The 72,089-nt window shown below is 41.0% G+C and overlaps 1 protein-coding gene across 1 annotated transcript; it reads right to left on the bottom strand.

Moving 5' to 3' along the window:
• Nucleotides 1-27,559: 27,559 nt before the first annotated feature.
• Nucleotides 27,560-70,559, bottom strand: SPAG6 (sperm associated antigen 6). The gene is made up of 11 exons (XM_073334224.1): nucleotides 70,313-70,559; nucleotides 70,072-70,167; nucleotides 57,915-58,081; nucleotides 53,918-54,101; nucleotides 45,572-45,777; nucleotides 44,442-44,615; nucleotides 42,359-42,511; nucleotides 40,423-40,614; nucleotides 39,234-39,350; nucleotides 34,119-34,264; nucleotides 27,560-30,379 (listed from the first exon to the last, which is right to left on the bottom strand). The coding sequence occupies exons 1-11, from the start codon at nucleotides 70,335-70,337 to the stop codon at nucleotides 30,313-30,315; spliced, it is 1,527 nt and encodes a 508-aa protein (XP_073190325.1). The 5' UTR covers nucleotides 70,338-70,559; the 3' UTR covers nucleotides 27,560-30,312.
• Between the last annotated feature and the right edge of the window lie 1,530 nt (nucleotides 70,560-72,089).

Genomic DNA, 72,089 nt, shown 5'->3' with positions numbered 1-72,089 from the left:
TTGGTGAAAACCCACTGTTTGACTAGGAGACCTTTGTCTGTGCAGAAGTACAGGACAAAGTTAGAAAATGCTTTTACCATTTTGAAAAGAATTGTACATAATATACAGAATCATGCTATATTTAACTTCTGTTTAGCCTGGAAATATATTGTGAAAAAGAATAAACCACTGCATCTTGGTCTGTGAATAGACCAAGACGCAGTGGTTAATTTTCCCCCCATCCAGAACTATGTCAGTTAAGGGTGGGATGTTTTTTAATCGATATAGTTATACTGGTACAATCTCTATATCAGTATTGGGTTCCTGCCTCTTCTCACCCCCGTCCCGTTCCACCCTCTCCCCCAAGTGTGCTATGCCCTCGCTCCTCCCCCCTCCTCTCCAGCACCTCCAGACGCTGCAAAACAGCTGATCCGTGGCAGGCGGTAGGTGCTGGGAAGGAGGGGGAGGCGCTGATTGGCGTGATTGGCTTATTTCTGTAAAGAAATAAACTAAACCAGTATAAGCGCAATATAATTGCGTCCACACTGTGGAGTTGTATTGTTTTAACTATCACAGTACCGTTAAAGCAATACTATTGTGTATGCAGACACAGCTTTTGGAGATTATGCAGTGATATTGTTCTGAAGATATTAACTCAATGTTGCAAATATTTTTAGGAGCTAATTGCAGTAAAAAAAATAGTTTAAAAGGCTGGGAGTTAGAAGGATGTGGGAACAGTAGTGGATGAGAGTTGGATAAGGGAAAATCTGAGGTTAAAAAATAAGCTGAAAGTTCTTCCTGAGCAACTTAATATGCCAAAGGGTAAAAGAGAAGCACCGAAAAGTACACCAAACACGTGCCTGTGTTACAGCAGCATTGACAGAATGAATCCTTTGCTCAACAAAATTTGAACTCCTTTATAACCACTTTGGGCTCTCAAATAGTACTTTGTGTTACCAACAAAACTAGTGAACTGCTGTTCATAATTTAAGTTCTTTATTTTTTATGGAGCCAGCCAACCTCAGTAGAACACTAAGTATTTTAAAAATATTTTAAAATGAATTTTTCAAGGAAGATAGGCAAACAACCCCACCAATGTAATTAGCAAGCCATTTTTAAAGTTTGAGGTATCCGCATTAACACCTGCTGTCTGGCATTGGAATGAAGGAAAGATCTTGACAGGAAAATGGCAGACAAAAGAGCGGTGGAAAATATTATGGAGTTATGCTAACGTTCATAAAGAAATCTGTTGAACACATCTCCAAGCCATAGTTTTCTGATCACACATTACCTGAGCAATCAGAGGTCTTCAGGGGGCCAGACACTGAGGTGATGGAAAATACAAGAATAATGGTGTGGCCAATTCTCCATGGCAAACAGAACAGGTGTCCGTCACTGCCCAAAGGGAAACTTCTATGTGATCCTTGAACTCTAATAATGAAAAAGAAGAACATTTAGTGCTTAAATCAAGCTTTTTATCTTCATAGTCTTTTACAAACATTAGGCTTGATTCAGTCCTGAGTTATACTAGCTTCCACTAACAAAACAAAACTGCGGGGCTTGCCCCGTCACAAGATACCCGTGACCCTCACTCTGCTGGGCATCTTACAAAGTTGTCATTGCTGGCTAGGGCTAGACATAGGGCATGCACTGATTCAACACATCTCTCGGACAGCTTGTGCTGGCAGGACTCCCTGTGGTGCCTTGATATAAATTTATAGCTGCCCTCCCCCAGAAGAACCCTTAAGGGAGGGTGGAGGTGGAGGTGCACACACTGTGTGCTTTCCCTTGTAGGTAAATCCCTCCTGAGTCCAGCAACCCTGAGTACACACATGGGCATGCACACAATTGGCACCTTTCCGCTAAAGAAGTAGAATGCTGATATAACAACGATCCTATTTTTTTCATGATGGTCACTATTTTAAAATGATACCGTCTGTGATTAAATTCAATCAACAATTCACCAAAAGCCTGGTGGTCTCTTCACTGATTCTAGCAAGGTACTTAGCGTTATCTTAATGAACTCATGATTTCATTTCAGATGGCAATATGGGTGTAATCCCCATCACTCTAATGAACGCTAACATGAACATGACTTCATTCACTTTAGCCTATCTGAATTGCTCTCAAGATCTCTCCTTCATCCCAGTGCCAAATAGCAGGTTGCTGCCTGATCAAGTGGACTATATGAAATATTCACCCAGTTACTGGAACATGTTTCACAATTCATATTCTGAAGCCTTTTTCAGATTGGTAGAAGATGACTTTTTGCTTTTAGAGGCTCAGGGTCCAACCCTGCAAACTGTTATCATCATATAGAAGCAGTTCATGGGCAATTATACCTAAGTAAAGGTCCTATCCTGCAATCCTTATTCATTGCAGTTGTCCTTACTCACTCATGTGAGTAAGGGTTATAGAATCAGGCCCTTACTTAGCTATACTCAGAAATGAGCTGCTACTTCTAAACAAAGACAGTAAGTAAGATTTTAACTTTCATTTACTCTAGGATTTGGCCATGCGACAGGAGAAGAAAAGAAACATTTAAAGATGAAAAATGACAATGGAATATAAAATCCCTAAATTGCAAAACTCCATTATTTGTACTGGGTCCCCCAGTCATTAGTGCATATTGGTAAGGTTCAAACTGTGTTGGTTCAGAATAGGTCAATTTAGAACAGAAATAATAATTGGAGACTGTGAACTATGTATCTGTAATTCTGTTTTCTTGTACTGCAATTTTAAATGCTAGAAGTCTGCCTGCCTGTCTGCTGTGAGAAGACTGAAGATAGAGGATCCTATACCAGGAGAGAGACACTGTTTTCTGCCTTGAAGATTTTCTCTGTTTTTCTTTCCTTGTTGTTTCCCTGTACAGAGGGAAAGGGCACATTTTGCTCTTTGAGTATAGAAAATGTAAAGAAAACTGGCAACCAGGATGAGAGCGTAAAAAAAAAAATATAACAAAGATAATAGAGAAAACAGAGCATGTCTCTCTTCCATCTTGAATTCTCACAACCCTAGCAAACAGACATGATGCTTCTTACATTTAAAGGCTCAGTGCACAGAATCATAGCTATGCCACACAGAAAATAAGTCTCTGTGCAGTGCAAAGAAGGTGGTTCTGGAAGTGAAAATCCAAGAGCACCAACTTATTCCTTTCATAACACTATGTCTAAGGTTTTATCTGTATTTTTATTAATCATCACTAGTCCAGAACATGATGTCACAAACTGACAAACTGTAGCATGATACTGATTCTCAAACCGTGATTCAAAAACCTTTGCACTTAGTGCAGAAATTAGCAAAGAGAACTAATATATTGCGCTGATGGAGCTGAATTAAGAGGCTTTTGCTCATGTTCATGAAATCTTTTGCTTCAGCAACCTGAAACCAAGTTTGCTGTGTGTGCTCATAGGGACTGGGAAAGATTTAATATTGTCAATCTGTTGCAGAGTTGATGGCTGGTTTCAGCTACAGACTTTCAGCTCCCGAGGATGTAAGGAAAGTATACTAGCCAGCAAAGTGACTTAGAGTCAAAGAGGCAGCAGTATGTTGCTTTGCTAAAATTATTTTAATTCCTAGATTTTTCACCTTTTCTGAACTCTCCCCTTAGAATGTCAGTGCAAGTGCCAATTCTGCAAGGGCATGTTATGGTCTTCATTTTCCTCTTAGTCAGAGGTGGATGCCATGCCATTTTGTTGACTCTGGGGGAAAGGGAGTACTTTTCTCTCCTCTGGAACAGTTTAATCTCAGGTGTATTATAAAGTTCAAAAAAACATTTCAGTTGCATTTGATGACAGGTTACATGCTTGGCTTCTCATATAGGTCACATCATCTTACTCAAGATATGCTCAACATACTCCACCAGAAAATTCTGCCCTTTGGACTAAGCATGCTCAGCCATCTGTGGCTTTATCATCAGTAATGGTAGGTGTGGCTAAGCTCATCAGCTGGTCATGTACTTTAAAATATAGTTACTTTTTTCTTTACAAAATCCTTTACCTGATCTAATTTGTTAATATTACCTAATAGTCCCCCATCACATGATCTTCCCAAGAAGATTTGCCTTCGTAGGTGAAAGGTGACACGTGCAAGTGACATTTGAGTTCCATTACTATTGCATTATTTGTTGGTTATTGTTCGGACTGAGGTAAGCCATTTAAACAATTTTAGGGGCATGTTAGTACTTTACCCATGTGATTCCTGAAATTATTTTAAACATAACTTTTAGAATATGCTGTCACCATGTCACAGTGGGTCACAACTGAGGATGCCAAATTCAGGATGAACTGCAGAGAAATAGAGCAAACACAACCCAAAACCGGTGGTTATTCTTTCATAAGATAGACCAAACCAGCCACAAAAGTAAACTCCTGTTTCACCACACTGGCTAACAAGAAATCATAAAAGCAGTTTCCTTGGGCATTCCAGTTCCTATATCACCACCAAAAACATTGGATTCAGAGATGAGTAGCTCTTTACAACCAGCCTCATCAAATGAAAGGTTCTTCTGATCACAAAGGACCAGCCACACACCCAGGTCAATATATACCTTAGATCTTACCCAAAAATCACGCTGATGCCAATCCTTTAGTATCTAAAATCTAAAGGTTTATTCATAGAAAGAAAGAAAGAAAGAAAGAAAGAAAGAAAGAAAGAAAGAAAGAAAGAAAGAAAGAAAGAAAGGTGAGAGTTAAAATTGGTTAAAGGAATCAAATACATACAGTAATTGCAAAGTTCTTGGTTCAGGCTTGTAGCAGTGATGGAATAAATTGCTATCTTAATGAGTCTCTGGTCACTTCCAAATCATTTGAAGGACCTCAGGCCCTTGGTTAGGATGCTTCCATTAGTATTAGTCCACAGTCCAGAGATTTGAGTAGGACAGAGGCAAAATGGAGGGGTTTCCAGGGCCATTTATATCCTCTGGCATGTGGAGGGAAGCCTATTGTTTCAAACAAAAACCTCAGCACAGGTAGTGGAGAATCACAGGTGACCAGATAATGTTTGGAGTCACATAGGCAAGTCACATGTTCATGCCCAATTTCGCCCTGTCATTGCAGGAAGCCATTACCTATATTTATAGGACAGACTACTCAGTGTAGATAGGCGTCTCCCATGGTCCATTGTGAGTTAAATGTCCTTTTGATGGGCCACTCAATCTGAATAGTCCCTCCAAGATGTGCTGACTAACTACCTCGAGGGCACTGCCCCAGGAGCAAACATTTGAAATCCCGGTACAGAGCCAATATTCATAACTTCAAATACAAAAATGATACATGCATACAGCTAGTATAGTCATAATCAGCAAATCATAACTTTTTCAAAGATATTTTAGATGCCACATTTTGTACAAGATTTGTTGCAAATATATAATAGTGGTTGCAACAATGATCTATATAATCATATTTTAATCAGATAACGTCACATATGCGTAGTATGATATTCATAGAAACTTAAGCTTTAATCTGCCATCTTAATTTTTAAATTATTATAAATGCATGCATATAAAAGTCAATCTTATGATGAATGTTCCTCCGTAGCAGTCAGCTGGGAAGTGCTCAGGAAGGTACATCTTTGGATATTATTTTTATACAATCAACTTCTCATTAGAAAATAGATTTAAATAGCTTTGCTGAATCATGTACCAAAGAACTAAAAATGCAAAGCATTTGGAAGTCTTTATTAATGACTGCAGATATCTTCTCAAAATATTTTAAATAAAATCCTTACCTTGAGCTGCAGTTTCAGGAAATCTGCCTCTCCCTAAAATCTTGTAACAATTGTTGAACTTGCTACACCATTGTCTTTGTGTTTTTAGACACACTTCTGCAGTAGACTGGAAAATAAACATGGATACAATATCCACAAGGGTGTCATTTGAAGCAGTACAGAACATTTGGGATGGGGAATGTAGTTATGAAAATTGGCCATTAAAAAGAAGTGTACTTAGCTAGTATGTTCTCACTTTATTCCCTCATTCTCCATTCTCTCCATATTGTACACTGCAGAAAGCTGGGCTACAGCAAGAAAGATGATGCAAAAATCAGTGAGTAGCTCAATACAGCAGGGATAGTAATATGCTTTTAATTATATCAATTGAAAGACAAGTGGAGAAAATAATATTAAAAAATTATCATATCCCTGAGAAGAGTAAAGACATGAAACAGCAATGAATTTGGAAGAAAAGACACTGGACTGAACATCAAATGGATACCTCAAGGTGGGAAACATACAGAAAAAGAAGAAGCAATGGAAAAAATGTGGTAAATAAATTCTGTGATGGAAACAGCTGGATTATACTCTCTCGGGACTGAGAAAAACAGAAACAGAATGGAGAGATGATCTTCATCTGTCAGTGCTTATAATGATGACAGATATAACATCCAAGCATTCTCATCATTCTGTAGTACTTCATCTCGTTCCATAAAAAGGTATCTGTGTGGTCACTTTTAATCTGTTGAAAGACTAGCCTCTTTTTACAGTTACTCACTGCATTTTTATTTGTTGTCCATTGTTAGTTTATGTTTCTATCTTTTCATGTTCTTTGTCAGCTTGGTTACGAAGAGGAGTCCACCTTATCCAGAAAAAAAGCATTGCTGTAAACTAGCTGGCCTTTGTGGAAAAAGGTTTGGTGGTTTCTAGCCCCTTTACCGTCATGACATTTTCATGCAGTTTAAGAATCTATTCTGTGGGTCTCCTATTGAGCAGTATTCTTCACTCAGCAGAAATCCCACTTGAGAACAGTGATTTAGATCTATTTAACAGATGATCCAGAAACTTTTCATTCTCATTCTCCAGTCACAGAAGTCTGTAGTAGATGCCTATTTACGGTTGTGCTTGTTCTCTTAACTCCTAATATATAATATTTTCTTTTTGTTTCCTTTTCATATTGCACTTGGCTGCTTGATAAATGCTGTTCTTATAGAGTCTACCACTCCTCCAGTCCATTGAGGCTGAGGGAACTGGGTTTATTTAGTCTGCAGAAGAGGAGAGTGAGAAGAGATTTGATAGCTGCTTTCAACTACCTGAAGGGGGTTTCGAAGAGGATGGAGCTCGGCTGTTCTCAGTGGTGGCAGATGACAGAACAAGAAGCAATGATCCCAAGTTGCAGTGGGGGAGGTCTAGGTTGGATATTAGGAAAAAACTATTTCACTAGGAGGGTGGTGAAGCACTGGAATGGGTTACCTAAGAAGGTGGAGGAATCTCCATCCTTAGAGGTTTTTAGGGTCCATCTTGACAAAGCCCTGGCTGGGATGATTTAGTTGGGGTTGGTCCTGCTTTGAGCAGGGGGTTGGACTAGATGACCTTGTGAGGTCTCTTCCAACCCTAATCTTCTATGATTATTCTTGTTTGTCTCTCTCTTCTTTTACTGATTGCAGCTACCAACGTAAATATTCCAGTTGTACTGTAGGAATGAGCTCACAACTTTCAACTATATACACATCAGAAATAACAACAATTAGTAATATAAACGATTTGTGATAATATCTCTATGCATCTTCTCTGCAGTTCTCAAAAGATTTCAGGATGAACCACCTAAACACGTGAAATTCCCTGTCCCTATGAAGGGGAGGGAAGGAGAGGGGAGGAGAGGGAGGAATATGTGAGTACCAGAACACACATTTGAGAAGCCGAACGGAATTGTATTGCTATAAGAAACAGTCACAGTAACTTCTCCTGATGGTTCCTTCCTTTCCCTGGGCAGGGCTCTCCTTTATGTACAGAGGATTTACCAATCTCTATTTGCACTTTAACCCCCTTTGAACTGGGTTTCTCTGACCATCCAACAGTTTACTCAATAAAAGGGGAATATCTCCCAGTCATGTTGAAGGGCCCAGTCATCCCCTCACACTCTGACCAACCCCTGCATCTAACTTCCTCCATTTCCTTCTGAGGCCAGCTTTCCTGCCTCCACCTAATCTCTGCTTTCCTGGAGTGCCACTGTTGGGCTTCCAGACAGGAGCCACACTGAACAGCTCCCCCAGCAGTCTAGTTTGGAACTCAACCTCCCATTTGAACTTCCTCCCCTTTGGACAAACCAGGCAATTGAACAATGCATTAAATGTGCCTCTGGGGTATGAATCTCACTCCGTGCTACACCAGTAAACACCGGTACTGAAAATATTGCGGTTATGGGGCTGGCTGAGTCCCCGCTAGTGGACAGACACCAGCCTGCTGTATTGGGTTCAGCCTTTGTATCCCCTGCATTGCTAAGCCAGCTGGGGCTGAGCAGTGTCCAGGCACCCATGTTTTCAACTCTTATGATTTTTGGATGAGTGACAGGATTTCAGCTGGAGCTGGAGCCCCTCTTGCAATGACATGAGAAGCTCCAACCCAACCCTCTCACAAATTTGAGCACTTCATGGGGAGAAAACCACCTCTGATTGGCTGCCTTCTCCACTTTCCCACCTCCTGGCACTGAGCAACCAATCCGAGCTGCTACAGGAAGAATTCTCTCCCCCATTGCCTCAGAACACCCCCAGCCATTCTCGCAGGAGGGGATCAGGAGGTTAAAGAGTCCAGCAGCTCAGGGAGGCTTCGCTCTCTCCTCCCTTCCTGTGAGCAACTAGACAGCTCCTCTGCAACACCCTGGCTGAGAAGCGGGGGAGAACGTCTGGAGCTGCTCTCCCCACCCTGGAAGATGGAAGATGGAGGCTCTCCCCAGGCCTGGGAGAGGGGAGTGAAGAACCCTAGGAGGGGCAGAGGTGAGGTGGGGGGGATAAACTTGGGGGGAGGCAGAACTGATGCAGGGGCTGGGGGCAGGATGATTAGGATATTGGGGGGAGCAGAATTAATTGCTGGGCAGGGTATGGGCAGATGAGGGAGTGAGAGCTCCTGCAGCAGGAGCCAAAAATATCTCTCCCAATCAATGTTGGAGTGTGGGTAGCACTAATTGTCACACACATTGGGGGTGGGCAGGAGGAGTCCAGCAATCCTAAAACAGACCAAACACACAATATAGGTTTTTTTAAATCTCAAGATTTTTTTCAGGTCAATCCCACAGGTTTTGGGGTTGAGCTCATGATTTTTGATCTCTTGAGGTTGGCAATATGGAGACACAGTCTCTTGTTCTGACCCCTTCTTGGAATGTGGGACCCCATGGTCAGGCTGCCCTAGGTCCCAAGACCAGTACTGAACTCCCAAGTCTCCCAGTAGACTATGCAAGGTCCCTTAGAGTGCCACCCTCATGGGCACTTCAATTGGCAGTTTAACAATTTGGGGACCATGTGAAAGTTAAAGCAAGAAACACCAGTTTTGCTTTCAGTGTTGCTAAATGCAAGGTGTTATACACTGGAAAACATAATCCCAACTATACATACAAAATGACGGGGTCGAAATTAGCTGTTACTTCTCTAGAAGAGATCTTGGCGTTATCGTGGATAGTTTTCTGAACACATCTGCTCATTATGCAGCAGCAGTTAAAAAAGCTAACAGAATGTTAGGAACCATTAGAAAAGGGACAGATAATAAGACAGAAAATATCATAGTGCCACTATATAAATCCAAGGTATGACCACACCTTGAATACTACATGCCCCATCTCAAAAAAAAATATATTAGAATTGCAAAAAGTACAGAGGAAGGCAACAGAAATTATTAGGGGTATGGAACAGCTTCCATAAGAGGAGAAATTAAAAAGACTGGGACTTTTAAGCTTAGACAAGAGAATACCAAGAGGGGATATGACAGAGGTCTATAAAATCATGAATGGCATGGAGAAAGTGCATAGGGAAGAGATATTTTCCACTTCACACAACACAAGGACCAAAATTAATAAGCAGCAGGTCTAAAACAAACACAAGAAATTTCTTCTTCACACAACACACAGTCACCCTGTGGAACTGGTTGCTAGGGGATATTGTGAAGGCCAGAAGCATAACTGAGTTCAAAATAGATAAGTTCATGGAGGATAGATCCATCCATGGCTGTTAGCAACCACATCTTCTGGATGTCCCTAAATCTCTGACTGCCAGATGCTGGGCCTGGACAACAGGGGATGGATCATGGTAAATTGCCCTATTCTGTTCATTCCTGCTGAAACACCTGACACTGGCCACTGTTGGAAAACAGGATAGTGGGCTAGATCAACCATTGGCCTAACCTAGTATTGCCATACTTACATTCTTATGTTCAAGAAACACAGAAGCTCCTTTGCAATGGAACTTACTAAACACACACACTTTACTCATAGAAAGCAGAAAAGATTTACAGATCTATAGAAAACAACAAGCACCTGAATACAATTCCCTTCTTCAGATCCATCATCACTCTGTGGAATCCTTTGGGGTTAGGTCAATGTTTTTGAGGGGGGCCAGGTCCATCCTGGCCTCTGTCCTTCTGCTCAGTCTTCTGGTTCTAGCAATGGTCTACTACCCTGTGACAGAGTGCTGGGCGCTAACAGGTGACTCTGCACTCTGTTACCAAGTGGTTACCCCAGGCTGACTGGGGTAATTGAAGTTAATTATCTAATCAGCTGGGGGGACTGGCTGAGCTAACGAGTCGATTAGCCCATCAGCTCAAGACTGATAAGACAGGCACAGGAAGGAAGTCAAGGAGAGAGGAACACGGCTAGCTGAGCCCAGTCTGACAGAGATCTCAGAAAAGGGAGACCTCTGGTCCTCTGAGGCCATGGGGAAGGGGCTGAAAGCACAGAGGACACTTTAAACTGCATTGTTGCATAGGACTGTAAAGGTGTAGGTGGAAGGAACATAAGTAAATGGCATGGTGTGGATACTCAGCCAGTGGAGCTGCAGTGGTTTCTGAGGTGATAAAAGGCAGGAGCAAAGCATATCCTGCTACACCTCTTCTTGCTACAGAGCTAGTCCCTTTTAAAAGCAAGGTCTGATGACACTTCTTCCTGCTTCTCTTCTCACACTGGGATTTTCCGTTTTCTCTGCCTGTGAGTGGGGCTGCTGGCTGAGGGTCATTCAAAGTCAGTGGCTCAGCTGTCTGTCTTCTGTCATAAAATGGAAGTTTTAACCAGCACTGAAAGTCATAGTCACATATCAAGTTCATGAAATCAAATGGAATTCATAAGGTTATCGACAGATCCCCCAAACTGTCACCATTACTTTGTTCTTTCACAGCCCTACAAAGACAAGGCCCTAAACTCCAGGAGCTTGCACGATGACTATACAGAATAGACAGGAAGAAAGTGGGGAGAGGATGCAAGAAAAAAGCAGCTGGTCTTGTGTGTGGTGGCATCTTGTTAGTTCCATGTTGTTAAGTCTCTGTGTTACTAGGTAAGGGGGTAAATCCCTTGCTTCTTCCAACTGCTCTGCTTCCTTTTTGTTTGGTTTGTGTAATTACCTCCTCTCTGCCTGCACTCCCCTTTGCTAATGTCCAGGTGCACTTTCTCTCAGCTCCACTACTGGGTCATTTTGTCAGGGGAAACCTGATGAGCCCAGCCCAGAGAAAGACCCCTGTTACCACTCTAAAGAGAAGCATCCCATTTACTCCTACCCCCCCACACCTTCAGCAATCCTGCAGTACCATCCACGTAGCATCTGGAAGCAACATGTAATTGGGAAGGAAAGTCTCTGCCATCTGTAGGCCCATCTCTACAAGGAAGCTTTGGTGAGTGTGATGGTCACCAGCAGCTACAGCCTTTATTCTACTGATGCTTCCACTCAGCAATAAACCAAGAACTAATGGGAAGAAGATGGTGAGATAGAGATGGAGGGAGGCTGAGTCGAGAGTTTAAGTCCAGAAGGGAATACCAGATCATCTAGTCCAGTGGTTTTCAAACTTTTTTTTTTGGTGACCCAGCTGAAGAAAATTGTTGATGCCCGTGACCCAACAGAGCTGGGGATGAGGTGTTTGTGGAGTGGGAGGGGCTCAGGGCTGGGGCAAAGGGTTGGGGGTGAGGGCTGTGGGGTGGGGGCCAGGAATGATGGGTTCAGGCTGTGGGAGGGGTCTCTGGGCTGGGACAGGGGGTTGGGGTACAGAGGGGGTCAGGCCTCTGGGCTGCGGGTGCAGGCTATGGGGTGGGGCTGGGAATGACAGGTTTGGGGTGCAGGAGGGGGCTCTGGGATTGAGGGAGCTCAGGGTTGGGGTGGAGGATTGGGGCATGGGGTTGGGATATGATCTTACCTCAGGCAGCTCCCAATCAGTGGTGGAGCAGGGGTGCAGAGGCAGGCTTCCTGCCTGTCCTGGCACTGTGGAGCATGCTGCACCCCAGAAGCAGCCAGCAGCAGGTCCGGCTCCTAGGTGGAGGTGCACAAGTGGCTCCGTGCAGCTCTCACCAGCAAGCACCACCCCCAGCTCCCATTGGCCATTTACCGGCCAATGGGAGCGTGGACCGAGTGCTCGTGGCGGGGCAGCGTGCAGAGCCCCATGGCCCCCCCACCTAGGAGCCAGAGCTGCTGCTGGCCACTTCTGGGGCACAGTGTGGTGTCCGAACAGGTAGGGACTAGCCTGCCTTAGCCAGGCAGCACCACCGACAGGACTTTTAATGGCCCCAGTGGTGGTACTGACCAGTGCCTTACATTCCGTGACCTACATTCGTGCCCCACAGTTTGAAAACCACTGATCTAGTCTGACAGCCTGTATATCACAGGCCATCAATACTTCCCAGCACCTGCACTCTAAACACCCCAACCAACACTGAGGGAGGAGAAAGAGAGACAGAAGTTGCTTAATACTCTCAGCAACTTTAAAGCAAACAAGCCCTTATGGAATTAAGGAATGTGTATGATAGACAGGATCTGGGGTTTGATTTGATGTTGTTATGATGAGTCTTTTTATTTGAAGCAATGACTGGGCTCTGCACTTTACTAAGGCCAGCAAGGAAAGTGTAGCTGCATTTTGTCCCTGTCTACTGGGATATAAAATAATTCAAGCATTGGAGGTCCCTTCCATGCCTCACTCCACACTTGCACTGATTCATATGCACATAGCATCCTGTGCATCATACAGTCTTCAGCTCCTCTTGTTGCCCCTCATTGCAGGAGGTTGTCTCTTCGCTATTAACAGAAGAGCTCATTAAAAAAGATCATGGGGCTCATCAAGCTTTCTGCACAGCACCTTAGGGATGTTGTATGTGCAATAAATTGTTTCATTTCTTAGTGATGTTTCATCCATACCTTAATTTACAGAAAACATTGCGAGAAACTGGTTTTGCATATGTTCACCTTTGCCTTCACCAATCCTGTAGTACAAAGAAATGCTTCAATTTACACTGTTCAGCTGGTCACTAAAATTACTATATCATATGCAGTCATAATTAATTCCAGTATGCTTGTTCCTAAGGAAGACATCCGACCGTTTTCATGGCATACACCGGCTATTTTTGTGAAAATATGTCAATTCTGCCAAGAAAATGTAACTATTACCACAGAAAGTAAAGTCAATTGAAAGGAGAATAAACTATGACAGGCAATATATAAATGGAAATTAGAAGGGTTAAGAGGAGATATGAAGAGCAAATAGCCAAAGATACAGAAACAACAAAACAATAATTCCTTAAGTACATAAGAAGGAAGCCTTCAAGAGAATCAATGGACCTGTGGGCTCATGGCGTGGAAGGGGGCAATTAAGGAGAATAAGGACATTGCAAAGGAGCTAAACGAGATCTTTTGCATCAGTCTCCTGCACAGAGGATGTTGAGGAGATAGTTAACTTCAACCTAAAGATGAGGGACTGTCAGAGACTAAAGTGTCAAAGAAGAAGTGCTGGAAAAAAATGAAAAAGCAACATGTCACTCAGACTGGATGATATAACCATTCAAGAATTTTGAAGGAATGGAACGCTTTGGGTTTGGTGAAGCAACGTTGAGGCTGATGCGTGTGGCCATTCCCCTTCATTTTACATAGCTGTGCAAGATGGTTAAGCAGCCCTGCACCTAAAACAAAGGCATATATGAGTAGGCCCAGGAATCTGAACCATGTGAGCACATTGTTTTGGGTAAAGGTGCATATGTGCAAAAAAGAGCCACAGGAGACAGCTCTGTGTGTGTGCAAAAAAGAGAAGCAGGAGAAGCACAGACACAGAGATACACAGCTTGGACACACATGGTTTGTAACCCTGGGTGAAGCCTCATGAGAGGGCTTTTGGGTCTGGTGCTTGCCCCACTAGCCCATAAGAGTTCGTCCCAGTGAACAATACATGTTAAAAAATAGAGTACAAATATTTGTTACACAAAAATAATTCTCATTAAAAATAGTAACCTTGTGCACTGTACATTTCTGGTTGTATTGCTATAAGTATAAAGTAGCTCTTGTTGTTTGGTTCCTCCTGTGTTTGGAGAAACAAGGCTTTGTACATTCCTTGTAAATAAACAGATTGTAACAAAGAAAATACCTGACTGTATCATCAATCTCCCCTCATAACTGAAACAGCCCACAATACACTGAATTTGGCTAACTGATGAGGTTAAAGGGGATAACAGTAAGAATGAAGAAAAGGAGGACTTGTGGCACCTTAGAGACTAACAAATTTATTTGAACATAAGCTTTCGTGAGCTACAGCTCGCTTCATCGGATGCATGCAGTGGAAAATACAGTAGGGAGATTTATATACAAGGGGAACATGAAACAATGGGTGTTACCATACACACTGTAACGAGAGTGATCAGGTAAGGTGAGCTATTACCAGCAGGAGAGCGGGGAGTGGGGGCGGGAAACCTATTTCCCCATGTTTATTTCTCCCCCTACTGTTCCTCACATGTTCTTGTCAATTGCTGGAAATGGCCCACCTTGATTATCACTACAAGAGGTCCCTCCCCACCCCCCACTCTCCTGCTAGTAATAGCTCACCTTACCTGATCACTCTTGTTACAGTGTGTACGGTAACACCCATTGTTTCATGTTCTCTGTGTGTATAAATCTCCCCACTGTATTTTCCACTGCATGCATCCGATGAAGTGAGCTGTAGCTCACGAAAGCTTATGCTCAAATAAATTTGTTAGTCTCTAAGGTGCCACAAGTCCTCCTTTTCTTTTTGCGGACACAGACTAACATGGCTGCTACTCTGAAATCTGTCAGTAAGAATGAAGTGATTGAGCCACCACCTCATTAAAATCCTGTTTATAATGGAGAGGGAACAAATATTGAACCTATCTTTTAAACAGGCAGGAGTGGCAATTTTGGGAAACGCAGACCAGTAAGCCTAACGTCAGTGTCAGTTAAACTGGCTGAAATAATAGAAAAACAAAACCCCGACAGGAATATGATATGACAAGGACAAACACCTTTCTGTAAAGGAAAACTATTCCTGTCTAATCTTCCAGAATTCATTGAGCATGTCAGCAAAATAATAGTAAAAGAGAACTAGCTGAGATAATTTATCTGGATTTTCAAAACACCTTTCACACCGTTCCTCACAAGAGGCTAATAAGAACACTAAGTAACTATGGAGTGTGGTATAAAATATTGTCTTGGATTAAAAACCGGCTAAGAGACAGAAAGCAAAAACTAGGAATCAGTGGCCAACTTTCATCACAGCAAAGTGTTACCATGAGGTGTCTGAAGGGTCTGTATGTGGACTAGTGTTTAATATATGAATTGATATGCAAAAGGGAGTGGACAGCATGGTGTCAAAAATGGTGGGTGACACAAAAGATTTTAAACTAGTCAAGTTGAGGCAAGACTGTGAAGCACTTCAGAGAGACCTAATAAAGCCAGGTGAATGACTCAGATTAAATTAAATGTTGACTAATGCAAGGTAATGCACATTGGAAGGAATAATTTGAATTGCTTGCACATTACAGGGGTCTAAATTAACTGTAGCTACTCATGAAAAGTCCTAGATATTGTGGACAGCTCAATTAAAACTTCTGCTTAATGTAAAGTGGTGAGCAAAAAGCAAACAAAATGATGAACTATATAAAGAAGAAAGAGAAAATAATATACAAATCAACAAAACACCCTCGAATTCAGCTCTGGTCGCCCTATCTCAAAAAAAAAAAGATACAGCAGAATTAGAAGTGGATCAGAGATGAACAATTAAAATGATCTGAAGCATCCATCTAGTATAGTAATTCCTATGTTGTTATATTCTATTGCCTGACCTACTTTATCCAGGAAGGTGGGCCATGTGCATTCAGTCCTCATCCTCAACTTGTTCGGGATCATCAGAGTCATGTGCACTAATAGTTTGAGCCTCTCTTAAAACCTCACATAGTAATTATTGATTGATAAGTGATCCTGATAGGGATTCCATGTCCTATTTGGGCATCAGCTGTAGAGGGTTAGCTTTTCCACCAACCTCTCTAATTTTTCACCTCCATTTGCAACTCATTCTTCCTGGGAGCCATTATATAATGGAGAAATACTTGTCTACTGTGAGTTTCCTTGTCATTCACTACAGCAGCTCTCTCTGCAATAGTGGCGGTGAACTTTCCTCACCCACGTGCTCCATCATGCTTTCTGGTGGTCTAATGTATTTGTGTAAGTGGGGAAACCCCATGTCTGTTCCCCCACCCCTCACCTTTTTGGCCATTGCAGAAGGATGGGTACTTCTGGCCACATGGGGCATTAGAAACCAACCCTTCTATAACAAACAGGGTTTCTCATCATGACCCTGGTTTCTCATGGGGTTGGTACACTATCCCATACTTACAGAAGTGGTTCAGCAGCTCCTACTGATTTTCAAGTCTCTCCCACCCCAGAGATCTTCCTCAGAAAGGGAGCTCCTCTTAGTAGGTGCAGGGACAAATTCAGACCTCTGATGAGTGGTCGAGTCAGGGTAGAGTCACCTAGGAATTCTCTCCCCTGCAACCTACTAGTATTCATATAGGGGCTAGATCCAGCTCTTCTACTCTCTGCAGCAAAGCCTTGATGACAGAGATGAGAACTTTCTGAAGTGTTTGAGAAACAGCTACTGCCCCGAGTTTCTTGCCCACAGTAGTTATAATCATAGAATCATAGAACTGGAAGGGACCGCGAGAGGTCATCTAGTCCAGCCGCCTGCACTCGTGGCAGGACTATGTATTATCTAGACCATCCCTGACAGATGTTTGTCCAACCGGCTCTTAAAAATCCCCAATGATGGAGATTCCACAACCTCCCTAGGCAATTTATTCCAGTGCTTAACCACTCTGACAGTTAGGAAGTTTTTCCTAATGTCCAATCTAAACTGCCCTTGCTGCAGTTTAAACCCATTGCTTCTTGTCCTATCCTCAGAGGTTAAGAAGAACAATTTTTCTCCCTCCTACTTGTAACAACCTTTTATGTACTTGAAAACTGTTATCATGTCCCCTCTCAGTCTTCTCTTCTCCAGACTAAACAAACCCAGTTTTTTTCAATCTTCCCTCATAAGTCATGTTTTCTAGACCTTTAATAATTTTTGTTTGCTCTTCTCTGGATTTTCTCCAATTTGGTCACATCTTTCCTGAAATGGGGTGACCAGAACTAGACACAAGACTCCAGTTGAGGCCTAATCAGCGCAGAGTAGAGGGGAAGAATTACTTCTTGTGTCTTGCTTACAATACTCCTGCTAATACATCCCAGAATGATCCTGCCTTTTTTGCAACAGCGTTACACTGTTGGCTCATATTTAGCTTGTGATCCACTATGACCCCCAGATCCCTTTCCGCAGTACTCCTTCCTCAGCAGTCATTTCCCATTTTGTATGTGTGCAAATGATTGTTCCTTCCTAAGTGTAGTACTTTGCATTTGTCCTTATAGAATTTCATCCTATTTACTTCAGACCATTTCTCCAGTTTGTCCAGATCATTTGGAATTTTAATCCTATCCGCCAAAGCACTTGCAACCCCTCCGAGCTTGGTATCATCCGCAAACTTTATAAGTGTACTCTCTATGCCATTATCTAAATCATTGATGATGATATTGAATAGAATCGGACCCAAAACTGATCCCTGCGGGACCCCACTCGTTATGCCCTTCCAGCATGACTGTGAACCACTGATAACTACTCTCTGGGAACGATTTTCCAACCAGTTATGCACCCACCTTATAGTAAGGTCCATCTCAGTTGTATTTCCCTAGTTTGTTTATGAGAAGGTCATGTGAGACAGTATCAGAAGCCTTACTAAAGTCAAGATATATCACATCTACTGCTTCCCTCCATCCACAAGGCTTGTTACTCTGTCAAAGAACGCGATCAGGTTGGTTTGACATGATTTGTTCTTGACAAATCCATGCTGACTGTTATTTATCACCTTATCATCTTCTAGGTGTTTGCAAATTGATTGCTTAATTATTTGCTCCATTATCTTTCTGGGTACAGAAGTTAAGCTGACTGGTCTGTAATTCCCCAGGTTGTCCTTATTTCCCTTTTTATGGATGGGCACTATATTTGCCCTTTTCCAGTCTTCTGGAATGTCTCCCATCTTCCATGACTTTTCAAAGATAATTGCTAATGGCTCAGCTAATCCGGCATGCTATGGCCTAGAACTGCTTTGCATTATGGTGGGTTCATGCTCCATCACCTCTGGAGTTGGAGCCTGCACAGTAGCATTTTTCAGCTGAGGAGGAGGAAGAAAATCTAGCTCTTGCATTTCCAGGGAGTGTAATATAGCCAGACCTGTGGGATTCATGGAGAGACATGGTGGTGGTTGTGCACACCGGTGTTAAAGGGCCACTTGCAATGTTACTGCTGTGCTTTTGGGGACAAAGATGAGTTTACAATAAGGAGCCCCTGTGTCGTGTCATAAAATTACATCAAATTTTTCAGTTGTCTGATGTTTCTTCCTTCACCCAGCTGGCTAATCTGTGGTAGTAAAACTGACCATCCTGAAACAGGATAGAATTTACACCAGGCTTAAAATGTTTACTTGCTACATATCTACTCGCCCATTTTCTTGCATGATGGTTTTAAATTCTATCAGAGCATTGTTAAAATATCTTGCCTCAGCCATGTAACTATTTCAGAAATTCAGATGTGCTGCGTTTTTGTAACTTTTGCAATGGGCACAAGCCTAATGTGTGTATTCCTACTAAAACAGAGGGGCTGCTCAGCTGAATAAGGGTTTTCAGGATCAGTTCTATTCACTAATGTTATGGGTCATTTACAGGGTTGCACAGTGTCTAATATAATACATCTGATAGTTATCTTTTATGTATTTTTAATGCATCTACCACCATCGTATTGAAGTATTGTAGTATCCAGGTTTCATTTGCATGCAACATTGTGTTGAAGTTAAATTAGTCTGTTTATAAATAAAATAATTATGCTTCTGTATGTCCCTCAAATCACTGTCTACTGATTCTTGTTTTCGACATCCATCCTGTGAAAATGGGACACTACTGCCAGTGTTTTTCACATTGAAATTGTCAGATTGCTTGGAGATAGGTGCAAGGATCACAGCTTTACCAGAAGGTGCATAAACACTACTCGGATCTAAGAGCCCTATTCCCCTCCCCCTCCCCAGGATACAAAGTAATTTCACTGCAGTGATTAGGAGTTACTTGTATCCTGCAGGGGAAGGGGAATGTTGGGGGTGGGGGAGAATCTAATCTAGATTTTGGGTTGCTGCTATAGTTCTGTGTGCTCCTCTTTAGAATGGTAATATGCATCTCTGTTTAATTTCACATGGAAGGAATTTAGTTTATTACAAATCCAAACTATAGCCAAGAGAGGGAAAGAATCTCATTTTCTTCCTGCATGGTCAGTGAACAAGTACCAATAAAACCAGAGTGCATTCTGCTCCTTGTGTAAATTATGCACAGAAACTCAAACGGTTTATAAAGAAGTTTCAAAGGCAGTTTAAAAAAATAAACAATGAAGGGTGACTAGATGAGAGGAAAATCCTTGACCTTTGTCACCTTTTAAATTAGTTTCTAATCTCCTAACAAGAGGTAATTAAGTTCACATTAGTTCAAATTGTTATTGGGGCATTCTAACCTTTATTTGTAATGATACCCAGATTTACAAAACATCCCATTCAGTGACACACACTTGCATTACCAATGTATAGGACTTTTAAAAAAAATTGGGTAGTTGGCAGGGTGGGTTGTATGTTTCTGTTATCAGAAGTAGAGAGGCCGTGATTCTGCTTTCATTGAAGTCAATGGCAAAACTCCCATTGGTGGTTGCTGCAGGGTCATGCCCTAAATAAATTATATAGGTAGGTAGATAAATAAATATAGCAAAAAAAAATCCCTCCACCACTGCGCCAAATGAAAGTCAGGTTTCACAGCCCTGTTGTCATAACATGCCTATAAATCATGTGTGATGCTGTGAGTGTGAAATAACATTCTTGTAAACTGTGGAGAAAATGAACAATTTTGATGGCCTTTTAAATAACACAATTGCCACCTGAAAACAAATTAACAGTCAACTGTGCATTGATCTGTTCAGTAAATAGCAATAATGCTTAGTACTCATACAGCAGTTTTCATCTTCAAAACACTAATGAATCCTCACACAAAACCCATGGGAAATGTTTAGGAGCAAATCCTCTTCCGTATGTCAAGCCAAGTACATGAGGTTGGTGCAGGTTGCTGTGTGGGGATAGTGGGCGGTGGGGAGGATTAAGGGAACCCTATAGTAGCCCCCATATGTACTCCCCTCCTGGTCAGGAACGGGTGTTGGAGCCATGAAGTTAGCCTGGGGCAGGACCTGTGGCTCCTTAACTCCATCACCTCTTATATAGAAATGCAGAAGGAGCCCTCTTTGGAGCAGAGTTCCTCAGCGCAAGAGGGCTGAAAGGACAAGGGTTATCCATTGCTGTGGATGTATTTATAGAATAGCTAAAGGAAACCTTTCATTTCCCCAATAATAATAATAATAATAATAATAAAAATATTCACTCCTAATAATTCCCACATTAGCTTGAGCTAAGGAACAAGTGCCCAGCTTAATTTAAGTGTTTTGGTATTTTATTTGCTTGTGTCACCAAATTTTTTTTTAAAAGTCCCAATGCTTGTTCTAACTAAACCCAAAGTTCTCATTAACCTCCCATCAAAGTCACTGACAAAACTCTGAGGGAGCTCTTTGCTCCCTTCAGCAATAAAAGGAGAGATTTTATTCTTTATGGCAGACTAACAATCGTTCAAATTTTTGCCAAATATTTTTATATTTAAGACTGAGATTGTGTGCTTGAATATGCACCTGTGTTGTAAATGAGATGTGAGTTTTAAGGCCAATATAAACCTGCAAAACATGTTTGGGATTCCTACTAACACCTCACCTCCTGCCGTACAATGCTACTCTGATTATCTGTTACAGCCCATTATTAAAGAATGGTAAAACTGGAATCCACAACATGGATGTTTGATGACATTGCAGCACCCCGAAGAATGCATTTCTCCACTGGTGTGAGCTGTACTAGACCCCGAGATGGGTTTGTAGCTGTGTTCCGTTTTGCTGAGTTATTTTGCAGACAGTATTGATCGCACACAATTTAACAGGGAAAACACGGGATGAGAATAAAGTACTGTTACTACAGTAACCCTGCACAGATGTGCAGCACATCTGAGATTCACTAATCCCAAAGGTCTGGGCCCTAACAATGAAAATCTGGAAAGGAGTGCAAGCTACCTACATATGAGAGTGAATCTGTGCAAAGAAGTAATGCACTAGGCACAGAGAAGTTACATTTATTGAACTAGAGGATTATATAACCTTTGTTTTGAAAGCATTACTCCTGGCTGTTGGCCGTGTTGCCACACTAAGTCCTTGCGCACTCTCATGCTCTCTCTCACAAGCACATATATGGCAAGAAATGGCTGTTATGCTTTTCCTCTTTGCATTCACAAGCTTCTCACCCCCACAATATCCTTAACTCATGATGGTTAGAGGAGAGCTGGTTTTCATGGTCCTGATTCTCTGCCCAGTTATCCTTGTGTATCATCGCTGAAGTCAATGGAATTATGTGATTTACACCAGTGTGCGAGGTGAATCAGGCCACGTATCTCCATTTCCTGTGCCCTTTTGTACCATCAGTCAGGTCATTCAGAAAATAAAGCTGTGTTTGGGAGGTTACCCTAACTTCCTATTCCCGGCAATGTTTATAAAGAGGGAAGGGGCAGAGTAACACCCACCAAAACCTTAGGAATTAGATCACAATCTAAATGCATGATAGCCTGCATAGGTGAGTAATGTCTAATATACAAACATAGAGAGGATGCTGGATAGGGGCTAGAACCGGGAAAACATATGAACCAAAGCATGAGGGTGCTGCACAATGAAGCATAACGGAGACTGAGTGTATATGGAACACGTAGAGTTTCATTGTATGCTCGCCTGAGCAGTACCAGTATATTTCTTTTGTTCTTACGTTTGCGTTTTTGCGATCTCCCATTTTTGGTTTGTGGCTGGCCTTTACTTTCTATTTTCTGTTTTCATGCATATACGCTACGCTCTTGGTATGATCGAGTACAGTGGTTCTCAACCTTTTTTTCCTTTGTGGACCCCTAAACATTTTCAAATGGAGGAGCAGACTCCTTTGGAAACCTCAGACAGTCTGCAGACCCCCAGGGGCCCATGGATCACAGGTTGAAAAGCACTGATCTATGGTAACTACAACCTTTCATGGACCCCTTAGACATAGTCTCCGGACCCCAGGAGTCTACAGACCACAGGCTGAGAACCACTGATCTATCACACAGCTTAGAGTATGCTCATGGTGGAACTGTTTGCTCCTGATTACTGAATAAAAAGTTTTTTGGGGAAATGAACAATCCCTCTTGAGATACAACAATATCAAATTGTCCCCACTAAGAACTCGATGATGCAAGATGCCAGGCATCTTTAATTCCCATTGAAGGCAGTGCGAGCTGAGGGCCCTCCGCACTTCACTGAGTCAGTCAGCTATTCCCAGGAGCAGGCCTTTGGTGTCAGAGAACAGTAATTGACTAATACATTTAACTCATGGGAAAGGAGATGCTTGTGATATGCAGCACAATATAATGGTAGTTTTCTTGCTGTAAGCATATAAGGCAATAATTTTAGCCACCCAAACATGCTTTGCTAATGCACTGTTCCTAATTTGATTTTTTCTGCAGTACATATAACTACAGTACAGTGGTGATAGTATAATTAGTATTCACACTAACTCAAATTATAGAGTTGATTGCAGAATGTGGTTTCTTCTAGTAACACCAAGAGTAACACTTCAGTATTATAAGAAAAGATGACACGGACATTTAATACAAGTGAGAAAGGGACTGTTGTCACTGGAATTAGTTCTGGATATTTTTCTCTTTCTTTTAAGAAAATTCCTTCCAATTGTCTAAGAAAGAATTGAGAAAAATGCACAGAATCCTTAAGTATTTAGTGCAACTAAAATTCTAAAAGAATAATCTTCCTTTCCTAATCAGAATTTTAGTTATATTAGTCAGAATTTCAATCCATAATTCTTTACAGACATCCATGAATTAGGACTCCTGCAATGGAGTGAAGTATTATAACCCACATTTTTACAGATGAGGCATAGAGTAACGGACTTACCAAGGTCACAGCTGAAATCTATGGCAGAGCAAGGAACAGAACCTAGAGTTCCTGATTTACAGTCTGGTGCTTTAACCAGGCCATCCTCTCCTCCTCCCACTCTGCCCCTCCCAATGATCAGGTCCATTGGTTTAACAAAACAGGACATTGGCTTCCAAGCAGCCACAGAAGACAATATATGGTCAGACATACTTTCAGATAGATATGCAACCACCTCATCTTCGCTTTGGACAGCGATTCAGTGGCTCATAGTCAACAGCCTCTATGTGCTACAATCCTATTTACTATTTCATGGTGCTCAGAGCTCCAATTGGCCAATTTGATCCACAAATCTAGTAAACCAATTACATATCGATGCTGAGGATTTAAACCAGTTTTTTTTCTGTCACTACTGTAACACAACGTCTTACTCCAGATAAAAAGATAGAGAAATGGTCCTTGAATCTCCCAGTGGCCTGTTAGATTCAGGGCTCTGCTGCTAAACACCTGAAAAAATAGACCTTAACATCTCCCAGACCAGAAGATAGTATCATAGAACCATAGGGTTAGACGGGACTGCAAGGGTCAACTGGTATAACCCCCCTGCCGAGATGCAGGATTTGTTGAGTCTAAACCATACAAGACAGGTGGCTATCCAGCCTCTTTTTGAAAACCTCCAGTGAAGGAGTTTCCACAACCTCCCCAGGAAGTTTGTTCCACTGTCCTACTATTCTTACAGTTAGGAAGCTTTCCTGCGATTAATCTAAATCTGCTATGCCATAGAATCAGAGTTGGAAGGGACCACAAAGGTCCTCTAGTCTAACCCCCTGCCAAGATGGATGGTTTAGACACAACAAATCCTACAAGACAGATGGCTATCCAGACTCCTTCTGAAAACCTCCAGTGAAGAAGCGTTCACAACCTCCCAAGGCAGTCTGTTCCATTGTCCTACTGTTCTTACAGGTAAGAACTTTTTTCTAAGATTTAATCTAAATCTGCTATGGTGTAGTTTGAACCCATTGCCTCTTGTCCTGCCCTCTGTGGCAAAAGAGAACAACCTTTCTCCATCTTTTTTATGGCAGCCTGTGATAGGGCAGCTGCCCCTCACTGGCAGAAAAGGAGTTAAAAGCAGCCCTAGGGAGGCTGTGCCAGAGGCAGCAAATTACAAAGGGGCTGAGAGTAGCAGCTAATCATGGCCCGGCAGGCTCATCTAAGAAGGGCTGCAGGGCAGAGCAGAGTTCAGTAGCTGACTGGAGCTTGAGGGGAGAAGACCAGACTCCTAGTACGAGGAAGGAGCCCCAGCACCTGGAATAATTCAGTGCTGCAAGCAGGGATCAAGGGAGCTAGACAGAGCTCCTGGCAGGCTGCTAGGGCCTGCTGGCTGAGGCCCTGAGGTAAGGTCAGAAAAGGTGCTGGAGCCACATGGCAAGTGGCCCCAGGACAAAGGACTATAATTGCCACTGAGGGAGTGGTTGGATGGAGATTGCAGGTCCCCCATAAGGGGAGAACATAGAGCCCAGCACAGCCAGAGCGCAGTATCACGGAAGAAAACGCTGCAGTCCTGGGAGTGATGCAGGTCCTGGAACGAAAGTGACGTTGGCGAGGCACCACCAATGGAAGGTACTCTGGCAAACAGAGTTAATTCCCATGACAGCCAGCAGGAGGTGTCGGAGTGGTGAGTCCCACCCCATCACACAACTTTTCAAGTATTTGAAGACCACTGTCAGGTCCCCCCCTCACACTTTGCTCTTTTCCAAACGAAACATATCCAGTTCCTTCAGCTCATATGGCTTGTATTCCATCCCTTTGATCATCTTTGTCACTTGCCTCTGGATCCTTTCCAGTTTCTCTGCATCCTTTCTATATTTGGTGACGAAAATTGGACACAGTACTCCAGCTGAGGCCTAACCAGTGCCGAGCAGAGTGGTACTATCACCTCCCATGATTTGCGTGCTGTGCCTTTGTTAATGCAACCTAAAATTGCATTTGCTTTTTTAGCAACAGCATTGCATTGCTGACTCATGTTGAAGTTGTGATCCACCACCACTTCCAGATCATTCTCAGCAGTGCTACTGCGAAGCCAGTTTTCCCCCATTCTGTATTTGTGCATTTGGTTTTCTTCCCTAAGTGTAGCACCTTATAATTGTCTTTGTTGATTTTTGTTTTGTTGTCTATAACCCAGTTCTCCAATTTATCAAGATCCCTCTGAATTTTAGCTCTCTCCTCCAAAGTGTTGGCAAATCTCCCCTAGCTTTGTGTCAACCGCAAACTTGATCAGTATGCTCTCTATTCCTACATCTAGGTCATTAATAAAGATATGAAACAACACCGGATCCAGAACAGATCCCTGTGGAAGTTTGAGTCCTCTCTCCAATCCAACATCATTCCATTAATAGTTACTCTTTCCTTGTGGTTGTTTAATCAATTATGCATCCACTTAATGGTAGTTCCGCGGAGCCCACATTTCTCCAGCTTATCAGAATGCGACTGTGTCACAAATCTTGCTGAAGTGCAGGTATATTATGTCCACCGCGTTCCCCCTACCCACCAAATCAGTTATCCAGTCAAAGAAGGAAATCAAGCAGGTTTGTCATGATTTGTTCTTGGTAAATCCATGCTGGCTGCTAGTGATCACCCCTTTATCCTCCAGATATTCACAAACTGAATGTTTTGTACATTGCTCTAGTACCTTCCCAGGCATCAAAGTCAGGCTGGCTAGTCTATAGTTCCCAGGCTCCTCCTTTATCCTCTTTTTAAAGATGGGCACTATGTTAGCCCTTCTTCAGTCTTCCAGGATCTCTCCTATCATCCATGAGTTTGTAAATATTATTGCCAGTGGCTCCGACATTTATTCAGCTAATTCCTTCAGTATCCGTTAATAACATTAGGCCCCGGTGATTTGAATTTATTCAAATTGGTCAGATCTCTTTACTTATCCCGATCTGCATCCCTTCCTCTTTGCCCTGATATTCTGTGATTGCCTATGGTAACTTCACTAGTCCTCTGGTCACATTTTTTCTGAGAAGACTGAAGCAAAGTAGGCATTGAGCAGCTCTGCCTTCCTATCGTCTTCTGTTACCAGCTCACCTTCTCTTTTGAGCAGTGTACCCATAGCGTCCTGATCTTCTTTGTCTGACATATTTGAAGAACCCCTTCCTGTTGTCTCTAACATTTCTTGACAATTGTAACTCATTCATTGCCTTGGTTTTCCTGATTTTGTCCCTAAACGCTCATGATATTCCTATGTATATTTCTTTGGTGACATGCCCCTCCTTCCAGTTCCTGTATGTATCCCTTTTGGGTTTTAGATAGTTAAAAAGTGGAGTGTGCAGCCACATTGGCCTCCTATGGCTCTTCTCATCTTTCCTCTGTGTCAGAATAGCTTCATTTTGACCCTCTATTATTACATCTTTTAAGAACTACCAGCTCCCTTCAACTCCTGTCCTTCCTAATTGGTCTTTCCATGAGACCTTGTCTACTATTTCTCTGAGTTGGTTGAAACCTGCCTTGAATCATATGTGTGAGAGTAGAGTTTATCTGTGTAAGCTCCCCTTTGCAGATCCTATTGATCCCTGAGTAGCTAGATGAAAAAGATAGTTTTTGTGGACCAGCCAATACTGCTGCTAAAAGGATTACTATTCTGAACATCCCTGCACTGTTTCCAGGCCCTAGCCTCTGCTGAGTCACATAACAACTCCAGAAGTGGTGCTTTCAGTAAACAGAATCCTGCTCAAATGGAAAGGTGAGCGCCAGCCTGGGTTCTTTGTACCAGATCGTCCTGCAAGGCTCTCCTGTAGTAAAGCCAGGATTGTGGGAGCCTGGGGGAAGCCTGCCAGGATTCAAATGCAGCCCCTAGGAGGAGAGCTGTGAAGAACCTTCAACTAAGAGCCACAAGGACTTGAACTGAGAAGCCCTGATAGTAGGGCAAAGAATTACCTGAGCCCAAAGAAGGGCTAAAGAAGCTGTGAGTTTAAAGGAACATAACTACTTGTGCCTGGAAGGGTAAAAGGGACAGTTTATATTTATTTTGTGTTATGGGTTAATAAACCAGTCCCCACAAGTGGGAATTATATTTGAAATACGTGGGTGCATGAGATTTCAGAGGGAGATATAGAAGCACTGCTCCAGAGGTAAACTGAGGCAGCAGCTGACCCTTGCACAATCGGCCTTTTCATCAAGCCAACTTCCATAAGTTTGTGTGGGACATGATGCCATTAAACCAGTACAAAACCAGAATTTCTACAGTTAATTCAAATGCAAATGTCTATATTTTATTACATGGAATTGAGACAAAAGATACACACTTGACAGTTGCCACAGTAATGGTGTAAACATTAACATAGATATAGATATTATTTAAACCAAGAGAGAGAAGTCTGAAGTGCTGTAAAACATAGCTATTGAAGCACTGCAAAAAACAGTCGTCATTGAGCTAGTGATCTTAAATTTGAAAATGCAAATAAGTGATAGTGCTGTTTAAGACCTAAATCCTGCCCTGTGCAGCATCAGTGTCCCTGGGGAGTCCTCCAGCCACAGGAGGAGGGAGTGCAATCCAGTGAAGGAGCCTGTTCAACTGCAGGCAACCAGCACAAGATTCTCTAGCATCTCCATTCCCCTGGCTGCAGCAGCATGGCAGGATCTAGCAGGATCCTTGGATTATTACTACAGCAGTTAGAGGCCAAATGATTTTATTGGCCTAGGATAAAATGTATAATTGTCTTAAATAATAATTCCCCAGTATTGGGCCAGCTTCTGCCAGGCACCAAGCACCCTCCTTTCACACTGTGTTGTCCTCACAGTTGGAGTGATTGGATGATCTGGTCTACTGTGAGAAATTAGAAAAAGATTTAGAGGTCGGTGGTTGGTTTAGGCCCTGAAATTTACCCGTGCAGAATCCCTGGGATGTACACAGTGTATCATTCATGGGGTATGATATGGTGTTTACTTTCCTTTAGATATTTTGGTTGCTAAGGAAGGAACCCACCTGGTATGGTCTATGAATAACTCCATATCAGAATTCATGAAGCCTCTCAGCTTCCACTTCAATTAGGGCTAGATACTGCAAGGTGCTGTGTACTCTACTCCCTCTGAAAAGCGTGGAAGCTGATAGTACTCACACCTCACAGCAGGGACTCAGCCCTTTGTAGAATTAGTCCTTTAGTCAAGATAGCCCATCAATATTTTTGTAAACTGCTGAAAATGATGCTGACAAGAATAAAAGAAAATAGAAATTTAGAATTTGGCCAAGGAAACCCACTCTAAATTATTTCCAACTACACTGAAGCATTGCTCCTGTTATATATAGTTAATTCCTGTTTTATAAACTTACTCAGTTAATACATTTTTTCAGAAAGTAGAAAAATTAATTTGACACATTTTATTGTATGTCAAAAGTGTTCTCTTTAATGCAGGGTTTTCAAACGTCTCTCCCCACATTGAGTAGTTCAACACTCCACTGTAGAAACAAAATTCTTATTATTCTTTCAAAGAAAATGTTACATACTAGAGGGAGAAAAATGGTCAGTAGTTCAAAGGGAATGACAAATGACTATGCCAGGTAAGCTAGTGAATACTCAGGGCTACATCCTATCCTGTGCTGCACTGGTACCCAAGAGGGATAAGAGGAATTTAAGAGTCTTATTACAACATGTAAGAGGGAAAAATCTCTCCATAGTGCTCCAGCAAGCACTAAAAAGCCAACAGCTAATATCTGCAACATACCTGTGTGGGCATGACCTATGGATGAGGGACTCTCTTTAGGCTCTGGTCCTGTTTGGACCCAATTCTGCAGTGTGCCAATTGTCTCCTGACAAATGCTGAGCAACCTCAAGTCCTGTTCAAATCACTGGGAGTAAAGTGCCCTCAATTCACTGAAGATGCTCAGTATTTTGCAGGCATTATTCTGAGGGCCCATTCTGTGAGCTGTTGAGTACTTCCTGCCAGATGCTGCGTACTTTCAATCAGAGTTGAAAGTGCTCTGAATCTGACACGACCTTACAGGATCTGGCCCCTATGTACATACAGAAAGTTCCGTTTGGGTGCTCCCCTGATCAGAGGGGAAGAGAAGTGTGCTGCCCCTTCCCATCATGAGAAATCTTGCCTTGAGCAGCAGGACTCCTGCAGAGGATGCACTGGCCAGGATTCCTGGTCTACCATACTGCACCAGCCAAGGTAGGATTTGATCCTCATATCGCTGTCAGACCCTGACGCTTGTCTATTTTACACCTACTTTGGCCCCTAGAGACCAAAATCGTACCTCATAAGTCAGTCTCTTGCTTTCCATCAGGGAGGGGTTGGAAATGTTTCAGAGGAAAACATAATAAATTGATTGCATAATAAAAAAGGGTTAGGATTCTCTCAGACCTGGGCAGCTCTAACGTATATATAAAGGTACAAACAGGAAAATGGTTATGATACTGGGAAAGCCAAAGCCTGGGTCCAGGTCAGATAACCACTAACTTTCCTTGAGGAAATAAAGAATAAGGACTGATTCTACAAAGAGTTTTTCCATCACAAATCCTTGCCCTCACATGGAGTTCTAGTGAAACATGGGGTAATAACTACTTGTAGGATCAGGCAGAAAAATCAGAAAAGGAGGAGCAAAACTTGAGAAACTAATTATATACAGAACAAAATTGCTGGAGACGCTGAGCTCCCTCAACTTCCATTGAGGACAGTGGGAACTGAAGAGGGCTCCCGAGTACATCCAGGCAGTGCTCAGCTGCCTGCAGCATGAGTGACTTTTGAGAAACATGAACTCCTGACATTTGAGAAGCCCTGTTCTCAATGTAAGCTTACACAAACACTACAGCACAAGAAAGGGTCAAGGTTATTTCTTCAAACTGACAAAGGATTAACAATGATGATTAATAGTTCAGAGAATAGGAGAAAGATAAATATTTCAGAATTCAGCAAAACTTTCTGGCTATACTGTACTGTATTTTCATGCCCATCATAAAAGCACATATGAGAAAGAGTATTTTAACAGAAAAACTGAAGCATTTATAAAACTGGTTGATAATTTTCCACCCTTTCCAGAAGTGCATCAGAATATCCAGGAGAATAATACCTGAAAAAGAAACATTTTGTCTGTGTATTAGACAAGAGAATATATATTATGCTAAATATTTAAATTATACTAATATCTAGTGTATTTATTACAAAAACTGCTAGACTCAAACTTGGGTTCTAGCTCAAGAAGATCTGTAATTATCCACCTGTAATCCTGTAAGAGACTGTTTCTGTACAACCTTGCATCTTGTGTCGTCATTTACCCTTGAGCAAAATGACTGTAAAATGCCAGTATTCAGACTTATAGGACCAGATTTTCAGAATTGCTCAGTATTCAATTAGAGTCAGATTTTCAAAAAGAGCTCAGCTCCCATTTCGGCACTTAAAGGAAGTGGCCAGTTTTCAAGAGAGCTCAGCACCCAACAGAACTCTTCTCAATGGGAGCTGCTGGGTGTTGAGATCTTGAGAAACACTGGCCCTTAATGCAAAGCAGGAGTTTCCACAGAATGGCTGTCACAGCATAATGGTTTACGGCTGCCAGAGAAATGCAAGTGCATGTGTCGAGAACTAATGCAAAGGCAAAAAGCTGATTAATGTACAATGTTAGTAACAGTGATCTTGTAACAATGTTTTATGGCAGTGATCTTATGTCTGTAATACCAAATGACTGATGGAGATTATATTATTCAAGAGATTTTTATTAGAGTAGAAATTCACTGTGACTTTACTGACCTACTGCATTCTGACTGGCTTTGAGAACAGACCAGTGTGCCTCAAGTAATCAGAGGCCAGCATTTTATTTTATTTTATTTTGTTTTTTAAGCAGGCTGCCCTTTTCTGAATAAGCTTGCTGCTGACCAGTTGAAGGCTTTTTGTTTTTGCTTTTTTAACAGAACTGTACCATTTACCTAAAGGTTCATTGGTGAAAATTTATAAAATCCTTCCAAACCTGCAGGCCTCAAGCATATTACACTATAGTTCATGGTTTGACATAGATGCTAGAATTTTGTCTGCACTGAGATTTCTAATAAATACGCTTAGTTTAGACTTCATAGAAGCCAAATTTTAAAATTTGTGCACATTTTTATGTACACCCGGATCTGATGTAAATCCATACATGCCCCAGTGTGTGTGTAAATCAGTGTTTATGCCCATACCCAGCTATGTATGCAAAATCTCACCTATGTGCATCAGATATTTGCATGTCTAAGTCAGATGTGCACTTTTATGCTCACTTCTTTGTAAATTAAGCCCTATTTTTATTACCTAGAAAAACTGCAAACTACAAAGGATCATTGATTTGGTAAATCATTCATGGATTTTTTAAAAACCTATATCCGTGGGGTGAAATATTCTAAAGACATCTAAAGGAATTATTAATTCTATTAACCTATAGGGTCCAGGGGAGAATTTTATCCTTTATTTACCCACAAATAAAGTCCTAACAAAGGCTTTTGAAAGTCCATTGCATACTGATTTCTTTATGCTGGACTAGTTTGTTTCTATTCCAACTTGGCAAGATAAGACCAAGAAAAACTACGTTAAATTTTTCCAATGCTTTGCTTAGAAACAACCATGGTCAAAGTCTCTCTCCCTTGAGAAACTTCTGGAGAATTTCCTTTGTCGGTGGGATTCATTGAAGACTTTGCATTGAGGAATTTACAACAGTCAAGTTGCTCCCTTTTTTACAAGCCACCAAAGCTTACAAAAACCACGTCCTGCATTCTTGATGTTACACGAATATCAGACTTAAGAGAGCTGGATGAAGTTTCAAAATCAACACACAGACCAGGAAAGGAATAGCTGTATTTACCTCAATATTTCCAAATCATATTATGGTCATCTTATTCGAGAACAACAAATAAGGTTTTGAATACAGACATTATCAATTTATGCCCAATAGGGAAGCTATATTTATTCTTAATTCTAAAAGTTATTAAGAGTGGAGGCATGCACCCTAGTTGTATAAGCAAAAATCTCTTCAGTGCTATACCAGAAAGAGCCTTCAATCTACATAGTACAGAAGTCTTGCACTGCTAGCTGTCTGTCTAGGTTCTTATACCATACCCATCAGCATAATATCTGAGACTTGTATTACTGTGTATGTTCCTAAGAAAACACAGTAATACTGTATGTCTAAAGATCCATACAGAGCCACTGTGGCACATGTATGCTGCACATCTAAGAACAGTGAAAGCCCTGACTACAAGGAGATAGAAGTAAGGTTTGTTATAACTGAAATGTGTTCAATCAGAAATCCCAAATGCTAGTGCGGGGGGTGGGGAGTGTTAATAATGCATGGAATTTCTGTTTGCTCCATTCTCCTCACTGATTTTCTACAGAATTTAAAACTTTATATAGTTGTTTTGTAAATCCATTATTAGCTTTTGTGAAAATAACTTTCCAAATGCAAACTAATGTAGCTGTCTTCCTGAATCTGCAGACAGACAGCCTGAAAAAGCAGCTTTACAGGACAAATCCAGCCCTGACCTCTGGAGCACCATAAGGGCCCAAAGAGGTGGCGGGGGTGGAGGGGAGGAAGCTTAAAGGGCACATTTTCTTCATTACACCAATGGCATGTTTCTTTGCTTCCCCTAACAAAAAAAGTAGTTTGTAGCTAAAGGAAACATGAAGTATAGCCAAAAAATGTAAACAAATGTATTTTTTTATTCTGTATTGTTACTCTTCATAGCTTGAAAATGTCTTCATGATTCTTTACCCCTTTGGCAGTCACTGAGTTTTCCCTTGCAGAAGCAAACAGGACTCCATTTCTGTACAACTTCTAATTTGCAGCAGCTATTAGCCAGTGTTTAACTTGTGCCAGAGCTTTCCAGGGCTGAGCCCTGGCACCTCAAGGCTTGGCAGTTCATGGCCCCAGCACCTTTCATTGCAAATTAAGCACTGCTATTAGCTAACAAATGCTGTTTACGATAGTTAAAATTGATGACGCTGATGCAAAGAACCAGTACAGGGAGTGCAACAGTACAACATCCCCATAAGTATGTTGCTGAAGTGAAGAACTGGTAAATGGATATCTAGAATTCAGGAGGAGATTTCCCTCCTTGTTATAAGTTAAGGTTGGCGACATTTTGAGTGCCAGCTATTTAACAGTATTTCTGTATTCATTAAGAGCAAAACTCACCTTGGTGCAGACAGCTGGTGCATGGTCCTTTATACAGAACTTAAGCCTCATGAGGAGGTTCAGGGAAGGAGCAGCTGTGGTTGCAGCAACAGAGCAGGAGGCTCTCTGCACCCTGGTACACTGAAGGAAGTTTCAGTGAAGCCTCGGAACAGGCTTAAAGTTAGCTCAAAGAACAGTGTTTGGGAAGTCAGAGGAGACACCAAAAGATACATTAGCTGGATTCCATGGCCTGAATACTCCATGTATGGGGCAGAGACTGCTACTGCAGCTTACCGATTAGCATGGCATCCAGAAGGGTGGTGTTGCAGCCCCAGAGCCTGACTGGTAGATGTGGGAGTTAATTCTATTCCCCAACTCCCACTTAGTTCCCTGCAAAAAGTCAATCTTGGGTTTATTTAGGAAGAGGTAAATTTGAACCTGAGAGGCAATTTAAAAAAGATAATAATAAAGCATTCACAACGACAGGAAAGTATCTGTCTAATTTTTTGTTCATCCAACAACTCTTTGGGGCTGATAACCAAAGATGATCATTAATTTTAAAAGGGCATTCACACAGACCTTAAATTATATTTTAAATCTCTCGTTTTGTGTCATTGCTTTGAAGACAATCTAACAATGTAACAACTATGAATTGCTACGACTTCAGTTTCCTCACCTTACTATTTCCTCTGGGTAACAGTTGTTAATAGTGTTGATGTACTCTTGAAGAAGTGACCCTGGCTCTGCTTTTATCTCTTGAACTTTTTTAAGTCCACCACTTGTTACAAAGAGACGTCGTGCTTTGCTATCATGCGGCAGCACCTACAAAAAATGAAGTACATAATGAGTGTTAAACTTTCCTTTAAAAGAGCCTTCTACATTGCTAAGCTTTAATATTAAAAAAAAAAAAAATCAGAGAACATACACAGAGAATGAGATAAAACAGAATTGCAACCAATATTCAAAGATGTAGCACCTCCTGTAATAAAGGTTTTATTTTAACTTGTTGGTTAACTAGGAACAATTAAATCTTGAGCCACCTCCACAGAGCTGCAACATAATTTGACTTGTTCATTTAATATACACCACTGTAAATCATAAAAAATGCTTATGACAGCTTTATGCAATTAATATTTTAATTGTTTCTACAAAACAACCTGCCTGTGAAGATGAAACAAACAGAAAACTAACATGGAATGATAATTGCACCTGTCCCATTACCACTGAGTTTTTTAAATCTTTTATATTGATTCACTCAGTTTATTTGTACAGCAGATTTTCATATCATTCTTATGATCTAATATGGAATGTTACTATCAACTCAAATTTCTGGATATTAAAAATCATGGATCAAATCCCGCAATCCGTCTGTGTAGCCATGGATGGCCCCTACAGATAGTAAAAATGCAACGTTTCTTCTGCAAAAAAGGGATGGAAAGCAGAAGTGGTAAGTAAAGGGATTTTGCAGCCCCCTGAATGATGCTGATATGCAGCTCTCTCCAGAGGAGGAGGAGGGTTGTGGGCAGGCAAAAAGAATGGTAGTAGTTGGCCAGTGGGTCTACTAGGCCAGAATGGTATGTGGAGTGAAACAATGAGCTGTTACAACTACATCTACATCACAAAAATAGCCATGATTGATTAAACATGGTTGTACCCAACCCTGTAGATTAAACCCTACATGGGCAAAAGCACTTTATAACTTGATCTGGCCCCATTTAATCTGGCTGGGCAAACCAAGTTTTAAATTTGGTTGTGTTTCACTTGTTGTTAACTAGCATGTTGGAAAAAAAGAGCAACTATGCTAAAAGAGTGGGGAAAAGGAATGAGACACGTTCCCCATCATGTAGATGAGCTAACAGTTTGATCAGACAAACTTCATTTCTCTAGTTCCTTTTGTACCATATAAAACACCCCCAGAAGGATTAAACAACAGACTGTCCTGGCCCTCAGGTAGAGAGGGCAAAGGGAGAAAGCAAGGAGCTTGTCCCCATTACCACTTCATGCAAGGGCCAGGAACAATTACAATCCCTTCACTGTGGAATTGCTGCATCCAAGGGCACAAATTACCTAAAAGGGGATAGCAAGGGGGTAAGCCACACCCCTTCCTCCCTCCATACTGGCTCCCAAAGCTGGCTGGGGGGAGCAGGATGCACCCTCCCCTTAAGCAAGAGAGATCTTAGGGAGGGACTGTGTTTCTCAGAGAGGCACAGTCCTTCCCTCAACCCACACTGAGACAGTGTGGTGATGCACAGACCTGTACTCAGGGCATTGTTCAAATGGCCATAGCCTCCCCACAGTGAAGTGCACTTTAGACAATAAGGCTTTTACTTGGCTATAAGTTAGCTGATGGAAGCAATCTCCGTAATGTCCAAGGACAGAGAATTTCCGAGTTATGGTGCAAAAGAAACACTTTTACTGCAAAGAACTTCATATAAATGTATACATTACACATAAACCACCCAAGCATAGTTGGGTGAGGAGAAGCATAAAGAACCAACATGTCATCCAATATAAACTGTGTCCAAGCCATTTACAGCATTAGAAACAGCAAGAATCCATACAATGGGCAGCTAGCTATTAAGAACTCCCTTCATGACTTGCTGTGGTCAGCAGAGCTGGTTGGGAATTTTCAGAAAATGCTGATTTGTTGAAACCATTCATGCGGAAGAGTCAGTTTCAACCATTATTTTCAAAATTGAAAAAACATTTTGTTTTAACATTTTTTTAAATGAAAAAATCCATTTTTCCAGGTTGAAACTGCTTTTCCTTTTGAATATAGTAAGAAAGAAAAAAAAGAGAGAGAGGGTTACTCACTTTGTGCAGTAACTGAAGTTTTTTGAGATGTGTCCCCCTTTGGGTGCTCCACTTCAGGTGCTGGTATGTCCCAGTGCCGTTGATTGGAGATTTTTGGTAGCAGTGTTCGGTCAGGACATGCGTGCACAGTAGCTGTCTCACTGCACTGTTGGAGTCTCATCTAGCGTGCATGCAGCCCGACCTCTTCAGTTCCTTCTCTACCGTAGAGTCCTTGTATCAACCTCCAAAGTAGAGGGGAGGAGAGTGGGTAGTGAAGTACCCACAGGGACTCACATGTTGAAGAACCTCAGTTACTGCACCAGGTGAGTAACTCTCTCTTCTTTGAGTGCAGTCCCTGTGGATGCTCCACTTCAGGTGATTGTAGAACAGTGTCCACTATGGCTGGGGGGACTTTGGAGTTACATGCATAGTGGAGGAGAGGACTGGTAGACCCAGCATGGCATCAGCTTGTGAATCTTGTGTAATTGCTCACTAGTTAATGAACACATGTTCTGAGGCCCATGTAGCTGCTCTGCAGATCTCTGAGATATGTGATGGATTGGACCTCCTTTTTGGGGTGCCACCGGATGTGCGGAGGTCCCACTGAGCCCACCTGTCCCACCAGCCTGGGCTGCCCCTACTCTGTGCTGCTGTGACAGATTATCAAGCCCCTTTCCAGCGCACACACACAAGTAGGGACACACCCAACTCAGAATGACACCCAGAGACTGCGATCAGCTGTGTGGGAGGACTCAGCTAGGGGATTGCCCAGCACTCTGGTGTGCAAACCCAAAATTAGATTGTCTTGCGCTATATAGAGTTCTATATAGCATAAGCTCATGAAAATTGCCCCCTCCCTGAACGTGGAGGAAGATAGACACAGCTCTTTGCCCCCCCCAGTTATGAATTGCACAAACTGGGTTTCAGAAAACAAAACAAGTTTATTAACTATAAAGGATTAGAATTTTAAGTGATTCTAATGGATAGCAAACAGAACAAAGCAGATCACTGAGCAAAATAAACAAATACACATCCTAAGCTTAATTCACTAAAGAAACTGGTTACAAATAGCAATTTCTCACCCTAACTTATCTAAGGTATCTACCTAATATTTTTCTTTTTTCTCTTTCTACAGGGGAAGACGCTGACGCACTGCCCCAAGTTCCATCTTCAGCCAAGGATGGTTGAGAAGGAACTGAAGGGGTTGGGTCGTGCGCACACTAGCTGAGACTCCAACAGTGCAGTGAGACAGCTACTGCACATGCGCATCCCATCCAAACACTGCGACAGAAGATCTCTGATCAACAGCACCAGGATGCACCAACACCTGAAGTGGTGCACCCATAGGGACAGCACTCAAAGAAGAATATAAAAATTTCAAATGGTCAAAATCAAAATGTAATGTTTCAAATAAGCTGAACCAAGAATTTTTTCAGATTTTCAGTTCACAAACATTTTTGAGATTGACTTTTCATCCTGATGTTGAACTTTTCAGTACCTCAAAATTTTTTGCAGGATAGGAAAATGGTTTCCTGGCCAGCTCCAGTGGTCAACACACATAAGCAACGTGGCACTGGTATTTTGAACAAATGTGCAATCCTTATTGGTTTAGACAGATGTATAAACAAACCTGTGAAATGTAGTACTAGATAATATCAGAACATTTTATTTGGGCATTTCCAGCAAAGAATACCACAGCAGGACAATCTGGCACTCTCTACTAAAGGTTTATGCAATATTGTATTTGAAAGAAGAAAGGCCTATAGTGGAGTGGGATTCCCTAACAGCTGGTCACCATGGCAGAAACAACTAAAATCCCTAAAATCCCTAAAATCCATGACAATTATTCAGAGTTTAAATAAAATATTTTAATTACATTAATTTTTACCTTTCTTTATATTTTGCTCAAATCTGTTACTGAAATAACAGACACAATTGCACATTTTAAAGAGTTTGGAAGAAGATTTAGGATTTTTCCACCTAGTCCAGGACTGGAGTCAAAAGATAAAACACAGAACTGGAGAAGCTTTTACTTTTAAAACAATTTTTCAAATAATTGATTCAATTCACCCGTGCAGAGAGCTTGCACTAGACCTAAAACATGGCTTCAGTGGAACTTAAGCGATGCACTGACCTAGTGGGGTTCTCTGCATAAGGGATAATTTTCTACTTTGGCAGAGGAGGAAGACAGTGTCTTGCTTATGAGTAAGGCTAAGATTTTTTGACGGTTATTTTTAATAAAGTCACAGACAGGTCACCAGCAGCAAACAAAAATTCACGAGCCCGTGACTTTTACTAAAAATAACCATGCAAGCCACAGCAGAGGTGCACAGCCCCAGCTGCAGCCCTCACTATGGGGCAGAGGCGCACAGCCCCGGCAGTGGCCACCGGTGGAAGCCATGGGGCTATGTGGGGAGCATAGCCCTGGCTCCAGCCACAGCCTCAGCTGAAGAAGTCACGGACATCCGGTAAAATCACAGAATCCGTAACTGCCGTGACCTCCGTGACTAAATCGTAGCCTTACTTATGGTGACTGCTTTCTTCCCCATCCAGGATTATCACTGACAGTTCCAGAGACAGCAGTATCTACCCCTCTTCAGCTAGAACAGGTCAGTCCCAGGTAGGATCTTAGGTTAATAAAAGGAAAATGGATATATTTGAGGCCCCTACCACCCACCTCCTGAAAGAACAGCTCAGACTGATTTTAGGAATACTTCAGGAATACTGGATGACATGCTGTCTAAGCTGGAGACATAGGGTGGTCAAGATAATAGCTTTTATTGGACTAGCTTCTGTTGGTGAAAGAGACAGAGCTCTGTGTAGCTCAAAAGCTTGTCTCTTTCTCCAATATAAGGTGGTCCAGTAAAAGATATTACCTCACCCACCCCCCTTGTCTCTCTAATATCCTGGGACCAACAAAGCTACAACAACACTGCAAACATGCTGTCTAGGTAACAGATGGCTAATCTATCATTCACCAAGCAAAGCCTTTTCTTACCTTACTGAACTGCCCAACTACGTGTTTCAGAATATTGGGAGGCGCATCATGCAGCAAGGGTTCAAGTGCTGGCAGATATGTGCATTTCTGCAAGATGTTCTTTAGGGCCTTTTTAGTCTATTGAAAGGCAAAACAAAATGTCTATAGTAAGACACCAATGAAACAACAATGTGAATTTATGTTCCACCCTCCTGGGGTTTGAAGTCTGATCAATTTGCTTTTTTGGTCAGAATTATTTCAAAAGGGCATTTTTCTGAATCAAAACTATACAATCCATCAATTAATTTAATGAAGAACCAATTGTCGGCTCATCTTATCAAACTGCAAAACAAACCATCAGTGCATCATATTCCTATTAAGTTATCTACTCAAAGTAATGGCAATTGTCCTCTGAGTACAAGGGAAAAGGGAGTAGGCCCCCTAAACAAATATAAATGAAAGTACTGTAATATGACAAAAAAGTTAAATTAAAAGCATGTTTTTAAAAGATTGTATTTGAGTAGTAGTTTATTAGGAGACCTGCCAGTCTGGAGCCACACCTTGCGCTACCACCTCTGCAGAGGGAAGTGAGTGTACATCAGTGCTTGGGTCTTAAACCAGAGAAAGTACAGAAAGTAATGACCTAACTGAGTAGGACTGCAGGTTCAGAGAATGTTGGCCTTTTTTTTAATTTTTATTTTGTGACCATTGGCCTTAAAACTCTGAAAATGGCTATATGAAGGTGGGGTCTTCTTACTCAACAGATTTGGGGCTGATCATTCTCTAGTTGCCTTCACAATGGCATGACATGATATGATAAGATATAGATATAGATATAGATATAGATATAGATATAGATATAGATATTATACCATTACATCATTTCCTGTAATGTCACACAAAAATCTATTTCAACAAAGGGTAATAGGCAGACAGTAACTGGCCCCCTTGTAAATGTGTAATGATGGCCCTAAATATGGACTATACTTTACCCAAGAGTGGTTTTTCTAAGCCAGCAAAAACACATTTCATGCTGACAGCACTTATAAAGTTGTAAGAAAGGCTTATGTGTACAAAAAGTAAAAATACACCATTAGACATCACTCACTGACTGGTAGCATGATAATATTGAATAACAATTAACACTCTAATTTTGAAGGACTTAAATCTGACGATTAACAATGCATAATATTTCAGACACTGCACCTACTTTTACTTGAAGATCTTCTGAGCTTTCTGTTTCCATATACAGGGAAAGCAGCACTGGTAACACATTCGTTACAGCAACAGCACGTGCATGCTCTGGAGTGTGTCTTCCAATCTGTCCCAAGGCCCAAGCAGCCACTGCCTTCATATGATCTTCTCGTTCCTCTGACAAGCAGATAGACAGCTGTGGCACCCCCTGTAGTATTCATTAAAAACACAAAACATTATGAATCTAGGGCAGGACTAGACACTGAAACAGATTATTAGAAAAAGCTTGTTTTTTCTATTTCTATTTTTCTGGCTTGAATAAATTGTAGATGAACATGGGATAGAGCTATCATTTTTCAAGTGAACTATGTGGCCAGAAAGAATTTTTTAAAAAATCTATACAAGTCTAACTGGAGAGAGAATATTAAATCTGCCAGTTTCTCTAAGTTTGAGGGCAGTTTGAGTGAACATGTCAGCTACTCCAAAGGATTCAAAGAGCTGATGCCACAATTCAGGCTGCAGCTGAAAGCAAAGCTGCCATTTTTGTCAGACACTGATGTTCCAAGGTCTTTAGTACTTTTTTATTTACTTTATACTTTTTTTATGAACAGGAGTCTTTCATAATGTCATTTTTTCCTTTTTCATTGGACACAATTGATCTAAGAACGACCAATACCTTATTACTTAGGGAGATGTTGACCCATAATCACATGAGCTGGGACCTTCGTCAGTTAGATTGCTCCCTTAGTCATGCCCAGTTTATAATTAGAATTATGTATTTTGATAATGCATAACACCTATTCAACTATCCACTGGCCTTAACACACATCAAAACATTATGTTAGATACAATTATATTTAAGAAATATTAAACCCTCTTCTCAACTATTCCACATAGGGTAATTCACCTACCCTCCAACATTATTATCAAACACATTCATTTAAAACTGAAAAATCTACAAACATCAAACTTATTAAATCCAAAGTATCATATGCACAGCTGAATCAAGCTATATAATGCATTTCAGGGACCAAGATTGTGTGTAAGCATGATGATTTTTGTTGTAAATTTATTATACTAGTAGCAGTGCAGTCATAGTGGTTTAGTAAATGATATGCCATTATAAATTTTTGTTTCAAAAAGGATTATTATGTGGGCACAAATATTCATTTTAACAGGAAACATGCTATATAAAGTCACACCTTTTCTTTTCTTTGCGTGTGCAAATGCAACTCAGCATAATTTTACATTTCAACAGATACTTTTTCTGGTAAACCAATCCGTACCAACATTGCACAAAAGCAGCAACTCATTAAGGACCTTACTTTTCCAGACTGTCCGATCATTTTGAACACTTTGAGTAATATTACAGAAGATGCACTCATATCACTGGGTATGTAATCTTGTATCAAAACTATACATGTTTTAAAAAATTGTAATATGGTTAAGTTGTTTATTTAATAAAGGCACACAAATTATAATTCTTATACTGAATAATTTAACCTAAAAATTACATACAACTGCCTAGTCTCATTATTGAAAAGAATGGATATGTTTTATCAGCAGTTTAAGTGCACTGTTACTGCCAAGTGTGAAATTTAATACTGATGTAGTTTTACTCTTTCCTTAATAGTTACCTGTAAGTACATAACTGAAAACCAGGGCCCTGATCTTAAAGTTAACATGTACTTAACTTTAAGTGCTTGAGTAACTTCACTGATTTCAGTGAAGCTACTCAAGTGCTGAAAGTTAAGCATGTGATTAAGTGTTTGCAGGATCAAAACCTAAGGGACATACAAAACAGAAAAATATGCTGGTACTTTTTCTATGATGTGCATTGCTAAACAAATCAATAAACCACTCCACCCAATCATTTGTGGGACTATATTCTACCTCTTCTTCTCAGAAACTCACTGTGAGGGTTATAAGAAAACAAGGAAGCAGGAGCTAACCTTGGAGATGATCACTGCCATTGCCAGGTTCTCAGAATGAGCTGCTACGTAGCCAAGCATCATGATGCCAGGCAGCCTGACGTTTCCTTTGCAGTTGCCAATACAATCAATCACAGCAGCAACTCCTCCTGCATTGACTATAAGTTGTGAAAGCTGAAAGAAAATAAACTAGAGAAATTAGATACTGTAGCGTATCTATAACCATAAAGCAGTATACTCAGGAGAGTATTAAGTATTTCACTCCTGTTTTTTAAAAAGTGTATTTCTATTGTTCACAATCAAGTCACACTGGAGTAAAACTGGAATAACGGAGTGATGAATCAGATCCATTCTTTGGACTTATGAGTGCTAATAGTGTAGCAAAACGTCGACAGTGTGATGAATGTCTCTGTTTTCTATTAATTTTACTGCAAGATAAGCTGGACATTGAACGTTATGGACTTGCCTAATCCAAAAATCTATTTAGTAAGTATTTATTGATGAATTATGCAGACGAAAGTTTAACATGCTAATGACTTGTAGAAATTTACATATTGAGCCAGATGCTCATTTACACTAAGGCCCAATTACACCACTCAGTGTGTGAAGAGTCCTTAAAGCAGGTTCATGTGTAATTTGCTCTAAGAAGCCTTGGTGCAAAGAATAATCAGGACTGGGGTCTTTAATGCCCACAGAGTAGATTAAACTGTGGTTTATATTTTTCCAAATGATGTCACCTCTAACATCACTTAGACAGCATCATTTGAGTGGTTTAGGACATCACAAACATTTAGAGATTATATTAATTTCATATTATTATGGGGGATTTTTCCACCTATATTGACGGGTATTTTCAGTTTTATCTAAAATTCCCAAAGCATTTTAGGAACAGGACCATTTTGTTAATGCAACAGCTTGGTTAGAAGATGACCGCTTTAAAAGTTAAGTACTTTAAAAATATAAATACTCTACATGGCTGTTGACTGCAGTCACTTAGGGTCAAACTTGTATCTGTGCACAGCCACAGAAAACAGAAGGGAAATCCAAGAGAGAGGGGAAGGAATCCTCCCTTTAGGCTGTAGAACAGCCACAAAGCTATTCCATGACTACTACTGCAACCTCCAGACCTACCAGCCCCACACCCCACTCCACTGTCCCCTCAAATATGCATAGGGAAGTCCAGTAGAGATGTGCTCCACAGCACTGAGGGGGTTTGGACCACTGCATGAGCTCACCAAATCCTACTGCTGCACTAGTTCCCTTGTGTTTGCAGAAGGAGGCCAAGGGGACAATTTCCAGAATGTTCATATAACTGATATATCTGACTAGTTTAGAAAAGTCCTGGGGCCAGAGTCAGCTCTAGTGTTGCACAAATTCCTTCAGTTGATTTACAGCAGGGATGATTTTGGTCCAATAGCTATCAGTCTAAAGTCAAGCTTGTGGATTAGAACTTTCCAGTGTCAATGAGAGTCATTAGGATTCTATCTAGAGCCTGGTTAGGGCACAATTATTCACAGACCATTGTTGCCGACTTTTGTGATTTTATCTTGAGTCTTATGATATTTAGCGTTCAGTTTCAAGCCTCCAGTTTCTGTAGTTCAGAAGCTCAGCTTTCTAGGCTTTTTAAAAGCAAGTTTTTCTTGCTTTTTAAAAGCAAGTTTTTATGGCTGTGGAAAAAACCTGAAATGTGACTCAAGTATCACCTAAAGGTTCAACAACCAGAAGGAAAAGAAAAAAATCCCAGCATTTTAAAATGCCTCGTGATGTTTAAGCCAATCTCATGATTGGAAGGATAAGAGGGTATCTTGACTCATAATTTTTTAATGTTTGTGGTTGAAGTATTATTAGTGCACTCCCCATTCTCTGCACTGAGACATACTGGTAAGGAAAAGCTAATTATGTACATTGTTCATAGTTTCCTAATCCAATTCATATTCAATTCACATCTCAGAACACCAACAAAAACATTTCCATATTTTTCTAGTGGAAATGACAGAGCCTTTTGCCCTCCCTTTTTAAAAGCAAATGACGGAATAATACGGCATTGTATTTAAAATGTAAAATCTAATGATGCGACCTTGTATTTGCATTTTCAAGGTGTTACCTCAGGCGTGTGCTTTGCTATCTCTCTAATTAAAGTTGCAGCATTTTTCTTGACATATTCATCTGAGTCCTTCAGGCATGTGAGTACAACTGGGAAAATTTCTGCTTCAACCGCCATTTCTGCAAGATCCACAGAATGCTTTGCTATTTGGCTGAGAGCTGAAAGCACCTGACGCTAGTAAACAGAAAATGTTTTATAAGTTATTATTATTATACAAACACCCCACAACACACAAAGTATCATCATACACACAATCTGCTCCATGAAAAAACAAAGCAACACTGAGCAAACAACCAAAGCTATATTGAGTCAATTCACATACCAGTCTAATAGCTGAGAGTATTCACTAGTATCTGATAAAAGTTTCTCCTTAGGTTTACCTCTTAAAATATGCTATATAACAGAAACACAAATACAAGTCATAATTTAACACTATATCATAAAAGAAAATATAGAAACCTATAGTAATTGCTTTTGCTTGCAAAGCATAAGATTGAGACCACAGCTCTTATATTTAAAATATTCCATTTAAGTGTTTAGCTATATTCTTTTTAATCATGATATTTTATTATTTATTTATAGCTGTAACAATAAGACAGTAAAACTGTACACAGGAATGGAACTATATTTTCTATAAACTAAACTATAAATATGACAACTTAAGAGCTATTGAAACACATATTCAATGTATTCCAAAAACAAATACATTATTGTATTTAAATATTAAACTAAAATGTTTTTATAACACAACCAGAAATGTGTAACTCTGCTTTCCAGTAACTGGGTTGTACACGTAATATCTATTAAATCCATTTAACAGGTCTTAAAGTTTAGGGGCTTGGATTTTACATTTAACACCAAATTTGTTTCTTAGATGTCACTACATAAACCTCTCTGTGCACTGCTGCCCTAGAACACAAACACTATTCATTTGAAAGACTAGTTTCACTGTTCCTTATTGAGGAGCTATTGAACACACAAAAATAATCAGAACTCTTTATCAACTGTGTAGTTATGCTTTTTTTGTTAGACATTTCAATAAGATCTTTCTAAATAAATATGGATACCAATGTCCTCAGTTTAGTAACAAATAATGCCTGGTGTAATTTAGAAAAAAAAATTTTAAGTACCTTCAGTTTAGCATCAGGGTTCAGGATCATCTGAGCTAAGTGAGCAATAGCCCCCGCATCCACTACTGTCTGGGCTAACTCTGGAGAATGCTTTGAAATATCACTGAGGGCTGAGGCAGCAATCCTTTTCAAAGCAATTTCTGGCTCCTGGATACAGAGTACTAAAAGAGGAACAGCTCCTGCATCCACCACAGCTTGTGACAGTTCTGTAGGTCCAAGAAAAGTAATTAAGTGAGTATGGGTGACTGACCCTTGTGCAAGCCATTTTTCACCCTGACAGATAGAGCAAAGGAAAAAGGGGAGGGTGTACTTCACTGTCTCGACATCTGCATTTCAAATCAGCCCTCCTGGTTTCATAAACCATGTGGACCAATCCACAACTGAAAAGAATACAGGTCAATAGATGGACCCCCATTTACATGCACACATTTGAGGTAGATTAAGCTGAAATGGTTTGTTATTCTGTGTTTAAAAAAAAAAAAAAAAGAGTAAGCAGATGTCAGCTGTTTAAGCCCTGGCTATTCTGCACTGATCAATAGGCAAGCATTTTATGCATGGCTAACAACAGAGAAAGCTAAAGTACCAAAATTTTACCAACCACCCTAATTAGACAACATTTTGTCCATTTAAATGATAAGCAGATATTAATATGGATCATGTGCCAAATACAGTATTACTATTTTTTAAAAAACATATGTTTTACACTGTTCATTGAAAAAAAAATGCACCTTGTTTTGTAACAGAACCCCACTAGGAATTGCCACCGTCCATTTAAAAGAAGAACATTTTGATGGCACTAAAATACAAATTCTACCACATATATTTAGCTAAATGAGGTGTATTGTCATTGTGAGATTATGCATTTGAGTTTAGCACAACATCCTTAGCTAACTTCATCTTAATTTAAAAAAAACATGTAATTAGCTGACTTATTCAAGAACTGTAGTATTAGAAATTCATTAGCTCTTTCCCTGTATCTGGCATTAATCACAGTAATGAAATAAGAAATTATTAGATAATGAGGTGCAAAAACTACATGATAGCCATTTTAAGATGTTGAGGAATGAATACAAAACACATTAGTTTCAAATAACCTTTTAGTGTCTTAAATAAGGTTTTGCTACGTTCTATCCTTGTTATGCACATCCATTCTTATCTTTAACATTTAACTTGGTTTACAGTACCATGGCAACATATGGCTATTGTATTTCAAGGACCTAGCTTAGCTTTTCATTTACAGTCCATCAATCAAGGACTTAATCCATATTAAGAAACATATACATATATATACACACACACACACATTTTTTACACACACACAATCTTTCATTAAGTATGTATAGTTATGCAGTCATTATGCTGCTTGTATTTTGTTAGTACCCAAATCATCTTTATGACTCTATGTGTTTTTTGAATTAGTAGACCACAGATGCTCACCCTGACATGCATTGAACACACATGTTTTTACACTGTACTTAGGACTTTACATGGTTAAAGTAATTGTTTTTATGAAGCAATATTTATATTATAAATACAGGAATTTTTAAAAGATTATTACAATTAATCTTCCAGGGTTCACTTTCAAAGAACTATTTTATTGAAAATTAGGGATTTGCGTATGTACCCAAGTCATATGCATCTAATACACACTCACACAGCAGATCTCTCTCTCTAAAAGGTAAAGCGATACATATATATACAAAGCCCAGGATTTCAACAAAACTCTGTGTTGGAGTGTGCATTTACAATTCATGACTTCAAAACAAAATTTAGTAAAGAAGGTTATTTGAGCACAAAGATATTGAATGCAAGTGACAAACTGTTGCATTTTATGTATTTTTAATGAAAAATGTGTAAAGTAATACTTGACTCCCACCAAAAATATGTTTTGGTATTGTATACTAATTGATATAGACACATGATTTACTCCTAATCAAAAGGTCAGTTAAAGAAAGAGAATATCCAGAAAAATAAAAACAGACAGTCCAGCTGAGCAGCCTACTAATGTAACAGCCTCTTTAGAGGCAACTTCAAAGGCACCATCGCAATTGCCTGAAGACTGCCAAGGAGATGATGCCAAGGAAATCACATCAAGGAGATAGGTGACGCTGCTGGAAAAATATATTTCGTGGCTTACTGTCAGGATATTGTCATCACCTTTTATAAAGAAAGAGGATGAAGAGGAGAAGTGGTATAATGTCTTAAGGTCACCGCTAAGCCCTAACACTTTTTTTTAAATTAATGACCCACAAAATTTAAAAAGGAACACAAACTAAGTGTGATTTAGTTTAAATCTTTTCTGAAGGTCTAGAAGACTGATGACATTTAAATACTTATTTAAACATGACCAATATGAACCATGAGTATCTGCTTTTCTGATATTGTTTGTAAGATGTATCTGTTTGCATGGCTGAAGACATAATTAATGTAATAATTGGTTAGTCTCTAAGGTGCCACAAGTACTCCTTTTCTTTTTGCGAATACAGACTAACACGGCTGTTCCTCTGAAACCTATAATTAATGTAGGCTCCCAACTGCACCCCTAAGATCCACAAAGGTAGGGGGAAGGTGGGCTGACAGAGGAGTGAGCAGGTTGAGACAGGGCTGCAGGGAAACACATATCATTCCCATCCCCCCACACCACTAATGCCTAGCATAGCCCAAGACGGAAATGTAACATGGCCTGGGGCATAACACTGATGGGAAAATCTCCATTTAAAGGGTTCCTTCTCGGCATGGCTTTGTTGGAGCTACGCTGCCAAAGAGTAGGGTCAGCCAATGACAAATTCAGTGGCCCTGGCTTATCTCTGATTCCCCAAGATTCAAGAGCTTTGTGTGTGGTCCCTGTGGCCTGTTCTTTAGGGGGGACTGGGACAAATTCTTCCCCCAACAGAAAAATTGCAGAGAAATCTCTGTGATGTTTACCTTGTGGAGATTTTAATTCCTTTAGCCCTCTCCTATAAGCTTTCCTGTAGCATGGGGGAGGGGATCAGGCCCCATATTTGCTCATGTCAGTGTTTAAGGAGAGACGCAAGATTCCAACCATTCATTTCCCCCTGCCCCCAATCTTGCTACCTATCCTCACTGTCATACCCTACCCCATCATTTCCCTTGCTCTCCGTGCCCAAAATCCCAAATGTACTTCCCAAATGCTGTCATTAGGTCTGTGTTCTCTCTCCACTAGTGGCCAAATGATTTTTTCCATCCATACATTTTTTGAGTTGACACAGCCCAGTTTAAGCCCTGCCAACATGCATTAAGAAAGAGCAGTGGTCAAAGAAACACTCATCATCTGTTTTCAGAAACCTTCTCATTTGCTTGTGTTTATTTGCAAAGTGCACATGTGAAACAAAATTTATTTTTCTCAAAAAGAGAGATTCAATATAGCTTCACTTTCTATAGTGTCTTTCATTCAAACTATACCCCCCCAAGACACTTTAGAGAGTTAAATTATACAATTGCAAAGTTTTTTTCTCTCACTCTCTCTCACACACACACGCAGAGGGAGAGAGAGGGTGGAAAAACTGATAAGGAAAGGGAGAAAAAATATTTTTTCAGATGAAGTTTGAAAGCAAATGGAGAGACAAAAAAAGATAGGGAAGCTGATCTGGATGGAAGGAGATACAATAAAAGCATCTTCATCACAAAAAGTAGAAAGATTATGTGGAGAGACAGAGAGGAGGCCAGTGTCTAATGAACAGAGGGAGGAGAAGCAGAGAGAGGAGAGGTTCCTGAGGCAGTCTGGTGCTGGTCCTTGAAAGATTTTAGGAAACAAGAAGGGTAGTTTTGAACTGGAACCTGAAATGGGGAACAAGGGGAATTGTCTGGTCACATGGATGATGTGGCAGTTCTTCTCTGTCCACAAGAGAAAGCAGGAAGCATTATGCTGGGCAACAGGAGAGGTCTGTGAAAAGGAATTGCTATCGTCAAGATAACCAAAAATGAAAGGAGGATTCCAGCAAGGTAGAGTCAAGGCACTGACATACATGGCAACACTGTAGAGAGGCCAACAGGAAGATTTGCAGACATGGGAAATGTGAAGGGATAAGGAAACCTCAGAGTCAATGACACCAAGATTACAGACAATGGAAAGTCAATGGAGAGGATGGAGTTGTACCTAAATGAAGCTGAGATCAAGTCATGAGTTTTGTTGTTCACCAGAAATGGAAAGTGAACAGGGAGCAGCAGTCATTAAGAGACTAATTCAAAGTCCAATGAAGTCAATTTGAGTTTTTACGCTGACTTCCAAAAGCTTGGGATCAGGCCCCAGAAGTGTCAAAAGAAATGAACATTTGACTATTACTAGTGTAAAAAAGTGTTAGTTAATAGTAATTGGTTGATTGCTCATCAGTGATGGTGCCCCAACGACCAATGTGGTTATGGGAGTGATGATGATGATGAATTGTAAAGATAAGAGGGCAGGAAGTGAAAAGCTAGGGGCTACAAAATGAATCTTCTGGCCCTCCATAGAGGAGAGGTCTTGGTGCAAAATGGAAATCACCACCAGAGTCAGAAAGAGGGCAAGCAATCCGATAAGTAAGAGTGGAAGCATGGCTACAGGGAACCAAATGCACAGCTAAGCTGCTGGTGTAGGCAGACAAATTCAACTATAATGACAGGCTTCAGAGGGGTAGCCGTGTTAGTCTGTATCAACAAAAACAACGAGGAGTCCTTGTGGCACTTTAGAGACTAACAAATTTACTTGGGCATAAGCTTTCGTGGGCTATAACCCACTTCATCAGTGTATTTTTCACTCCATGCATCTGATGAAGTAGGTTACAGCCCATGAAAGCTTATGCCCAAGTAAATTTGTTAGTCTCTAAGGTGCCAAAAGGACTCCTCGTTGTTTTTGCTAATACAGACTAACACAGCTACTCCTCTAAAACCTGCCACTAGTGAGTATATCACAGGTCCCTCCTCTGTGCCACTCTGCAAAGGATAGGAGTTATGTTCCACAGCTACAGAGCCTTGGCTCTTGATGTTTGGTGGCCCCTGTATGACCTGTAGCAGTTCTGGGATCAATCTTTCTCGTATGTTGACCAAGATGGCAGCTATCACAAATGCAAAACTCCCATTTACCTCAAGGGGAGTTGGACTGGGCCCTGAGTCCTTTGTTACCTTTAGAACATTGTATCCCATCCAGATCAGTCAGTTGAAGCTGACACAGGATTGATACAATACTCACACATCTTCATGAAGAACTGAGATGAGTATTCCAACTATTGTTCTCTCTATGAAGCCATGAGATTATACTGCTAAGCGACCAACCAGGCCTTATTTCTATTCATTTATAAACTAAAATCATAGCCACCAAGTTTTGTGCAACAACTAGGATCCAAGTCCTAGAATCAGAGAGAGGGGGATTCTAGGGCTTTAACCTCACAGCCTCATGGTATGAAAGATTCCCCTTCATGTGTAACATTTTATGTATATTTTAATTAACTAATTTGCATATAACAATAATGTTAGTATTAAACAAATTGTATGAATTTATTGCTGATTAGAGGATTTGCTTGATGGCTCTGATGAAGTCCCACACACTGCCAGCATGCATCAATCCTAAACAGGGTGCTGGAGGAGAACTTCCATTAGGGAAAACAGGTATTTCAGTCTCCACGATTCATCCAGTTGTTCGTCTTTCTCTCAGGTCTGCCAATTCATGCAAAGCATAGCTTATGATGCAGGAGCTGGAACTGAGATCTGTCAAACTTCTCTTATACAGGGGCCACCAAACATCCATTAGATGGTAATTTTTAATCCCTACTGAACTGGACTGGATTCAAACTGATGACAAATAGGTGCAAAGCTCTATCTCATACCAATGCCCTGAGACAATGGCTTTGAGAATGTGGCTTGTTTTCATATAATCACAGAAATGTAGGGCTGGAAAGGTCCTTGAGAGGTCATCAAACCTAGTCCCCTGTGCTGAGGCAGAACCAAGTAAATCTAGACTATCCAACCTGTTCTTAAAAGCCTCCAGTGATGGGGATTCCACAACGCCCCTTGGAAGCCTATTCCAGAACGTAACTATCCTTTATAATTAGAAAGTTTTTCCTAATATCAAACCTAAATCTTCCTGAGATTAAGCTCATTACTTCTTGAACATGGAGAACAACTGATAACCTCCTCTTTGTAACAGCCCTTAATGTATCTGTTATCAGGTCCTCCTCCTGTTTTCTTTTCTCAAGACTAAACATACTCAGTTACTTTAATTTTTCCTCATAGGGCAGGTTTACTAAACCTGGCATAATTTTTGTTGCATTCCTCTGGACTGTTTCCAATTTATCCATATCTTTCCTAACGTGTGGAGCCCAGAATTGCAGACTGTGCTTCAGCTGAGGTCTCACCAATGCAGAGTGGAATGGGATAATTACCTCCCGTGTCTTACATACGATACTCTTGATAAAATACCCCAGAATTACATTAGACTTTTTTGCACCTGCATCACATTGTTGACTTATATTCAATTTGAGATCCACTATAACCCCTCAGATCCTTTTCATCAGTACTATCACCTAGCCAGTTATCTAAGTGGACCTGATGAGACAAGATCACACATTCACTGAAGCAGTCTGAAATTAGGGCCAATTACTCAGACAATACTTGAAAACACCTGAAAAAGAACTGCAATTCTAGGACTTACAAGTTTGGGGGTAAAGAAAAGGAGTACTTGTGGCACCTTAGAGACTAACCAATTTATTAGAGCATAAGCTTTCGTGAGCTACAGCTCACTTCATCAGATGCATCAGATGCATCTGATGAAGTGAGCTGTAGCTCACGAAAGCTTATGCTCTAATAAATTGGTTAGTCTCTAAGGTGCCACAAGTACTCCTTTTCTTTTTGCGAATACAGACTAACACGGCTGTTACTCTGAAGTTTGGGGGTGATGTTGGGAATCAGAACCAGCAGAAGCTATTTCCTATCAATTACACTTGGATCTTTTTATATGTGTGCATCAGAAATTAAAGTGTTTTCTTTCCTACCTTTCTTCCTAGATTTCTTTCTCTAGCTTGTGGACCATGCTTGACCCTTTGTAATGAGACAGTTACACCTATGGCCCAAATCATCTCACAAGGTAGTATCAAAATGTTCAAAGTAGCAGTGTCGGACTGGAAGAGCTAGCACTGTGATTCACTAAAGGAAACTGGGATGGGAAGAGGGCTGGACAGAAACGAAAAAGCCGGATTTGTTGTCAGAAGTTGTTGTCAAAAGTCAGAAGTTGAGCTGTTCCATCAGGAAGAGGTAGGAGCTTGGTCTACATGGACAGAAGTTCTGGAAAGATGACTTTATTAAGTCAAGTGCTGACCTTTTGGGAGCTTACACAAGCAAGGTCTCCTACTCTCTGGACATATAAGCAAGATCTCCCACAATCTATAATCAAGTGCACACTCACATAAAAACAACAAAATTCATACTAAATACAATATTTCAGAATATAAAATCATTTCAACAGCTACAATTATTCCAGGGTTAACACACTAAGCTCTTTCATCCAAATAAACACCAGCTATTTCCCCCCCAAATACAAGTGGTCAGGGGAATTTGACCTCACAACCCTTAACTCCACAGCACAACCCTCTACCACTTGAACTAAAGGAACAGCTGGTAGAAGTAAGCTATTACCCTGGATCAGCCCTTAAATAGGAACATGATATACACATTAAAAGTAATGTTACACAACTATATGTGAGAGAGTAGTAGACTGTTGGGTACCAGATTCCTGGGATCTGTTCCTGGCTCTGGGAGAAGAGTGTGGTCTAGAGGTTAAGAGCAATGATTACAGATAGTATAGTCAAGCCAATAGATTTGGCACATTTGTTCTGAAAGGCAGTGCAGCCAAGCAGATGAGATTTGGTTCTGTGATGTTAGGTGACATCAGTTCTATTCCGAGTTTTCCCAGAAGTGATGTTGTACAACCTCTCAGTTATGCTATTTGTTAAGTAAGGGAATAAATGCTGGAGGGATTAGGAGTCCTTGTTCAGTAATAAGGGCTATGAAGTGCACAGAAATATTAAAACCACTCAGTAAAAGGGGTGAAGTCAGAATCTGTGGTTTGCTGGTCCTCATCCCAATGCATCTCCTCCTAAGCCAAAGGGCATTTCATGGGGGAATGCCTCTCTCATGTTGCCAGGCATTAAGATCTGCCAAATATACAGGTGTTACACAAGATCTGAAACTTGGTGGATTGGTAAAATAGAGTAGAATTCAGTTCCAAATGTAAGATTTAATGTTGGGGAGAAATCATTTTCTGAGTTATAAATTAGAATAAATCAACTTATCACAATGTGTAATCTCTTTTAAACAAACAATAGTACGGTGAAAGATAGCACACACAAAACCTATTACCTGCATTATGTCTGGCAATATACCCAAGTGCCCAGGCTGCAGCTTCCTTTACTCCAGGGTCAAAATCTTCCAAGCAAATCACAAGTGTATCCAGTGCTCCACAATCAACTATTGCTTGGGCTAGCTGAGGAGAATGTTTACCAACCGCTCTTAACACAAATGCAGCTGCTTTCTTGTAGAAACGCTACACAAATTGGAAACAAAACAAAACATACGTTTTTACTGACATCATTTACTTCAAAAATCAAAAAGATCAGAACAAATATTAAAATAAGTATTTTACTATTACTATTTATTAATTCCTATTGCAGTAGCACATAAGTACCCAAATTAGGGATGAAGGCTCCATTGTACAAGACACTGAACAGACAATTAACACATACAGACCCTGCCATAGTCAGTTCACAATCTAAGATGCTGACAATATGCAATAGATAAACAAACAGACAAAATGGGAGGGTTGAGGAGGTGTGACAAAAAGGTAACAGGAAAGATACATATATCTGCATAAATGAATGCTCACAACTCACAAAAGCTATGCAAATACAATAAATCTGATCTGTTGGACCAGACTGTGTATGTTATGCACCTATCTGCCCCCAGCACAGGGCAAGCTCCAGGACAGATTCTATCTAAGATATTTATATGGCCTCCAATACTGTAGAATGTATTTATCCTCACAAGCCCAATAATATTACTTCCATTTTACAGATGGGGAACACACAGACTAATGGACAGATTTTCAAGAGTATTTAGGCACCTAATGATGCAGATAGATGCCTAATAAGATTTTCAAAAATTCCTAAGTGAGTTGGATGCCTAAGTTTCAATGAAGTCTATGAGAATTAGGCACTAGCCTGCTTTATGTGCTGTTATAAATTCCACTGGCTGCCTATGTACATCATTAAGTACCTACATACCATTAAAATGCTGGCCCTAAATGATCTGCTCAACGTCTCTCAAGTCCCAAGCTAGTACCCTAAACACTGGATCACCCTTCCTCTCTAACTCTCTTAGGACAGCATAGCATGCTCCCCTTTGTACACCTGGCCACCTCTCTTCCCTACCCCCTTTGGGTTCCTTGTGCCCCTGTGGGCACTAGAATCAATCATAGAATCATAGAATATCGGGGTTGGAAGGAACCCAGAAGGTCATCTAGTCCAACCCCCTGCTCAAAGCAGGACCAATCCCCAATTAAATCATCCCAGCCAGGGCTTTGTCAAGCCTGACCTTAAAAACTTCTAAGGAAGGAGATTCTACCACCTCCCTAGGTAACGCTCCCTAGGGAGCAGTCCTTGTCCTTTCTCTGAGCAGTTACCAAGATTGTGCCTTGGCTTTGTGTGGGGAGTACACAGGTGATTGTGAAGCATCTGAGGGCCAACACCTCCTACATGCCTATTGTGATGGGGTTTACAGACCCCTCACTAAGACTAAAGGAGCAAGACCAAGCCAAGAAGGCCCTGCCCCTCAGCAGCTGCAGAATATGCTCCAAATGGAGGACCTGCTTAAAATGGGACTCTGGGAATCAAGCTGGGGGGAGAGTGAAGGAAAGGCTGTCTATAAGAAGGAAGCCAGTTAGGAGAAGAACCTGGACCGTGGGTAAGACCTCAATGGACAGCCAGGGTCCTGACCGCTTTTTCTTTCCCCTTCTACCTGACAAGGGGGAAATCATTGGACACCGCAATTTGGAAGCCCCAGCTGACTACCTGAATCACTGAGACTGCTTGAACAACCTTCTGTGAGGAGGGAAGCAGAGGGCTGTGACCATGTTCCAAACTGAAGAGAGCACTGTGAAGATAGGAAGTGGCCCACGGAAGGCTGATCTGGGGTATCAGTTAGTGGGGATGGAAGCATAGCACCCCCATCCTCCCTTTGGTCCCTGGTCCAGGATCCAGTTGAGAAGGAGGGCCCAGCTCTCCCTACCCTTCCGTCTTCCCCTAGCCCAACTGAGGGCAACCCAGAAAAGGACAGACTGTAACTTGGCTAACATGCCCCCAGACTGCCTGACAAGGACCCCTCCCTCAGGACTTTGGAAATTAATGAGCTGTGGCCAACCTACTAGGCCTGCTGGCCCCTAAGTGAACCGTGCTACACCTATAAAAATGGGCCAGACAAAATCTAGTCTTCATGTAGTTAGTGTGCAAATTGACAGATGTTAGCCTAAGGGCCTGATCCCAGTGAAATTAAAATGGCAGAACTCCCCAGGACTTCAGTGGCAGAAGAACCTGGTTCTGAAATTGAAAAATAGGTTGCTTTTAATGAAAAAGATATTTTGAATAAGAATAATAACCCTAAAAAATGTGTTTCTCTGCCCAAAGCATAATTTAATAGGAATAATATATCCATGATAGGGCAGATCCCAGCTGGTGTAAACTGGCATAGCTAAATGGAGCTATGCCAGTTTACACCAGCTGAGGATCTGCCCCATTATACACCCTCCTGTATGTGCATGTGCATTATTCCTGTTATACTGTGGGGAAAAGACACTTTTTACGGTTTATTCTTATTCACAATATGTTGTTCTTGAAATAAAACACATTCACAAAAAGCATTTAGAATGTGCTATAAAACCTTTTTTATTTTCACTCAGTTTATATGACAAAACACTGATCTGATGTTTGATCCTGTAATTCCTGCACATGTACAAGTCAATGGAAGTTCCACGTATGGAGTGCTCACAGGATCTGATCCTTTTTTATACTGATGCATAAAATGAATGGAAAAGGAATGCATAGGGAATTGCCCATAGGAACTAACAAATTACTTGTATGTCTTGCTAAACTCTGTATGAACTGGATAATTAGTTTCCTTCACTTGCCCTCAGTCACTAAAGCACGGTAGGCCTTCTGTGACCTCACACTAATCTTGCTGATGCCCCAAGTGATTTTGAATCACAGCTGCCTCCTGGATGCATTGACAGTATAGACACTAAAATGGAAAAGATAAGTCAAAGCATCTATGTTAACTTTGTATAGTTTCTGCTATCAAATAAATGGTGTAACATCAAACAAACAACAAAGACCATAATTTTCTCTCTTTAAAATACAGTTAAATAACCAAATTATTTATAACTTTGTCTAAGTCCTACTTTGCTTCCATACTATATACACATATTTTAGAATGAATGGGTGATTTCCTTCAATAATAATATGTAATTTTATTATGACTGTAGAAGTATTAATCAGATATGCAACAATGAAAATATTACTTGATTAGTGATAACTTCTGAATTCTCAAAAGATGAAAAGCTATGTAATTTCATTTCAGTGATAAGCATTGATATTTTTAATTCTTCTAAATCTAAAACAACAAAACTACAATCTAAATGCAGTTAAATAAATTGGAATTGTAGCCATATTTTAACTCTCAAATTTCTGTATTTTCCAATCACTAGGAACTAAGCATGAAAACATTGCTGTTAACCTAAGTTAGGATCCTAAAATTGGAATCCATCCAAATACTGTAGGAAAAGTGGGGAAGAGCATGTCAGATATATTTGTGCTATATCATATGACATTTTATTTGACAAACAAGCAGATTAAATCCTTTTAATGTATTGTACTGTGTCTGTGCCAATAATTAGATTTTATATTCCTTATGCTATAAAAGTTTCCAAATGTTCATGTTTGGAGATGTTAACTACAGGATAACTGCAGTTCAATTTATGTGCATTTTATAAGCATTCAGAATTAAAGACAAATTCTAACCAATTATCAGTACAGCATTTCTGATTATTTAAAAAAAATTAGCCTTCTACAAATCCTTTCATTAACACTTCAGAAAAATAAAGCTTCCATGAATATATTACAGATAATGCAAAATAAGAATTTTTAAACGTCTCATTGAGTTACAATTATGACTACAGTATATTTTGACCTACCAGGAGACCAATGTACATGCTATACGTAACTTCAGTACATGTATTACTGCACTAAGAGTCAAGACAGTTCATTATGTTTTTTTCACTGAATTTTTTTTCACAATAAAAATTCCTTACATTCTGTTCAGCCAGTGAATATACAAGCTGTGGAAGAATGTCTCCCTTAACAACCGCCTCTGCCAGGTCATCATTATAATTGGCAAGTCTCCCAAGAGCCAAAGCAGCAGTCTGTTGAATAGTTGGGACCACGTCCAACAGAAGAGGCCTCAGCAAAGACATTACACCTGAGTTGCATTCAGAAGAAGAAGAAAGAAACAACACAATAAGCAAAGATTTATCTAAACAGACTTTTTTTCATAAAAACAAATTAAATAGACTTTTACAAGTAGCAGAAACTTGTGGTAAATTCACAAATGTTCCACTGAAAATTAATCAAATATTTGCCTGTTCCTGCTAATGTCTAACATTCCCATCTGTTTTCCTGCAAGTAAAGATGTATTTGCAACACATGGGTGGGCGATGTATTATATCTAGGTACTGATTTGCCCCTCCTCTCCTCCCGGCACTTGAATTAATGTCTGTAAAGTTCTCAGATACTTATCTATCACCAGAACTTCCTACGTAGTAGGGAAGTACTGTTATCCCCATTATACATGTGAGGAAGCAAGTCTCATTTCCAGTTCAGCACAATAATCACAAAACCATCTTTCCACTCCTCTCCTGATAGTCCATCTGGTATACAACAATATACCTAAGCAGGTGAGTATTTGGGGGCAAATCTTGAGAAATCAAGCAAAATCTTTTTATTTGGGCTTTGCTCTACATGAAGTCATCCTGGCCCCAACAGGCCAGGACATCTGGACAGAGGCTACAGCTCCTATAGCAGATTATGGGAAGAGTAGCAGGTCTGCTTTGCCGGACACAGATTTTTTTCACCCACAACGTTTAAAGATCTACCAGCTATGCCCTTGTCCCCCTTATGGCTCAGACACATGCTCAATCCTCCATTCCTGACACAATGCACAATGCCCACTGAAGATCCGGTTGAGCACAGAGCGATCAGACACTCTCTGCATCTCCATACTACATAGAATTCAGTAGACAAGAGCAGTGTTACTTTTACACTAACTATGATGGATTTTCTGCTTTTAATGTATGTTAAACTTGTGCCACTCAACTTCCCTTGTCATAGCAGAAAGCACAGATCCCTCTTTTTCAGGTCAATTTATAAAATGATCTAAGTTGCCAACAGAGCAGAAGGAAATAATCATTCTACATTTTTTGTTTCCAAGCCTTATCCAAACCTGTATTTCTATGAGCATCTGTGGGTGGGCTTGAGAGTCAACAAACCTTTTTAACATTTTGAGTGGATCAAACTTTGAATGCAACAGAGACTGAAGCAGTCTAGGTCTGAGGGGTCCAAGTGCCAGATCCACACTAGGTGACATTTGTGGCCTTCATGACATATCCAGATTCTGCAAAATTTAAGCTTTCATTTCTCAGAAATATACTTCTAGCCCTTATGATTGTGAAAACACAGAGATTAACGCCCTCAAGACGGTATGATGCAGATTTGTCTTTGAGACAATGCAGACAGCCTGAGCCTGAAACAACTGCGCTGATGGGGGAACTCTCCTGCTGGCTATTAATTTAATTTGAGTATTAAAGCTGAATTACAGGGTCTGTCTACACTTTGAGGTGGGGGTGTGATTCCCAGCTCAAGGAGACCTACTCACGCAACTCTCATTGAGGTAGCACGCTAAAAAGAGTGTATAGCACGGCAGTGGCAGGATGGGCTAGCCATCCCAAGTACAGGCAAAGGGTCTTGGATGGGCATGTTCTGGGGCAGCCAGCTTCTTCCAGTGCTCACACTGCCATAGCTACACTCTATTTTTAGATCACTAGCTCAATGAGACTAGCACATGTATGTCTCCTCGAGATGGGAATCCTACCCCCATCTCAAAGTGTAAATATACCCCTAGTGACACCACTTTGAATATTAGCCTTACAAATATTTCACTGATGATCATGTTAGATGATGCAATAGGGAAGGGATTTAGTGTGAAGACCATTGAATGGAGGGGGGAGGAAATATGAAATGGGAAGAAAGGAGAAGGATGGGAAAGGTTGAGAAACAGAGTAGTAATAGTGGTGGTCATAGAGGAGAACATATTTTCCCAGAGTGATATATCAATGAGACAAAAGGTATTGAATAAAAGTTTTGTTGTTGTTTGAACTCAAAGCAGCCATATTGTATTCTTGATCTTCATGTAAACCTTGTATTGACAACAGTGGGAGATTCACTAAGGACAGTATATAGTTCTAAAGCTATACTATACCCACAGGCCATGGTTAAAAGCAAAAGCTGGACCCTTCTGCACAATGAGCTTGATTCTCCTGGTCTAGATCCTATCAGTGATCTGAGATCCCTCTTAAAAATCCACTCCTCAAAAAAAGTCCCCCCACATCCTATGATTTCTCATTTATTGTGTGCCAGAGCATTTCTCTGACTAGCACTCGTTAAATAGTTTTATACTCTCCATATATATGTTTCAATTTGGTTACTTAGAGGTTGTAAATTCTCCTCTGAAGTGCAAGTTTTAACCTCAATCTTGGCTGTAAAAAGAGCAAAGGCATCTACCTCCTTTTCCACAGCTTTTGGTGATGACAGCTCTGTCTGCAAAGGGCAGATCAGCCTGCCACAAAGGAAGACTTTCCTTTTGGAGGGTGGACTCAACCTTGTTCCCACTGAAGTCGATGGGAGTTTTTCCAGTGACTTCAATGGGAGCAGACTCCTTGGACAGAACTGCTCCTTGGACACCAATTCTGCAACCGTTATTCACTCAAGCAATCCTTACTCATGCAAGCAGCCCCACTGAAATCAAATGACCCATTATACATGCTCCTTCCCTTAACATGCCAGTACTTAGCAGCAACTCCAACAGTCTCTTGATTTCCCCCCTCATCCTCATCTACAGCAAAGTCCACACCCTGTATCTCCCAAAAATGTTCCAACCAGCACCCCATGGGAATCTGTAGAATTTGAATCAAAATAATTGTAACATTAACTTTAAAAAGAAAAGCATAAAATTAGAACAGCAGTGCAACATTTAGACATAAGAAACTCCCAACTACCTCCTCATTTTACAAATATATGGACACACATATTAGGCTATACAGCCCAACAGTAAGGATACTTTAAGTTTGGTTTGCTTTTTAAACATAAGTAAGAACTTTTACATTAATTTAAAAAGCAATAAGGCTTGTGGCTATTCTCCCTGTAAGACCATGGTAATAGCTCTCTCACTATTAGTGTCAAGGCCCTGCTAGCCCTCTAATACAAGGTCTATATATTCCAGCTGGCTACTGCTTCCCAGACAATCTAGGACCCTGATTTTGTGAACACTTATGCACATGAGTAACTTTACACAGGTGTAGTCTCATGCAATTCAATGGAACCACTCACAAGTATAAGCATGTGAAGGAATCAGGGATTCTGTACATGAGGGAACAAGTTGTCACCACCACTCCTGCCCCTCCCCATCCAGGTTTGTACACCAGATACATACCTCCACACAAGCCAATTTCCATTCCCTCCCTTCCCACATTGAAACCAATAGCTGCCAAAAGGGGAAGGGAAAAAATAGTTTAAAAAAAAAGTTTAGCTACAATATCAGAGCAACTGGGATCGGACATTGCCCCAGCACAGCAGAGAGAAGTAGAAAGAGACCATGTACTAGAATTATAGTATCAGTTCTGCTGCAGTTTTAGCTAGGTCCTGTCCAACAAACAACAAAACACATATTTGTGCTTACCTGCTAGGGGAACCTATCATAGAATGTATATGGACACAGACACCCTCTTTAAGATTAAAAATGTTTTTTGTATAACATAAAATACTACACAGTTTAACAAGTCTGTGCCTTTAAGAGAAGAAAGGTTACTATTCCTATTCCAACACAACTCACATTGCCCATGTCTGTTAATCCCAGTACATCCTCCATTGCTTTTCTGCACATTCTCCCTTTTTATTACAACATTACTAGTGCCCACTTAGGAACGATCCCACAGCATGCTCAGGAGGCTTTGGTGACTACACAATCTACTTACCTCTTCAAAGCAAGTGCATCAGGTCATTTTTGGCACAAACATTGCTAACATGAATGTCAATCAACAATGCTCATCACATTCTGGTGAAAATGCAAAACTTTCTTTTTCACCCTTACTTTCCTGCTAAGCAACACATAGCACACAACAGATACTAGTCTTCTTTCTTCTGGAAGGTACTCAGATACCATGATGATGGGCTCAACATAAGAACCTGAATAGAACAGAAGCAAAACCAAATCCTTCACAGAGAAGATTCAATCTACTTCGAATTGCTGCCGTTTGGTTCATTGGGATGGGGAAGGTTCTTCCCTAGATGATTACTGAGGGAACAAGCATAAAAGACCCATATCACCTTTTCCTGACTGAGCTCCAAAATAGAACTCAGCCATAGAAAGGAAGTAGCCTGAAGAACATTATCTCCTTGCCCCACAAATACAGATGACCAGAGATGGAAAGGAAGACATCTTACAGAGGACTGCCACCACTAGACCCAAGTATGTGGAACTGAACAAGAAAAAAATTACTGGATGGGGGGGAGGGGCAGAATGTTTTGGCACACAGCCAAATAAGAATAGGGAGCTCTTCATTTCACCACTACCGCCCATTTCGGGGATAGCTGAATTAATTCCTATGTAGAAACAGAAGGAGCAGACAGAGAACTGGAAGTAGCAGTGCCCTACTATAGAGCTTTGATAGGGGGTTGCTTTTTGGACTTGCTGTAGATACCTCTCTTGTTACAGAGGCAGGAAAACTTTATTCATGAATTCTCTAACTTTTGTTTGCATGCAGCAATGTAGAAAGTAAAGAATAACAACAAAGTATGCTACATATACCAACAGTCTAGATTTGTCTTTGAAGAGATCCTATTAGCTATTCAGAGATGAAGTAACTAAGAACAGTAGGCAAATATTCTCCCTTACATAACCTCACAGTGACTGACCTTGGACAGGGAATGACTCCCCTTTCTATCCACAGTTTCTAATTCATCATTTTTGTTTCAAAGAAACCTTATAGCCTTTATAAACTGAATCACCTTTAACTCACACATTTCAAGTGGTGGTGTTGTGCAAAAGCCTGATTTGCCTCATTTCAGCAGGCAAGTGTTGGCTGCTGCCTAACTTTACCAGGGAAAAGCCTTCAGGGTAGCTACAGGTTCCAGGTTTTCCTTTCCAAGACTCTGTAGCCAAACAAAGAGTAGTCTGCCACAGACAGCAGCCTTTGTTTGGTTCTTTCTACTGCTTGGGGGAGAACACCTGAAACTCAAAAAGAAAAGAAAGGAGGATGGTCTTGTTGTTAAGATAGTGGACTGGAACTCAGGAGATCTTGACTCTATCTCAGGTCTGCTATGAGCTTCCTATGTGGCTTTGAGTAAACCATTCAAGCTTCCTGTGTACATCCTCCTTTCTCTGCACTCTATGTACTCACTATCCTTTTCTGGCCATGCACTCAGCCCTCTCTAGAAAAACCACCCTACCAATAGAGAGCTGGAAATGTTTAATATTTGTACTACAGTAGTGCCTAGAAGTCTCAACTGACCTCAAGCCCCACACCCAATCACACTTGACCCTGTAGAAACAGATAAGACACAGCCACTGTCTTGAAGAGCTTATAGTCTGAATAGACATGACAGAGGCACAAAGCGGTAAAGTGGCTTGCACAGGTCACCCAGCAGGTCGGCAGCAGGTCTCCCAATTCCTTATCCAGTTCTCTATCCACTGGACTACACTGCCTCTCAAATTCCATTTTTCAAATTCTCAAATTCCACCCTCAGTTTTCTACCCAACTCCTAGCCACCCAGAGCCTTTATTCGGAAGGGCATGATCTAGCCATGAGAAAGGATGGCAAGAATTGTTCCTTAGTCTGTTGGCTTTGAGGCCATTTCAGTCAGTGAAATAAAACTGATTCTTAATTCCAACTGGATGTCTAACTTCATAATTAAGAGCAACAACCCTCATCAGTGCAAGCTCCACTGCAAGAAAATGTATTATAACTTAAATTCTCACTCAAGCTGAAGGTGAGAGTACAGAACCAGATTCCAGAAATTAAGAAACCACTAAACTCATAGAACCTGATTCCGCTGTACTTATTCTTATTGAATATCAAATTGCCCAGCAAGTAATCCCATTCATTCCAGTGGGACTACTTGCGGAATATTCTACTTCTAAGGAAGGATGAGTGAGGATGGCAGAATTAGGCTCACAGTGAATAAGATTTTCACTAGTAGAAATGGGCCTGTGCCAAAAGTTCAGACTTGATTCCAAACTATCCCAAAGTTCAAGGCAGGTAGAAGTTTGGATCACATGGGGTGGAGGGGCGGATTCAAGTCCATCTTTAATTATTGTTGAAAACATGCAATTTCTAATATTTGAAATCATTGTTTTTCTTTTAATAATTCATTCTGATACCAAAATTCATGGGTTGTGCCTGCCAAAGGAACAGATTTATTTTTAAAAGAAATGTGTAAAAGTATTAACATCAAAACAGATTTCTTCCATAAATCCCAGCCCACTAGAATGAAATTTGATAAGTGAATTGTTTTTCAGTGTCTCAGTTACACATTTACCAGTTGACGCAGGTTTTCTGGGGGAGGATTTTTTTGCCTTTCCAGACATGTGCATTAATTATGAATTAAAAGGCCCAATTCTGCAACATTTACTCATCTTGAGTAATCAGTAGCACTTACTCATGTGAGTAGACCCATTCACAAAAACATCAATGGCCAGCAAGAAAGCACACATACAGGAAGGAGCTCTATTGGAGGAAATCTTTGTGAAGGTTCTCTCGCAATGATCTCTCACGGTCCCAGAGGGGAACTGCTCCCCCATGGAAGAAGCCATAGGGTAGCCTCCAAACTTGGCACACTCTGCACCAAATGTGGGTATCAGAGGAAAGCCAGAGTCACCTGCATGAAGCATTATCTGTAATGGCCCCTAACTCAACTGTGGCTACAGGATTGGGGGTGGGGGCTCTGCAGACAGAATAATACAGCCGGCGCTATATTGTCTTTACTGAGAATTCGCCACAAAGTCCAGAAGGTATGCGTGTATTCGGGGTGGGAAGATATGTATCTTCCCTTCAGCCCTCCCAGGGTATGCGTAGGCTGCAGCTGACAGCAAACCTCCCAGTGAGGGTAGACAGAGGTGCACAAGCTAGTGTGCTTAAAATAGCAGTGTGGACGATGCCGCTTGGGCTTTCAAGCCCACCTGACACCATAGGTCTAAGCTTGGGTGACTAGCCCGAGTCTCCACCAGAGCCACAACGTCCACACTGCTACTTTTAACACACTAGGTTGACGCCTGCTATCACGAGTCTGTCTACCCAAGCTGGGAGGCTCACTCCAAGTTGCAGCATAAACACATCCCCAGTCTCCACTAGTATGGAGCCCAGACCATATTGAAAGGCCTCCACAAAGTCTGAAAGGGGAAAATTGTGCTGCTAAGGGCATTAAACAGTGTTTAATTTATGCCAGGGCTGAGCCCTGGCACCTCCTAGTTTGGTGTGTCAGTTACAAAAGTAAATGAATTGCTTGAGCCCCCACACCTCTTTCATTACAAATTAAGCACCGGCACTGACCCTGTTTTTGTGCAAAAGGTGGTGGAGATCTGTGTACGCAGATTTAGGAGTTCAATCTGAGCCATTATATTTTAAATTCAATTACACTGTTAGTATTATTATCTATCTACTACCACAATACAGTTGCCACTGATATTGCATTTCTTGTTACTCACTATTAGTTCACATGCCTCCTCAAATGGCATCTATTATGATACTAGATAAGTGGTGCTTGAAGTATAATCAAAATTTTTAAAAATAACATCTCCAGCTTGGGTGCTTTTGATCAAGGACACTGTTTTATAAAGAGCAAGAGCCCTCTCAAACTGTATTTCATTTTTGAACTGACATTAGGAAATTTCATGTATTTATTGCTAAGGATTTCTACACTGACTGATGTAAAGTAAGTTATTTAAAGGCCCAATGCTGCTCAAATTTAATTCAATGGCAAAATTGCCATTTACTTCACTGGGAGCAGGATCAGGCCTGACAGTCCTTTAAATTCAGTATGGGGCCCTCTCCTGTAAGGTGACAAGCACCCTCAACTCCTGTTAAAATCAATGGAAGTTTAGACAGCCAGCATCTTTCAGGATCCAGTGCTACATCTTCTTAAAACAGTTCTCTGTTTTAAACAATGAGCTTTATTTACAAAGATAAGCAAAGAGACAACTTTTAAGTGTATACAGAATGGTTTCATTCTTATGTAATAAAGGAATTGCCCTCTCCCCTTGTTTCATTAGAAACAGCTTCATATAGCAGGATCACCAAAAAAGACATGACAGTTGTCTGCTAGACAACAATGCCTCAAAATATGGTTCTTAGTTCTTTTTTTTTAAGCAATTAACCACATTCAGTTTTAGAAATTGTGCATTTGACACTTTGACACTTGCTGAAGTATTTCAATACCAACAGCCGTTGTTACAATCATATGATTATGAATTGGTTTTCAAGGAGCAATTCAGGTTTTGTTTTTAATGTCTGTGAATGTCAGCAGTTTAAAAAAAATTATACAAAAACTATCATTGCAAATATTTTTCTTATCTAAAAATTTGAGAGAAAATTTAAAACTTATGAAACAGGAGTAACAGGACTAAACTGAAACAGGTCTGGCACCCAAACATTGTGCATTGCTGTTCCAATATACCAGTAGGCTGGGGCCTGATCCTGCATTCAATGTCCAGCCAAAACTCAGTAGGAATTTTGGCTGCACAACAAATACAGTATCAGGCCCCTCATAGATTCCATGGCCAGAAGGGACCATTGTGATCATCTAGTCTGACCTGTATAACACAGGCCATAGGACTTCCCCAAAATAATTCCTAGAACACATATTTTAGAAAAGAAAAAAGAACTGGAATACTGAACTGGAGTACTTCAGATATCCCAGTCCTGGGCCTATTTTGAACAGAAACTGTCAACAGGCTGAATCATGCCAATTTGCTTGATGGTTTTATGATGCGCACAAGTGGAAACTAGGATAAAACTATGAAACTCATCCCCCAGTCCTGCTTCCATTTATGTCAGTGGGTGCAGTATTGAGTCATTGTTTTCACTTGTAAGCTAGTCCAGCGTTTCTCAAACACGGCCACCGTGGCCACATGCAGTCACCAGGGGCTATTCTTGCAGCCACAGCCTCCTGGGTGGTGACTGGGGGGGTGGAAGGGGAGCATAGCAGCGGCCCCTACCCCGGGGTCACCAGCAGGGCTTGGACCCTGCCTCCTTCTGAAGCCACAAACACTGGAGGAGCAGGCAACCAGTGTGAGTTCCCCAGCTTCCTGGGGGTGGTGGGCCTTGGGCTTTGGCTTCAGCCCTTCAGTGGTGGGCAGAAGGCTCTGTCCCTACGGCAGCAGGCTCTGTTCCCCAGCCACAGGGCTTTGGGCTCTGGCCCCGGGCTCACCCTCCTCACTTCACCACTGGCCCCCACTGCCTCCAGCCCCCACCCATGCAGCAGGACCCAAGGCTTCAGACCCGGACTCACCCCCCGCCCCACCATCACCCTGACCCCCGCTCCCTCCTCCATCCTCCCATCCAGTCCCGCATCACCCCTGGCCCCCCTGTCTCCGTACCCACCTCCCCATCCAGGGTTTAATTTGTCCCCCAACTTGCCGAGGATGAGTAAGTCTGCTGTGCAAAGTGATATTAACAAATATACAAATATCACTTTCACAATAGTAGACTTACTGGCTATCAAGTCTAAAAAAAAAAATCAACCAAAAAAAGCAAAACATGCAAAGCACCTTATTTGTGTTTCTATTCTATTTAGGTCCAGTAAAGAATAGGGACAACTGTACATTATTTTTATTATTGAGTGTGCAAAAAAAGCCTACATAAATAAATTACAATGATTTGGACATTTATACGTGCATATTTATTTGTTTTTCCTAAAATTAATTAAGTATTTTAAGAAAAATTGTCATAGCAGCCACAAGCAAGAGCTGATAGCTGCTCTCTGAGGCCACCAAAAAATTTGTTGTGAGAACCCCTGAGCTAGTCTACTATTTGACCTCAGGACATTGAAGTGAAATGCTAGTTAGTGCATTAAACCCATTTCCTATTTTTTAAAATTAGTTATTGTTCATCTAAACCATATCATTGTTTTCATTTTACTTAAGTTCAAAAAAGCTGTTTTGATATTTTCTTTTTCTAATTGTTAGTTAGTTGTAGAGACATTGCACTTCTTCCTTCCAGTTTGTAAAGTGATCAGAATTTCAACTAGCCAAATAGCTTTACACTAAGTTAATCAATCACAAGTGTTTTAAAATAACAAAGTAGAGTATAACTGTGCTTGGAGGTTAGGGGTGTTTTGTTTGGTTGGTGGGTTTGATCTGGTTGATTAGTTGGGATTTTTTATTCACTCTCTGAAAACAATAACTTTCTTTAGTCATTTTTTTAAATAGCAAATATAAGGCCTGATCCTGACTTGAATAGTTTGCAGAACTGTTTCCAAAAGAAATACAATTTGTTAAAATATTCGGCCTGATCCCAAATCCCTTAATCATGAGTAATTCATACTCAAGCAAACTGTCCTGTTTCAGAAATGAGGACAAATTGCATCAGTAAGGACACCAAGATCATGTTGTGTGGAAGACAAAATCAAGAGGTATACACAGTCATATAATACTATAAAAGGCTTACTTAATGGGTGTTCCCTTCATGGATCATTTGCACAGTCAAGCCCAACCTTTCTTTAACAAGAACTTAGGTATAGTGATATGGTTTGGTTCAAAATTTATTAATCGAGTTGTACATGTTTTCTTTGTGTCTATCGCATTTCAGGAAAACTACTGGTTTAACAGACTTGGAAAACAAGTATTTAATACAAAATGCTTACAGTATTCTAATTAGTTTATCAATACCATAAAATAAGTTGTCAGGTTGTACTGTTCATCAGTTCACATGCCTTACTATTCTTATTTTGGTTTATTAAATTCCAGAATAGCAATAAGTCTGAATTTCTGGGTGGTTGAAGAACACATCAGAGGCTGAAAGCATTCAACAATTTATAAACAAATAGCACAATATATACCTGCTTACCGTTTGAGTAGGATTTTGCTTTACAATATCACAGCTAGCCTCATTTAAAAGTCCATTTATTAATGATTCCTCATGCTTCCAAATACAATTTTATTTATAAAATAAAAAAGTTCATTTATACTGCCAAATTTTTCTTTAAAATACAAATAAATTGGAATTTGTAGGGGATCATATCATAGGTATCCATAGTCTTAAAAAAATTAGAAATAAAATTGCAGTCAAGCAAGACAATATGTGTGTGCAATCCAAGAGTATAGTTAAACTTCCAAATTTCACCCAAGAAGATACAACAGACAGGGTGCCCAAATATGATTGCAATGAGCACTATACAGTACCTACATGTTGATTAGTTGGAAACCTAAGCAACAGGTAAAACAAAAACAAAACAAAAAGTCTTGAGCTGTCTCCAGAAGAATTCCACAGATATATGCTGAATATTTAAAAATTACAGATATTTTATTTTCTCAGTCAGCACACTGTGCCTAAAAAACTTTTAGCTTTTGTGAACTTAACAGGAACCATTTATATTTTAAAGTATTCCTGTAAAGCTGCAAAGTTTTTCTCTTCACCTCTGTCAATGAGATCAATATTTCTACTCCAACATTGTCAGACACCGTTATAATGGCAAAGTAAAATGCTAACCTCCTACCATTCCTTTCCGATCTACCATCAATAGTTTAAACACACAAGTTAGATAGTAGCACTCTGTAAACCCTAGCATTTGTTCCTTAAATGTAACACCTGCGCTCTTCATAAAACTTCATAAAAACCTTCATAAAACTGCAGTAGGGGAGGGAGGGAAGTAAAAACGGTTAACTAGCGACTCGTTCCTGGGTGGGGGAGTCTGAGCCTCCTCCCTTTCTCTCGTTTCCTGGCATAGCGATCGGGAATCATGCAGCCACACCGCTTGGGGTTCCTTTGCTGGGGGCATATCAGTTCGATAAGCAAATGCAGACCGGCCTTAAGGCGCAAACAGCCGAAGTGCAGACTGGTTCGAGTCACCCCCGGCACGCGCTGCGGGCGGGAGCCTGCCCGGGGGGCTGAGGCCCCGATCGGCGGAAGAAAGGAAGCGCGTTACCTGCATTCTGGAGAGTCTCGATGTTCTGTGACCTGGTAGCCAGTTCAGCGACCGTTTGAACAAACTGAGTCCGGGCTTTTTGATACTGCTCGAAAACTGCAAGTGGCAGAGGGGGGACGGAGTTAGCATGAACAACGAGGAGCCCTTGTGGCGCCTTAGAGATCCCGAGCCGGGCCAGTCCCTCCCGCCCCGCACACGGCCAGGGCCAGGGGCTCGCTGCGCCGGCCCCCCAAATAAATACCTTGTAAGACCTGCCTCTGGCTCATGGCTCCGGGCGGCGGTGAAGCTCCCGAGCCAATGAACGGGGCTGAAGGGGCCCCTGGCGCTCTCGACTTGGGCTGCGGGCGCGGGGCGCGAACCCCCTGACGCTGCCGGCGGGGCCGAGGAGCAGGGCCGCGCCGCAGTGTGTACCTTCTCCTAGGTAACCAAACGGAAGCCGGGCGCCGGCTGGGGGAGGAGGGGGCGGGAGCCGCCTCCGCCGGATTGTGACATCAGGCGGCTGACCCCGCAGCCCAGCGCGCGGAGCTGCTCCCCTCGCGACACGTCGCGCACGCGGGCGGGGCCATGGGCGCAGAGCGTGCGGATGTTTGGCTGCTCAAACCTGCCACGCAGATCCGTGGGGGGCGGTTAGCGGGGAAAGCGCAATGAACCTGCTGGCTGCGGGGTCTGTTAGCAGCGATAGACGGTAGAGACACTGCGCTGGGCATAAAGTTAAACAAGTGTGTAAATGCAGGATCCGGCTGTCCTAGCGGACATATTACATATCCAGCATAAAATGTATGGCATGTCTTTATACTATATATAGTGGCATAGACACCATATCATGGGTTTTATCACATCCTTATAGCTTTCATTTATTTATTTGCCTTTTTTTTTCCCTAGAAGAAAAGCTGTCTCCCCATTACCTGTTTGCCTTTGTGTGTTTTGTGGAACACAAACACATTAATTAACATAAAATGGCCATAATGAGTCAGCTCAATGGTCCACCTAGCCCAGTATACTGTGTCTTGACAGTGGCCCGACCCAAATGCTTCAGAGCAAGTGAACGGAACAGGGAAATTAACCCAGTGATCCATCCCCAGTCCTCTGGTTCCAGCTTCTAGCAGTCAGAGGTTTAGGGACATCCAGAGCATGGGGTTGTGTCCCTGACCATCTTGGCTAATAGCCACTGATGGGTCTATCCTTCATGAGCCTATTTAACTTTATTTTGAATCTTTATACTTTTAGCCTTCACAACATCCCCAGGCAAGAGTTCCACGGGTTGGCTGTGTCTTGTGTGGAAAAAGTACTTTATTGTTTGTTTTAAACCTGCTGCCTATTAATTTCATTGGGTACCCCCTGATACTTGTGTTATATGAAGGGATAAAGAACACTTCCCTATTCACTTTCTCCTCACCAGTCATGATTTTATAGACCTCTATTGTCTCTCGCTCAGTTGTCTCTTTTCTAAGATGAACTGTCCCAGTCTTTTTAATCTCTCCTCACATGGAGCTGTTCCATACCCCTAATTATTTTTGTTGCCCTTCCTTGTACCTTTTCCAATTCTTATATATCTTTTTTGAGATTGGGAAACCAGAATTGCCTGCAATATTCAAAGTGTGGTCATACCATGGATTTCTATAGTGACATTATGATATTTTCTGTCTTATTATTTATCCCTTTCCTAATGGTACCAAATTCTGTTAGTTTTTTTGACTGCTCCTGCACTTTGAGAAGATGTTTTCAGAGAACTATCCATGATGACTCCAAGATCTCTTTCTTGAGTGTTAACAGCTAATTTAGACCCCTCCATTTTGTATGCATAGTTGGGATTATGCTTTCCAATGTGCATTACTTTGCATTCATCAACACTGAATTTCACCTGCCATTTTCTTGCCCAGGCACTCAGTTTTTGTGAGATCTCTTTATACCTCTTTGCAGTCAGCTTTGGGCTTAACTAACCTATCTTGAGTAATTTTGTATGGCCTGCAAACTTTTCCACTTCACTGTTTACTCCCTTTCCCAGATCACTTATGAAT

Source organism: Lepidochelys kempii, chromosome 2 (assembly GCF_965140265.1).
Source record: "Lepidochelys kempii isolate rLepKem1 chromosome 2, rLepKem1.hap2, whole genome shotgun sequence".
NCBI classification, from domain to species: domain Eukaryota; kingdom Metazoa; phylum Chordata; order Testudines; family Cheloniidae; genus Lepidochelys; species Lepidochelys kempii.
This window is presented reverse-complemented; position numbering and strand designations above follow the sequence as displayed.

Bases quoted from the DNA above. Each gene is read 5' to 3' on its own strand.
- SPAG6 (XM_073334224.1), bottom strand. From the start codon at position 70,337: ATGAGCCAGAGGCAGGTCTTACAAG. The intron at 58,082-70,071 runs GTAACGCGCTTC...AATGCAACTCAG, and splicing joins CGAGACTCTCCAGAATGCAG to GTGTAATGTCTTTGCTGAGG. The intron at 45,778-53,917 runs GTAATAGGTTTT...TTGGACCTACAG, and splicing joins TATTGCCAGACATAATGCAG to AACTGTCACAAGCTGTGGTG.